This window comes from Nelumbo lutea, chromosome 8, assembly GCF_056320005.1.
Source record: "Nelumbo lutea isolate HS-2025 chromosome 8, American lotus-T2T, whole genome shotgun sequence".
Taxonomy (NCBI): Eukaryota; Viridiplantae; Streptophyta; class Magnoliopsida; order Proteales; family Nelumbonaceae; genus Nelumbo; species Nelumbo lutea.
In genome coordinates this window covers 48546431-48618519 of record NC_142691.1, presented here as the reverse complement: position 1 = coordinate 48618519, position 72089 = coordinate 48546431, and the positions used below count along the sequence as shown (strand labels likewise).

The 72089-nt window shown below is 37.6% G+C and overlaps 3 protein-coding genes and 1 long non-coding RNA gene across 21 annotated transcripts; 2 read left to right on the top strand and 2 right to left on the bottom strand.

The window, feature by feature from the left end:
• Positions 1-15301: 15301 nt before the first annotated feature.
• On the bottom strand, positions 15302-17688 carry LOC148844056 (uncharacterized). The gene is made up of 3 exons (XM_088956431.1): positions 16695-17688; positions 15729-16404; positions 15302-15608 (listed from the first exon to the last, which is right to left on the bottom strand). Exons 2-3 carry the CDS (start codon positions 16362-16364, stop codon positions 15531-15533), a joined length of 714 nt encoding a protein of 237 aa, XP_088812557.1. The 5' UTR covers positions 16365-16404; positions 16695-17688; the 3' UTR covers positions 15302-15530.
• A 4359-nt stretch (positions 17689-22047) lies between these two features.
• Positions 22048-27693, bottom strand: LOC148844055 (uncharacterized). 17 transcript variants are annotated; one of them, XR_016102929.1, is made up of 4 exons: positions 27270-27593; positions 22872-22993; positions 22489-22572; positions 22048-22393 (listed from the first exon to the last, which is right to left on the bottom strand). XR_016102929.1 is itself a non-coding variant. In XM_088956815.1 (4 exons), the coding sequence occupies exons 2-4, from the start codon at positions 24817-24819 to the stop codon at positions 22214-22216; spliced, it is 498 nt and encodes a 165-aa protein (XP_088812941.1). In that variant the 5' UTR covers positions 24820-24825; positions 24921-25047; the 3' UTR covers positions 22048-22213. The 17 variants fall into 17 exon arrangements, 5 of the variants coding, with proteins under 5 accessions (XP_088812941.1, XP_088812940.1, XP_088812942.1 ...); XR_016102927.1 differs by having other exon boundaries at positions 27266-27546; XR_016102928.1 differs by having other exon boundaries at positions 22872-22977; positions 27266-27529.
• A 14199-nt stretch (positions 27694-41892) lies between these two features.
• Positions 41893-66663, top strand: LOC148844054 (uncharacterized). Of its 2 annotated transcripts, none has more exons than XM_088959632.1 (8): positions 41893-42490; positions 51831-51947; positions 52102-52211; positions 63656-63743; positions 63829-63963; positions 64049-64157; positions 65826-65956; positions 66420-66663. In XM_088959632.1, exons 4-8 carry the CDS (start codon positions 63666-63668, stop codon positions 66450-66452), a joined length of 486 nt encoding a protein of 161 aa, XP_088815758.1. In that variant the 5' UTR covers positions 41893-42490; positions 51831-51947; positions 52102-52211; positions 63656-63665; the 3' UTR covers positions 66453-66663. The 2 variants fall into 2 exon arrangements, with proteins under 2 accessions (XP_088815758.1, XP_088815759.1); XM_088959633.1 differs by lacking the exon at positions 41893-42490 and adding an exon at positions 48981-51011.
• A 2639-nt stretch (positions 66664-69302) lies between these two features.
• On the top strand, positions 69303-71881 carry LOC148844053 (uncharacterized). The gene is made up of 3 exons (XR_016103144.1): positions 69303-69435; positions 69513-69595; positions 71435-71881. It is a non-coding gene; the product is annotated as an uncharacterized LOC148844053 (long non-coding RNA).
• Positions 71882-72089: the final 208 nt, after the last annotated feature.

Below are 72089 nucleotides of genomic sequence, written 5' to 3'. Positions count from 1 at the left end.
ACGGGGTAATGTTCTTGTCAAGTGAAACTCACGTGTGTTGGTCTTATAATCGAAAAAAAAAATATGCTTTTAACTTTGATTTCTGTATGAAAGGTGGTGTTAATTTTGGTTTATTCGGTTAAAAATGAATCAAATAAATCGAAATAAAACTATAAAAACCAAACCAAAATCAAAATTTTTGATTTGGCTATGTCGGTTATAAACCAAATTTAATTAATATATATAAAATATTATATTTTATAGCCTATAATATATGTGTGTATGTCTTATAATATATATTATGAAATTGAATTTCATTAATTATAATATATTAATATATAAATATATAGCATATTATATATTAAATGCTATATATTATATATTACATATTATATAATGAATTTTGGTTGATTTGGTTTTTTCAGTTAACCGAATTTCTAACTCTAAAAGCCAAAATTCCTATAAACTGAATTACCCAAAAACTGAAAAAAGTGAAACCAAAATTTTCCGTTCTATATTTCAGTTTTAATCGAATAATACTCACCACTATTCATATTGGTGTGTGACGATGGGATACAAACTATAATGAAAGTTTCTGGTGACATTAAATAATTGGTATAGTTTGTGTTATTTGAGATTTCTTGTTGATTAGTAATCTTCATCCAACATGTGATTGTAATATCCATAAGAATTGATTTTAAGAAATTAGTTGGGCAAATTGCAACCTTTAGGTTGCCACCACCACTTGGTGTAGAAATTATCAGGCTTTCCATTCTAAGAACACTGGAATCCTTCAACCAAAAACCTGCGATCTTATTGGTACAAAGAGTATTGTTTTCATCAGAGACCCACTCTACTTTAGACAAAATCACACCCTTCACCATCCTCTCATAAGGAACCCTAACCTTTCATCTCGAGCAGTAGCATCAAAACCTAACCACCTAAACTTCTTCAACTGTCCACAAATGTGAAACCCTCTGGTGATGACAACCATGTAGTCTATGTAAAAGAAGTACATAAATCACAAGGCTGTAACAAAGAAAAACCCAGGAGTCCCTAAAATGGCTTATGCGGTTTCAATTGCTCGACCCTCTTCAGAATCTCCCAGTAACGCATGGTTTCTGGGTCTTAATGAGCAAGTGGAATCTTAATAATTTGGAAGGGAATGACCGATGAAACGGGCTATTTTTGAAGAAACACGAAATGGGTTTTGAAAGGGATGACCGTCTTTTCTTGTGCAAGCTTAGCATAGATGAAACATTTCTCTGTCAATGACTCGAAGAGCGATGAAGAAGAAAGATTGTTCGGAATCAATGGCTTCCTCTGCGAAGAATAGCCGAGAAGAAAGACTTTCGGAATCAAAGATAGATTCTCTTTCTTTTGACTGGAATGCAAGGCGTGAAGGAGTAGAACAATGCGGGCTTCCCTCGCTGTGGCATAAAACAGGGATGGATAGGTTCAAAGTTACAAACAACAGAAAGACTTCTGCCCAATATGCGTTATAAATGTTTTGGTTTTCCAGGTATCCATCTTTTCGAAACTACCACCTAAGTATTTTGTTTGCTGGTCAATGTTTTTGAACCGTCATTGACCCAGACGGTCATACCATTTGAACCGGAAATCGTTTAGGCGATCGATTTCGTTTTACTCTAAACCTTATATTTGGTAAAAAATTGTTGAATTAGTCAATGAACCGTTAACTCAGACGGTTTGACTGTTAAACCATTTAACCCGGAGAACGGTTTGTAATAGAGTTTTAAAAACTGAGAAAGTGAGAAATCTCAGATTTGAGACTAAAAATCTCAGATTTGCACAAATCTGTCTTTCTCGTGGAGAAGGTGAGAGATATATAAAATGTGTGAAATAGATTTGTGCGAGATGGTGAGAGAGAGCAAGATATGATACTGAGAAATCTCAAATCTACCACCATCACTGATGCTGTTGCTGCTATAGTTCGCCATTGTCGTCGCCGTTGTCATCACTATTGCCGCTGTAAGTCACCACTGCAAGTCTGCAAGTCCTCTTCTTCTTATAAACTCTTTTCGTTTAGCCGACAATTTTCTCAAATCTCTCTCATTCTAAGTTTCAACTTTCAACCCTTATCTTCTCTTATATAGTATGCATCTTATCATCACACCATTATCCAGATCATTTAGTCATTTTGATTATTCCTTTTATCCATTTAAACAATTTATCACCTTGAGTCTATCATCATTCTGTCCTTTCCCTCTTAAGGGTGGACATAGTAAATTCTTGACCCGCCGCCAAACCCGAATTCCCTATTCGTTGTGGACCCTGTCTCTTTCCCTCTTAAGGTTGGGCTCGTAGGCCAGTTTGGGTCAGAGGTCCCCTTGAGTACAATTTGGGCCTGGCTCAAACAAGTGAGTGCAGGCTATTTTTCACAATTTAAAGATTCGGGGTTGTCCCAAAGCCTCTTTCAAGTTTGGAAGGTGTAGAATTTCTTGTGGGCATAGTTCTTGCAAGGATATGGTGTTCACAATGGATAAATCTGCTGGAGAAGCTTGGTAGAGTCTTGCGTCCACTAAACCACTGGTTTTAGCTTCTTCAGATGTCAGAGGAGGTGGAGGTACTACCCCCCAAGCAGAAGGTAATGCCGTTGTGGATTTGACTACTTTGGAGACAAACTCTCCCCAGCCAAAGAATGTAGAAGTTTCAAATTCATTCTCGCTTGAGCAGCAAGTGGAAAGCACAATGAATTTTTGAAAATGGCTGGGGGTTTCTTTCTCAGGAAAGCCAAAATGCTTTTTGAGTTCTACAATGTAGTCGTCAGTTCTAGAGCTAGGGGAACTTCTAGTACGTGAGGTAAGGGTAAAAAGGTTGTGGTGTAAGGTTCTCAATTCTTTATCTAAAGGTTGGGTCTGTTCATTTCTAGTGTTTTCTTGAGTTTTGTTTCTTGTGGGTTTGCTGTTCCGTTATTCCTTTATGGGGATTTTGGTTTTGTTGTTTTCTAGCCCATTGTTTCTCTTTTGTGGTGTTGAAGCAGGGTTTTGAATTCTTTCTCTCTTCTTATTAATATACATTACTTCTTCTCAGCAAAGTATTAACACATTTCGTTTGAAGGGGAGTGATAAGATAGTCCCAGTTTATATCCATGACTAATTCTACATCTATAAGTACCTCTCTTCTCATCAATAAATCATCCCATTTGTCAATCTTTTAAGCTTCTTTGTGTTTTATCATTATTCTTATTGCATATAGTTTATAGTCCAAGATGAAGATCATTGATACCATAAAATTGGGGTTGCATATTTTTGTTGATCCTATTTAGGTTTACCAATAGCTATTACATTTGCTTATTCCATGAAAAGAATGTTGATTTATGTAGGGATGGTTTGGAAACTCTCAGGCCTTGTTCATTTTTCGGTAAGTTACTTATCCGGGTAAATGTTTCCCAGGAAAGACTTGCTCGAGTAAGTGCATTTACCCATATTTTTTTGTTTCCCATATAAATAAGGCAATGACCATTTTAGTCATAAAAATCCATTATTAAAAGGGGCATTTTTGTCTCATTTAAGTGTTGGCAGTTCTTCCCCCAGGTGGGAAAGTTATTTAGGATATGGGTATCACTTACCCATATAAGTAATACCCAGGAAAATGAAATTTCCCTAATTCCTACATAAATCTGAAAAAAAAACATGGGATTCTTGGTCAATGAAATTTTTAAACAACGAGAAAATAATAGAAGTTATTGAACTTTAAAACTATACAAAAGAGTAAACATAGAAAAGGTTCATAGGATTTGTATATAAAGCAAACACATGTATATAGTGTTTGATGTTGATTTCATAATGGAACATGCATGTCATTATTATTACTCCTAGCTTACTAAGAGTAAAAATAATGGAACATGCATGTCATAAGCATGCTCCCATGCTATGCTTTTGATGTTGATTTCATAATGCTCAGTGTCTTTGAGTGAATTATATCTTACTTTCCATTAGACAGCAGCCCATTTTGAAATGATGATCACCCCATATGTTTGGCCATCTTTGATTGACAAATGGCTTATTTTTCATCAATAAAGAGCTCTGCGCCCCTGGCTACTTGCATGGTTACTTTGTGTGTTATCAGCTTTACTTGTCTTGAAAGTTGAATTTCCTTTGCAAATAATTGGAATGGATAGGTGATTGCTTTCTGGCATTTCAGCCCTTCAATAACCATTATTACTTTGGTAAAGCTAGCATCTCAGCCCTTGTTTTGTAAAGCTAGTTTCCTATGAAGGGTATCTAGCAGAGATTTTTTTTTTTTTTATACTTTGGTAAAGGAGTGTTCGGCATCAAAGGAAGAGGTGGATGTGGTGTGGTGGTGAGTATGGACCATGTGATGCGACTCCTGAGTGGTTGGATAAAGGACAAGCTTTACAAAAGGATGGTTGGCTTTTAGTTGGTATCCATGAATTTGATATAAAGGAGTTGTCATGCTCTTATCGTAAACATAAAGAGGAGTTAGTGCAGTAGGTCACTCCCATCTTTTGATCTTCCCTGATTGGCTCACAATAGCACATACAAAGAAACTTTAGTGTCCGCTATCATCCTCCATTATCACTCTGCACTGCTGCAACTTAGTGCTTTCCGATGCCAACATTATCTCCACCTTAGGACATTTAGCCAATTAGCCCAACAAACAATAAAAGCATTCCACTCCAATAAACAAGATAAACTTTGGCAATTTTGTACCCTACAAATTTGCAGTTGTACTCCTTCCAAACTGTGCCTCAAGTTCGATGGATTTAAAGAAAAGCATGATATAACTTCTTTAGTTCAATTGATCGTAAGAGAGAGGGAAAGAATAGGTTACAAAATTTAGCTGAATTCCTTGATAATTTTTTCTCAACTTTCTATTTATCTCTTATATTCTATCTAACTAAATAGGAGATAGGATTAATGGTTGTTCAGCAGGTTGTGAAACCATTAATAAGGCTCCAAACTGATCATAAAATACATAAAACCCACAATCATTCAACCCCTCACTGTGTATAATATGTGTTCATATTCTTACTATATAAAACAGAAAGCAAGAAAAAAAAGGCAGGCCACGCACACACACCAGAGATGATCATTTGAAGATGAAAACAGAAAGCTTGAGATGATCATTTGAAGACGAGACATGCCCGGCATTAGTCAACCAATCTGCAGCACAATTTGTATCTCTGAAAACATGCGAGTATTGGACTTTAAGACACCTGCTACTGCATATGCTGTAGTATTATTGGATTAGACTAGATTTGAATCTCCCTCAGTGACAATGTTCTTTACTTAGAAACCTAAGGCTAAAGAATGAGATGCAACTGCCACTAAAGAAGCTCGTGGCTGCCGCTAAAAACAACTTTTAGCGGCAGCCAGATGAGCATTAGTGGCAGTTGCGACTGCCGCTAAAAAACAACCATTAGTGGCAGTTGAGTGAGCATTAGCAACAGTCGTGACTTGTCTCAGTTGTTGGATAGACCTGTTGAGGATTATCCTGCCAAGACTGACACTAATGTGCTGCTAAGTTGGTTGGGGTGGTTTGTCTCAGCTATTAGGGTGAGACTCGAAACACATATAGTATGGTTTTGCTTGAAACTATGAATTAGGACTATTTTCTAGTTATTCCCTGGACCTTGGAGACTAGTGGGCAAAATTGAAAAATTACACCTGACCCCTAGACTCGATTATGGTACTGCACTAGGTGTTGGATTGGACTATCTTTGATATGCCAATCAGTGGGATCCTTAGTAGGGGTCAAAACCTAGGTGTGTTGAGGCAATCTGAGAATTCACCTGAGTAGGTGATCATAATGGCAGAATCGACCCCTTTGTCGAACAAAGTGAATGATCAGGGACAACACTCTCTCTTATGGAAACCTAAACTGTCGGCAATTGATTTCAAACTTGTTTGAGATTTGAGAATGTCATGTCTAGGCTTGTTGCAGATTTGGCAAACAATGGTTGGATATCCATTGCCTTTGCCTCCATTAGTGCTATTGAAATGTCCATTTGGATGTCCACGCCCTCTCTTGTGGCCACACCCGTTATTGTTGGGAATGAAGTTTCTAGGTTGAGATAGAACAAGGGGAGAGAGAGAGAAGGTTGAGTTTAAGATAATACTAAATGCCTTGATAAATTATATTGGGTTCAGGAGGACTTATATACAAGACTATTAGTTAGTATAGAGATCATAAGACTCTATCGTGTGAGATGGAGTTGGATAGAGTCCTAGATAAACAATACAATTAGAGGATAATCCTTATCATACAAAGTTCCTACTTGCATGGCTGAGATAGCCGATGCATGAGCTTTCATGAGTCATATTACGTGAAACACGAACGTGACTCTAACAAGCGATGTTGTACTCGTTAAGGAACGCTTGTCACGTAAGAAAGTGAAGCAACGAACATGTAGAGGTTTGGTGAAGATGTCCGTGGTTCAATCAATGGTGGTGATGAACTTTGTCCTGAAGAAAATGGAAGTCCAACTCAACATGTTTACTGCATGAGTGATGAACAGGATTAGATGCCAAGTAAGTAGCACCTATGTTTTCGCACCACAACACTGGAGAGGAGACTCGAGGTAGGCCCATTTCATGGAGGAGCATCTAAAGCCAAGTGAGCTCAGTGGAAAGTATGGCGAGAGACCGGTACTCTTCTTCCATACTCGATTTGGACATGGTGGACTGCTTCTTCGAGGACCAAGAAATGTGGTTGGGCCCATAGTAGATGTTGTAGCCTCCCTAAGAATGACGGTCATCTAAATACCAGGCCCAATCGGAGTCACTATAGCTGTAAAGTTGAGTGGACTGAGAGTGATGAATGTGGAGGCCTAGAGTGTGAGTATGATTGATATACCAGAGAATGCACATCACAACGGCCCAGTGATTAACTGTGGGCTTGGACATGTACTGTGCAACTTTGTTGACTAAGAAGGACAAGTCTAGACAGATTTTAGTCAGGTATTGCAAGGCACCAACAATACGGCGGTAGATTGTAGGGTCATCAAACATGTCTGAGTCTTCAGTAGAGAGCTTGAGATTGGCTGCCATGGGACTGGTGCAAGGTTTTGCATCTGCCATTCTGGTGCGCTGAAGAAGATCTAGAGCATACTTGAACTGAGATAAGATAATGCCATTAGATGTGGACTTAGACTCTAGTCCGAGGAAGAAATGAATGAGGCCCAAGGTCCCGTATGGAGAATTTAGAGGAGATAGCTTGGATGAAAGAGTCCATACGTATTGGGTTGGATCCAATGACGATGATGTCATCGACATAAATTAGTATCAGAGTGATATCCTGATACTAATTGGTTTGTCCTGCCACTAGGAATTTTATTTCAGCCCCACTCTAGGATTTTGGGCCTGTTGTCGTCTCTCCCTCTCCAATAGTCAACTTTCATTCACTAATAATGTGGTGTCTTCATCCTCCACCAAATATGGTTCTCCTATAGTTCTCTCTAATTCTAGCACATCTGAACCTGCTCTGGTTCAGCATCACACTAACTCTAACACCTTTATGTTTGCTTTGGTTTGGTATCACAATGTCCAAGAAATCCTTGCTACCACACTGGCTACTTCTCCACGAACTCACACCCACTCTATGGTTACTTGTTCCATGGATGGAATGTTATCAGTACACTCTAACCATGTCTCAAGGTACCCCTGTTCCTAAGTCTATCATATCCTTACTTACTTCTCTCGAGGCTGAATCTTGCTCTTACACTGAGGCTACAAAATCACCCCAATGGCATGATGCCATGCAAAAGGAATATAATGCCTTAATTAACAATGGCACTTAGGAAGTCGTACCTTACAATTCCCATATGAATGTGGTTGGAACTAATTGGGTGTTTAAAATTAAAGAAAAAATGGGATGGTACACTAAATTGTTATAGAGTCTGTCTTATAGCACAAAGCTTTAATCAAATTCCAAGGATAGATTTCTTTGACATGTTTAGTCTAGTTGTCAAGCTAGTGACTATTCTTACTATTCTAGCTCTCTCTCTCTCTCTCTCTCTCTCTCTCTCTCTCTCTCTCTCTCTCTCTCTCTCTCTCTCTCACACACACACACATTCTCATAAATGTATAGTTCGACAATTGGACATAAATAATGCATTTTTGCATGGTTTTCTAGATGAAGATATCTATGTATGACAACCAAAGGGGTTCAAAGATCCCTCTTAGCTTGACCATGATTGTAAGCTTCATAAAGCTCTCTTTATGGTCTTAAACAGGCCCCTTGAGCCTGGTATTCTCAGTTTAGTGGTACTCTTCTCCATATAGGTTTTTGGAATTCCACAAACAATCCCACTCTATTCATTTATGATCTTGATAGTACCAAGTTATTCATTCTTATTTATGTTTATATTATTCTTACCAGGAATTCCACTATTGTGATCGACCCCTTTGTTGGACAAAGTGAATGATAGGGTTTACACTCTCTCTGATGGAAACCTAAACTGCTCGTAGTGGATTGCAATTGTGTTTGAGATTTGGTTTTGCAAAATATATTTATATGATATATATATATTAATGTTTTATGAAAAATGTTTTCAGAAAGGTTTTAATTCTTAGGATCCATCCAACTAGTGAATGTGATACTACACCTTGCAGCCAGGGGAGAGGTCATTCCATATCAGGTAGTGATTGTTCATTATGGACTGAGAGGTTTAAGTGTAAGAGACCATTAGGGGCTGATTACCTAATGGGTTTTATCTTACTTAAGCTCATTATCCTTGGGCCTTCATAGGATGGCTAAATTCAATGATTATTTAAGTTTAAATGTTGGGCCCATATTGATCCCATAGTAATGGGCTTAGGGTTCAATACGAATTCGACCAAGCCTTCTTACAGAGGTTGGGCCAAACCCATGTGGACTTATGTGAGGTCATTGTAGGATCCCATTGAAGGGATAGGATATCCATCACATGGACGCCCAAAGATTGCGGAATAAGGGGATGAATTTCAAAAATTTTTCTCTTCCTTTAATTGGAAATCAAATTCCCTATTTATAAAATCATATTTTCAAGGATCATTCTTGAACCATGAACTGAACCAGATCTTAATCAAAAGGAATAGGAAGGGATTATACCTGATATGGAGAAACAATATCTCCCAATGGAGGTGTTCACGCCCAAGGAAGGATCCAAAATCTGCTCCCACTGAAAATGGCACAGTGTAGGGTGGAGCAGAATCAGTAGTGTTCTTCCAAAAGAACTTGAACCTTCGCAAGAATCAATTGGATGGCTTTTGAATACATCTCTAACCAATCTTTCCAAAAGATTGGTATCAAGATCGAATCTTGATTACTCCTGTAGAGAGGAGGAGATCGAACTATTGGAGGCGGCGACTGCAGGAAGAAGGCGGCAAGAGAGTATTCGTAGGGTGCAGAATTCTATCTTCTTGTGATTTTAGCTCTGAAGATAGGAGTTGCATACTGCATGTCTAAAGGTTGCCGCCCCCTCCTCTTTTTATAATCTTAAAGGGATCAGCTCCTAATCCCATTAGGAGTTGCTAATCCAAATCATATTTGTATAAGAAGTCCCTTTAAGTGATAAGGGATAACCCTTATCTTATCTGCAGATTAGATCAGCCATCTCCTAATCTAATAAGGAGGCTTCTAGATCTAAATCTTATTTAGATCTTGGACTCTCTAAGTGGATAGGGTCTGGGCCCAATCCTATCAGTTGATCCATCTCAGAATTCACCCCTTTAAATGACTAATCAATCAGCCCAATTCGAAATGGGCTTAAGGCCCATTTAAGGTCATGTATTCACTTAGCCTTCCAAACTGCTGCCTAGTTGGGCTTCCTTGTATGGTGTGGAACCCAAACATTGATCTACACACCAGCCACATGGGTTCGGCCCAGCCTTTGTTACAAGGCCTGGCCGAATACACTGTTATGAACAGTGCACCTCCTGAAACTCATCTTTTGGGCTCTATGGGCCCAACACTTACCCTAAGTGGTCCTTGGGCTAAGCCACCTTATAACACCTAAGGACTGTGGGCAGATGCAAGATTAGCCCATCAGGTATTATCCTCAATGGTCTTACACTTAACCTCTCAGCCCATAATGATCATACACTGCCCAACAAGAGAGGACCTCTCCCTCGGCTTCAAGGAGCAGTGTTGCACTCTCTGCTTATATGGATCCCGGGAATTAAAACCTTTTGCAAATCATTTCGAAACCATAAAATATATACTTTCATATCTCATATAAAATATATTTTGCAAAACAAATCTCAACGATTGAAATCAACAGCGGTAGTCTTGGTTTCCATCAGTGAGAGTGCATCCTTGATCATTACCTTTGTCCGACAAGGGGTTGATCCTATCACTATGATCACCCACTCAGATGAATTCTCAGACTGTCCCAACATATCCAGGTTTTGACCCTCGCTAAGGATCTCACTGATTGGTACATCAAAGACAACCCAATCCGATACCTAGTGCAGTATCATAATCGAGTCTAGGGGTCGGGTGTAACTTTCCAGTTTTGCCCATCAATCTCCGAAGTCCAGGGCAATACTGAAAATCTAGTCCAACTCAAAGATTCAATTAATCCTACACTGTATGTGCCTAAGGTCTCACCTTGGCAGTTGAGATAGGCCACCCCAACCAACTTGGTGGCACCACAGTGTCAGCCTTGTCAGGATAGGTCTCCCTAGACCGACCCACTGGCTGTGAACATTCTAAACTAACTCGAATCTCATTAAGTGTTCAGTTTAAGGGTATTACACAGAAATATACTAAGGGAACATGAATCAAATATGCACTTTTATTCATTTACAATAAACACATAAAATACATCATTCTAATTGAAGCTAAGGGCAGGCAAAACTATCTAACACCCACACAATACAAATCAAGCTTAAATAGGCCAAGCAACACTCTGGATTTGTGAGCCTTCAAGTTGATGGGCCTAAGTCCCATAATTAATATGATTAATTACAACTTAACTTGTAATGTGACATGGGGCGAATCTGGGCTTAAACCTTTGTATGGAGCACCTAATCTTATAAGAAGATAAGGTATATCCCTAATCAGATATGGACTATCTCCTAATTAGATTAAGAGATAGTTCCATAAGAGATTATAAAAGATGAGGGGGTGGACCAGTCTAACACAACTTTATATTTTTGTAGTTTTTTGTTCTGTCTACACTGTTTTGTCTCCCAATTTTTCCCAATTCGATATTAGCTATCTGGAACTGATTTAGATAAGTTTTTCTCTAATTTTTGCAAGAGAAATTCAAGGAATATCAGACTCACCTTCCCCAGTTCGATCCAAGCGGTTGGGTTGCAATTTTGCCAAAAAATGTGTTAATAAATCAACTTCACCTGTACACTGTCATCTTCAGTAGATGCTAGTTTTGGGAATGATTTGGGCATGAACTTCCACCTTGAGATCTACATTTTTTATATATGTATCAGGTACACATCTCCTTCCTCGTTTGGTTTTAAATTTGGTTTGATTCAGTACAAGGCTAATCCGAAAAATGCAATTTTTTAAAACATAGGGAATTTGACTCCCAAAAAGATTAGAAATTTTTTGAAATTTCTCGTAGCCATCTAGCATGGTTCGGCCATCCATATGATGGATCCAAACCTTCCAACAATCTTGGTCCCAATCTTATTGCCTAAAGTTGAAAGAAAGAAGCAAGCCAACATTGCTCATTCAAGTACATAATCTGAACTTCATGCCCTAGCCAATTCTATCACTAAAGTATTGTGGATCCTATCTCTACTTGTAGATTTGGGCTTATCATCGGTAGAGTCAAATTTGTTGAATCTAGTTGTCTTGCAACTACATTTATTTGAGGAGTGAATGAATCAAACAGAGCTCTAGAGTGCTTAAGTCGGATTTCATGGTTCAAGAGAAAATCCTAGATAATGAGTAATCGTTGGATTAAAGGAGAGTAGTAACTAATGACTCGTAATTGGATCCAATCTACTGAGAACCTAAATGAGATCATCTTCTAAGACACCTCGCCAATAATTCCCAAGTATTATTAGAAAGCATCCTTGTCTGCTAAACAATTTCATTAGAAGCTATGAGCATTTTCACCAATTAGAGGAATTATTAGCAATCATTTTTACTAGTTTGTCATAAAAAACCGAGCCTACACCATTCCCATATTGGGTTGCTATATCAACTTGGAGAAAGTGGTGCCTAACACCTTCCCTTTCCTAATCCTTAGAAACCAAAAGTTGTAAGACAAGTGTCCTTCCTATTGGAGAATCAAGTCGTTATCAAGGCAGTAAAATCAAATTTTCAAATCTGAAAATGAAGGCCCATTTTCTTTGAAAAATGGGTGGCAACTCCTTTTATTTGAACCAAACATGAGCTTTTCAGAGCTTACACCCCTTCATCCCTTTTATAATACTGGCACCAACATCTTTAAGAGGGATGTGTTTCTTCATTAGGTTTAAGAAAATGCCACCAGGAACAACCCCAAATGTCACTGTTAGAATTCTTAATCCTTTTATAAAATGTACTCTTTTTTGTAGTAAATAAAAAGAAAATTCATTTAAACTGAAAACAAATTATGGATACACATATTTGATGTTTCATGTGTCGAGTTTATCCCGATTTATGAAGCATGGCCCTTTTTTACAAGGTGTTTGGCTCCATGAGCATTTATTCAATAAACGCTGCCACATATGTGCCACTTCAGTAGTTTTTCTCTCTTGTTCTTCTATACGTGTCAAGAATGACACAAGTGGACTTCGGTTTTTGTGCATACCGATAGTTTTAAACTGAAAACAAATTATGGATACACATATTTGATGTTTCATGTGCCGAGTTTATCCCGATTTATGAAGCATGGCCCTTTTTTACAAGGTGTTTGGTTCCATGAGCATTTATTCAATAAACGCTGCCACATATGTGCCGCTTCAGTAGTTTTTCTCTCTTGTTCTTCTATACGTGTCGAGAATGACACAAGTGGACTTCGGTTTTTGTGCATACCAATAGTTTGTGAAATTTATTTTTTAAAGCTTTCACAAACAGTCAGGCATTTTTTCACTATTACACTAGTGTGAAACCTAGTGGCGCCTAGTTGTCATAAACAATTGTAATTGTTGCTTTTTTTTATTTTACCAGCAAATAAAATACAAACGTTTATTCAATAAACGTAAACTGAATCAAACACAGTTATCATTTTTTCACAAAATGCACAAACCAAAACATAAGGATCTATGTCAATAAACGGAAAGACCTAGTTGAACCCAACGTGGCACCATTTTTTTGAAAAACGCATGCGGCTTCAAATCCAAGGATCCTTAATTAATAATTGTGAGTGGATCAAGACGAATCCCAATCTCTCAATGCTAACGGCTTACAATAAGTCACCAACCAATAAAAACGTGGGAGATCCATAACGGCTTACAAAAGGTGAGTTTTGATGAACGTGTGAGTACTCCATAAATTTTAATCAATTTTCATTGATTAATGTACCATAATAAAGGCTTAAAACGTGGGAGATCTTAATTCATGACCCTATCAAGGAAAATAAAGTGAATTAATGAAAGGGTCCTTAGTGTTCTATAGTGTGGATGAGAAATTTGTGGGTGTGGATTAATCCACACTACACATGTGGCAGGGACCAATCCACACCACACCACAGTCTACAGCTGTTTTGAATTATGGACAAACTGTGTGAATTGGTCAAATCCACACCCACAGTGGCATTCTATAAGTGTGGTGTGATTAAGATGAATCCCAATCTCTTAATCGGCTTACAATAAGTCACCAACCAATAAAAACGTGGGAGATAAATATTTTAAAAAATGACATACGTAGTTAATTATAAATATCTAATTTTTGCATTTTGTATGATAAATATTTAAAAAAATGCACCAATGAATTAATATTAATCAATAAATATTATTTTTTTATAAAACAATAGTAAAATAATTAAAAAAAGTATAAAATATATATTAAATATTTTAAAAATTTATTATTTTATTGATAAAAACATTAAGAAAATATAAAAATTAAAAAATTAAGTAAGATAATTAATATTTTACTAAAAAAAATATTAATATTTAAGCAATTGATATAAAGAAATTTTTGCAAGATAAGCACGACACCTAACGATTTACGTAAATGCTCTCTTAACCCAAATAGGACGTATAGGCAAATGCTCAATGGTTAACGAATGAGCCAAACAACCATGCAGGAGATTCTTGATGTAGGGCCTAGAAAGCACTACAACTCATCTATCAATTCAATCCACGTCGGCGTGTGTCCCTGGGTAGTGTCAAGTGAACCAACAAAATCAAGATACGTAGAACATACGAACCAATGGCAAGACAGAAATGGATCTCTAAAGATAAGGACCTTTGCATCTCTATTGCTATTAATACCACCAACATTCAACAAGCCTAAAAGAAAATAAACTAAGTACATGTCTTCTCTTCTCTCAGCTCTCCTCAGTCATCACACTTGCTCTTTTATCATGGTCATGGCTACCTCCGTAATGATGACTCTCTCCTCTCCTTTGGCCAGAAAAGCACTGAAACTCACCATCTCCACCTCAGAATCTCGATGAAGGCAAGTTCACCATGTGAAGCTCCTTGTCTCAGCCCAAGCAATCCATAACCGGTAGCCCATGGTATGGTCCTGGCCATGTCAAGTACTTGGGTCCTTTCTCCAGCCAGTGAATTCCCCTGGTGAGCATGGCTAGGACAGCGTCAGTCTCTCTGCTGAGCCAGAGACCTTTGCCAAAATCCATGAGCTTGAGGTCATCCGCACCAGATGGGCCATGTTAAGAACCTTGGGGTGCATCGTACCTAAATTGCTCGAACGCAATGGCGTCAAGATCAATAAAGCCATATGGTTCAAAGCTAGTTCATAGATCTTCAGAGACGAATGACTAAACTACTTTTTAAATTCACAACAACTTCCACTGGTAGAGACCTTAGGTGGAGCATTTCGATAGAAGAGACTTATAACGGTAAAAGGATGTAGGGTTTGGAGAGTACGCGTGAAACGTGATAGGAAAAATAAACCGTAAACCAAACCCGTCTACAAAAAATGCCATTGACAAGAAATTAAAGTGTGAACAATACTGATCCATGAGATAGTATGGACCGATCCCATCCACCACAGTATGTGAAAATGACCCATTGTGTGTGTGGAGATACCCACATGAAAAATCACAAAAAAAAAAACAGGATTTTTTGGCCATTTGTTCCACCTTTCAGTTTCAGGCTTTTTTGGCCAGTTCCACAAGTGCAATGGAAATTTTAATTGTTTTTGGATGTCAAAGATGGAACAAAAAGTCACCCCAAAACTCTGTATCCGTTACTATAGCTAAATCTAAAGTGAATTTTGTAGTTTGAAATACATCAGCCATTATTATATATACCCTTTCAGAGAGAGATATCGTTTCGGTACCCTTTGAAATACATCCGCATATGCATTGTAAAGTAGCTATACTATCTAAAACATTTTAACCATTGACTGAAAGTCTGAAACAAACGGAAGACGAACAAAACACATAAAGCACTAATAAAAAATATAAACAAAATCAACACCAAATCATCCATTCAACAACTTCAAAGCGGACTCTTTCCAAGAAAGATGTCAGTGAGAACAGTAGTTGATTGCAGGGAAGCTTTCAGCAATGATAAACCCTGTAAAATAACAAAACCATGAAAAAGCAAATTTGCCATATGATACATGCAAAACTTCCGTGATCATGCCCAAAAATCGCAAACAGAGAAAAAAGAAGAGATAGCAGTTTGTTCATTTACCTCATCATAGCCCAAATGAACAACTCGTTCCTCAAGCTTGCCAACATCCTTGACATTGAACTTGTTGAGAAGAGTAATAGTTGAGATGGTGGACATGGGCGAGACTGCCAAATCGTCCATCACCATGTATGTCACAACTCCCTTCACATACCCTCCCTCTTCGTCTCCGGTTGTCGCCACCTTATTGGTCGCTTGGGATTCAACGTACTGCATCTTAGTTGACATTTGATACCGGCAACTGGGACAATCAACGCCAGAAGTGTCTGATACATAATAATGTCGAGAGCTACAGCTACTAAAATCACTGTTATTGCCGCACGTATAGTAAATTTTTGTGACTGGGTCCTGTTTCGGTAAAAGGAGAGGAACCTGGGCCACGCATATTGGAGATTTGGGGTTCAAGAGGGAGTCTTTGCTTTGGCCCGGTTGGATGTACGTTTGGTTTAGGTTTTCTATACTGTCATACAAGTTTCTCATAGAACCCACCATGTTCTGCTTCGTGAGAAGCTTTACAATAGTTCCGAGAGGCATCGCCAGGAGGTTGAAGAGGAAATCTACGAAGTCCTTCCCTACTTCAGCAAATAGGACTCTGTTAGCATTCGTGTCTATCAGCAGCTTCAAGCTCAACTTGGTCATGGCGTAGGCTACTGGGACGATCGTGATTTGTTTAATCGTTCTGGAGACAAGATAAAGGACACTTGTGAATTGTTTAATGAAGGCATTAATGGTACAATTTCGAGGGAATACGTTTAAAAACAACCAAGTATGGTGAAATAGCAGAAATGCAAGATGAGAAAATAAATAATGATGGAATGGGGCACACCAACACAATAGAGATATTTGTCACAAACAAGAATGAAATTAGGGACAAGCTATGAATAAAACATAATGGTTTAGTGTTGTTAAGGAATAGTTCCATCAAGACAATGATTCGGCAGTAAAAGCTAACGTTGGGTTTCTTCTCACTTTGCAAATACGATGATGATAGAATATGCAATCGGTTGAAGCTTTTCTCTCCCAGATCAAATGGAACGAACAGAGGTGTGTTTCGTCAGCCCATTCACGCCGGATTCGCGTCTGTACTCTGATATGTTGAATCAATGGTGGGCTGATTGCAGCTCTGTTGTGAAGCCGAGTGGATGGTTGGTGTAGTTGCTTGCCCCGGTGGAGTAAAGAAAAAAAAAAAAAAAAGATTGCTACTGTAAGGGTGTTAATCCCTTGGTGCCGATCTGAAGTCTAAAGTGATGATGTTGGAATCTAGAAGAAGCTTTTGTGCTGTTCTGTTGAATGCCTCAGTATTGGAGACGTTCTCCCCTTTTGTACCCTGTTTCCTAGGGCTGAATTTTGGGGTTTAGGAGGATTGTCAAGAGCCTTGGGGAGAGGGAAGCAAGAAAGGGAAGGGGATAGATGAGAGAGATCTTGGGAACAAGAAAGGTAAGCCAGAGGGAAATCAAAATAAGAAAGAAAAAAAAAAAGGAAGAAAGAGGGAGAATGAAAGGGAGGAAACAGGGGAGAGGAGAGGAGGGAGCGGAGAAGAGAAAGGGAAAGAAGAGGGAGCGGGGGAAAACGGAAAAAGAGAGCAGAAGAGGGAGAGACGAAAGGTGGGGTGGGGAGGAAAGGAAGTGGGGGCCAGTGGGGTCAGAACTAAAAGAAAATATTAAAAAACGGTTACGTACGTAGGAACTGTAGGAGATGAGAAGTTTGAAAAAAGGAGCGTCGAAGGCAAAGCAGCAATTGAATCGATCGGAAGCATGACTGTCTGACTGTCTGATCGTCCATTACTTTGAACCTGTTAAGCAAATTAATAACCAACATGGAAATGACTGTCTGATCGTCCATCACCATTCCCTTCACGTATCCATTGGTGTAGGTCTAGAAAAGGAGACTAGTGTAGGCTTCCCTTCACGCATCTGACCACTCAGATCAACATATTTCACAAAGGAAATATGGTACAAAATATGATTATGCTTTCATATATCTTATTCTTTAACCAACTTGATTCTTTTTTGTTTCTTAAACATCTTGATTTCCCAATTAATATTGTCAGGTCTCTTAACCATGTTAACCATACAAAGGAAATATGATAGTAAAATATGGTGACAATTGATGCCAAGTTTATAGTGATGAGAATCTATACAAATTTACTTATATGAGTTTATAAACTAGCTAGAAAAATAATAGAAAATACCTTATATGTGGTGGACATCCCATCCGGCACCCTCCAACTGTTTAAGGAAACTTTTAAACATCTATTCCAATGCCAAGAGACTTTGCTCAAGCTGATGAAATGCATCACCTGATGGACTCTAGTGCTTACAGAGCCAATATGTCTGTCATATGCATCTTAAGACTGATAGACCTGTGGCTTCACCCTGAAGTAAAGAATGTTATGATCCAATTACATGGGAGATATATTTTGCTCCTGAAAATTTTCAGAGCCAATTGAAATATAAACCACAAGTACCTTGAATGATACAAAAACCTAAATGTCTCTTTGTTAGTTTTGGCTCATGAAATGTGTATAACTTCAAAAGGGCCTTGACCTGTTCCAAGACAATAATATTGGGATTAAGAACAAATTTATCAAAAAGAAAAACAAAATTGGGGTTAAGAACAACCTTTTTGCCTGGGGTAGAAAACATATTCAAATTCTTCTTTGTTTCATCCCATCCCATCATTAGTTCATTCTTTCTAGACTTATACTTGGGTCAGACTCAGATTGGAACTAGCCACATAAACTGAAATTCAAATCCAATCAAAAAGAAGATTAAAATATTGAGAAATTGCTTTACTGATTCGAGGTAACTAAATTTAACCTTGATGCAGACTGCAGAGCACATAGAATTAACTCTTAGAACAAAACAAGAAAAAGGTTTGTTGATTGGAGAGCTTTTGCTTTTTGTTCTACTTTTTGAAATTTATTTTCTAATCACAATGCTGTCCTTTAATTTATAGGTTTCTTGTAAGACCTGTCCAAGACTGGGCCCCCTATTTTCAACAATATTGTTTTGTCCTTGAGTCAAGCTTGGCAAACTAGAGCCCTACATTAAAGCTTGTATTTCTTGTATTTCTTGTAGTGGAGATCTAGCAAGGGAAGTTGCACAAGCTGCACAAGCCCTACATCTTAGTGGTGGCATCTACATGATTGATACATTAGGTCTATATTTTTCTTCATTTTAAAACAAGAACAAATATAAATACATACAAAATAATACAAAAAGTAAGGTTTTGCATTCTACATATTTGTATTTGTAATCTTTTCAAACTAAGCCCAAAGTGCACATTGTAGTTTCTGGCTTTGAACTACTGAGATCTTTTATATTTGAGGATATCAGTGACCCTTTTTCCAATGCATCCAAATTCATGCAACATACATCAATGACATATATAGTAGCTTGGTTTTGCATGAATGGTTGATTGTCGTAAAACAACAGGAGCTCTCTCTTTATGATGGATTTCTAATATTCTTTTAAATCATAATAGGTGATACTTTAACGACGATTAAAGAAAGTGGGCATTACGAGATGACATAGCTTTATTGGTTCGAGCATGGCAAGAGAAAGATTATAGCAGAAAGCATGGACATCTTTATGGAACTTATCCCCTCATATGTTAGAGTTAATGAAGGAAGTGAAGTTGCCCATATTAGATTTGAAAGGGCTGATAATTGCCAATTTTTGTCTATATTGAAACTCTATTATCTTTGATTATGTTTTCTATGTATGATGTATAAATTATTGTAGCATCACAAAAATATATGACCATATATATTACAATTTTGTAAATGGGCTTTCCTTCATGTTTACTGATACAATCAATATCCTTATAAGGAGAGAGAACTTTGAAGCCAAAGTACAATCATTATTTGTATTTGTATAATCCAAATATATGTTTATGATTTGTTTCTACTTTCTAATAAATGGTTTTCTTTATGTATCAAATTAAAGATTTAAATTACCCAAACTCTAGCTTCTTTTTGAAGAATGTGGTTCCCCTCATAGATAGATCTGAATGAAAACATCAAGATTTACTTACCTTTAGCGGTGGTCACGACTGCTGGTAAAGATGTCCTTGAACTTATAGCGGCAGTTTTTTGTTTATACCGGCAGCCGAGAAAACTGCCGCTAGAGCTTCTACCAACACCTTTTTGTGGCAGTTTGCTAACTGCCGGTAAAGATTCTAAACTGCCGCTAAAAGTCATTATTCCTATAGTCACCATTAATTCTCTCTTCAATAACTTTCCTCTTCATTATTATATTAAATTGACAAAAATTCATGAACTGATATATTCATTTCAATTTAACTATAATTTTATATACATTAGATATATTTATATTAAATTATAATTATCAATAAAAATAATTATATTGAAATGGAGATACTCGATGATATATTATTAGGCTAAATAATCTACTTCGATTTAAAAGATAATTAATTTATAAGCTAATTAATGTAGTAATTCAAAATAAATATTATTTAATTCACTCAACAAATAAAACCAATATTTTAAAAATCAACTTGGAAGTTTACTCTTCGCCTCTAGGTCACGAGCATGGTTCAAAGTATCGATACGCCTCTACGTATCGGTAGAGACATATTGATACTTAGAAACACATGGAATCAATTTTTTTTTTAGTTTTTTTTTTCAAAATTTGGTTTTTGGGGAGTTAAAAAATGATTTTTTTAAATAAAAAAGGGTGGGGTCCCGAACCCAAAAGATACAATACAATATGCTCGAAACGGGGCATAACATATCGATTTTTTGAACCTTGGTCATAGGTCAACGGTTCAACAGTATAGATTGACAAAATCAAACCATGGCACATCATTTATCTAACAATCCAATACCCAAAAGCGTGACAATCAAGTATTCAAGCTTTCAAAATGTGACAGTCCATTACCTGACGTTAACTCGTCGTCAATTAAAATGCAAAAAGACATAATTACCCTTTATGAACAGTTGTATGGAACCAGTTCATACACCAGAGTTGGAAGCACTATTCATCCACTCTGTGCCCTAAAGTTTTGAAGAAACAAGTTCTCCTTGCCAGCAATGGTAAGTAGATTACGTTGTTGGAAAGGTTGAAATCAATGAGTCACATGCCAGAGAGCATTGTATGAAGATCTCCATTTATTTTGGAAGAAACCACTAGAACAAATTGCATCTGCTGTTGCTAGTACAAGTGAATTTAACTTAACCATTGCCAGAGAAGACGGCCTCTTGTTATCGGTACTCGAGGAGACAACCAGGGTATGTTTTTTTTAGCTATTTTTTCTATCATTTTCTATGCTTTTTTACTGTCATTATAATACATCGACTTCTAGTTGATTTTGATGCATGATTTATATGGTTGTTTATTCCCTTATATGGTTTGATATGACCGAGATGGATGAATGGTTGATTTTGATGCAAGATTTTTTAATGGAATACAACTTATGGTTGATTTTGACTTTACAAACTTTGCTTGCATGTTCTTATTTATCTATTAGACATTTGTTATGATCTTAGTGCTATCTTAAGTCTCTACACTAAGACTGATCTCTTTCTTCCTTTGTTATTCTTTATTCTATAGGTTCTACTTCTATCTAAGCTTGAAGAAGAAACTTCAAGATGTCTGCCCTTTTACAAAATCAGAAGAAATTCCAAGGACAACTAATTACAGGGCATGATGAACTCTCATTTCTGATCTCAGTGTGTGATCTCATTGGATGGAGTAATGTCACTACAAAAAAAAAAAACAAAAAAGCATATTTGTGACGTTAGACAAACGTCACCAAAAATGGCACAAATGTCACGAATTGCTCCCTCATCACAAAATGTAGTGTTGGCAAAAGTTTGTGACATTTAGTTTAGTTTTTGTGACGTTTTGCAAATGTCACTAAACGATTTCAAGAGTCACCCATGTACAGTTTTGGCGACATTTATTTGTTATTTTTGTGATGTTTAAGAAACGTCATGGAAAATCACTTTTAGTGACATTTGGCAGGCGTCACTAAAAGATTCCAAGAGTCACCCATGTGCAATTTTCGTGACACTTAATTGTATTTTCGTGACATTTTCCAAACGTCACAAAAAATATTTATTTTAGTGACGTTTTCTGAAACGTCACAAAACCTGTTTTGGTGACATTTCCTTACTTTTTGAAACGTCACAAAAACCTGTCTAAACGTCACCAAAAACATTGGTGCCTAAAACCAACTCCACCTGTATGTTTGTCATACCTAGTATAGAGCTTATGGTGGTCTGCTTTTAAATCAATTATATACATTCATTTTCAACAAAAATCTTATATCCATTCAAAATAAAAGATCATTAATATCATTAAAAATTGAAATCTAGTATTAAATAAAAGGCAATATATATTTACAATTGTTCACATATTAGTTCAAATGAAATTAAAAGATTACAAAAAAAGGAAAATAGAAAACCATCAAAAGTGCCTTTCCCTTGCCAAAAATATTACAAAAATAAAATAAAACACTCATCAAAAGAGTGCATCTATTACAAAACGCAAAAAATATAAAATTATTTCCACACTAAAAGATGTGAGAAAATGAAAAAATAAATCAAACTTGTGATAGTTTACCGGATTTGGTGATAGTACCTCTGGAGTGGGATAAGAATTATCTCCACTATGAATTGGAGGGGTTGCTAATTCATGTATCTGCACATAAAAGACAAAGTTAAGAAAATGCTTATTATTTTCTTGCTAAAAGATGTAAGTAAATGATAAATAAAACCCTACTTACAATAACTTACTGGGTTTGGCGGTGTTACTTCATGAGTGGGGTGGTAATTATTTCCACCCTGAACTGGAATATTTGCCAACCCATGGCTCTGCATCTAGAAGCATTAAAAAATGAGTAAAGTATTTCTCATAAACTAAAAAAAAGAATAAGAAAGTTGAAACTATCATGAAGTTATTTGGTGACTAGCGCTAGAAATATTGATCTTTAGCGGCAATCAATTAAAACTACCACTAAAGACCAAAAGACTACCACTACATAAGTGATGTAGGGCGGGTAGGTTTTCCACTACGGTGATGACTATTGCTAAATGGAAATTTAACTTACTCTATAAGGCCAATGGAAGAAAAAGCAAGATCAAGACTTAGGAAATTTTGTGGTTCCAAATAAACTTACTATTGTCATTCCATCAATGCAAACCTTCCAACCACCCAAGCACCTGAGGTATTTTATAACTGCATGTTCTAAAGTTGAAAATAGTCCCTAGGCCTTCTTGTTAGAACTGCATGTCATTCCATCTAATGACATTACTCAAGTTTAAAGGGGGTTAGGGAATGATAAGTTAAGGTCCTTGTTAGAATAATCATGTCAAAGCAAACTCTAGGAAACTTGTAATTCACAAACTGTAATTCACAAAGCATAAAGACCGATTACCTGTTTGAGTTCAAAAAAATACACTACTCTTATTTTTGGTTTTGATTCATAACCCATACAGGTTGTCTTTATTATTTGTGCATGTCCTTTTATGGGTAGATTAAAGAACATTTAACATATAACATAAAAAAAAAATTAAAAAGCAGCTACTGCATGGCAGATATCTTATAGAACATATAACAAAAATAGAGAAAAAAAATAATGATACAACCAATAATCTTTGAAGTTGAACAACCAACTTATGGTTCAGGTTATCCATTATTTATTTGCAGGTCTAGGTGCTAACTTTTTATAGTTTTTATTTTGATTTTCCTAGAACATAAACCTAGTTCAATATTCCCATTCAATATGCACACTGCATCTTGAATTACTTCATATTCTTAAAGATACACTAACAAGTTTATAAGGAATTCCATATGTAAATAATCTACAAGTACACCAACTGCTAAATTAACTGTGTCAGGCCTGTAACATTGAGATTCTCTTTATGGTCTATCTGCCATACATTTCTCAAACATAATAGAAATGGAGAATAAAATCACATTTTTCATTTTTCCCCCTTACAACGAACTGCACAAGGACTGAGTAGCCTTCAAAATTACTTGGAAGCTATAGACCACATCTCATGTTTTCCATTCGAGAAAGGCTAGATGCATCTCCCCAATACAAACTTGAGATGTTAACTTACAAGATATATCACCAAGTTGGAGTCTTGGGGGTTTTGTTTTATATGTTGGGAGGACACGTGAGTGGGGACCCTATAAACTAAGGGTTGCTAACCAAGAATGTAACTCGCCCACAATCTTTTGGACTACTAAATCTGATGAGTTGGCTGCTTTTAGTTTTAAAAGTCCTTTCATTGCTCTCTTGCCACAGAAGCCATAACACAACTACCAGAATTATTCCCCAAGAAATTTTTCCTCTCTTGCTTATACCTTAAAGACTCAACACCCCCTCCCCCCCACCCCCGAGGAATTCAAAACCAAATCTAGGCAGCAACATTTAACAACAAAAAGGCCAAGTATCCTGATCCAGACTGAGTGAGAAAATTTGCAATGTAATAGCAGATAGTCAACTGTCTGTGGGAAAGATTCACACTAGCAATCCATCCAAAACCTCTCTTCCTCTCTGTTATCTCTTGTTCTAATAATCCATTTAAAGCCTCTACAGGCACCAATCAAGTTTCAAGAATAGAAGCTTCAATGCTCTATACTAATGGTGTGGTTTGGTAATTAGTGCTCTGTACTAACAAAAATACATAGTTGCTAATAAAAAAAGGGCTAATTGTGTGGTTCGGCATCTTAGGTTCAACTGAATGTAACATCTTAGGTTGAACTGAATGTGAAGGGGGGATTGGAATAGGGATTCCATATTGTTGAGAGAATTGTTGCAACAAGGCATGCATCTGTGACATCTTTGCATCTATAGCCTCCATGTTAGCCTGCATCACACTCACTTCTGACTCAAGTTGTATGACTCTCAAATCTGCTTGTTGATTGGATGTAATTGTGGAGGTAGTGGACCCTTTAGACTCGGGGTTTCCAAAAGCATGCTTAGGATTTACCCTGAATCCCAAGCAACGAATTCGTGATGGATGCTCCTTTCCTAAGACCTTGCTAACCGCATCATGAGCACCAATGGGCTCAACTAGTATGCCAAGTTGTGCTTGTTCAATCACAAAGTTCTCCATCTTTGCCTACAATAGTTTTAAAGAATATATATTAAATTATCTAACATAAAACTACATTGAAATAATCAAATGAATAAACAAACTTCCAAAAAAATAATTACAGCTAATTCTCAGGCCTGAGGATCAAAAAATTTCCCCTAGCAATTTGAATGAGCCCTCCTAAAACGTTCCTCTCACCTTGCGGGGGGGGGGGGGGGGGACCTATTGTCTCGGCGTTTCTCTTCTGCCTAAAAATAAATAAATTGACAAGAGTCAATGTATAAATAAATGAAAGAACAAGAAAAACATGAAAAGTGTTAGTAATCTCACCATTTGATGGAGGTGTGCTACATATGATTTCTGGCCCAAATGGTGGTTGAGCCTATGTTGTACTCTGATATTGGTCATCATCTCAAACTTAGCCAGCAACAATAACGATATAGATTAGTTTAAAAATAAATTTATCTGAATCCTAATGGTGATTGAGATGAATCCTAAGTTCCTGAATTGTTAATGGCTATGTTTGGCCATGGTGATTGAGCTGAATCCTAATTTCTTTCTTATATATGAACTTGAATATGTGCAAGCCCTTAAGTTGTTACAAAAGTGGCAATTAGAGTTTTTGTCTTTTGACTGTGGGGTAAATCTTTGCAATCAGAAATGGTTGTGCTTGTTTCTTGACTTTTCCTACCTTTTCCTTCAAACCAAACATAGCCTAAAGGAGAAATGCTAAAAATTAGAGTTATAGTTTCAGCAACTTATGATAATATATATTATAAGTAAACTCGTTTGTGTCCAAAGTCATTAGTTCTCCAACTTGGTTTTTGACTTAGAAGTAGGTCACTCATTCACTCACAGTTAGCCATTTTGAGCTGTGAGACTAATTTTATATGTACACCATAGGACACAATTGACTAACCCCAAGGCATTCAAGAGTTGTAGAAAAACAAACATTCAAGACTCACTTTTAAATAACTTAGAAAATAGAGAGAACAGAACTATTTATAGAGTGACAAAGCAGTAAGTGATCATTTGTATATTTTAGCATCCTCCATGTATCCTGACATCATCCATAATTTGTATGTTTTAGCATTTTGAAGCTAAAATTGGGTGGAGGTCATAAGAAACAATTAGGTGGGGAAGAAAGCTGTAGAATCTGAAATGGAAGGGAAACAACTGAGAAAACTGGACTGGGCAAAACTCTCCTAGGAAGAGAAAATTTTAGGAATAAAAATACTAATTCTGCTACTATTTATCTATTTGGTGAATAGGGCCAAGAGTCCATTACAATCCATGTGCAAAAATCAACGTGTGTTTCTTTTTTTTTTTTTTTTTTTTTTGATCAACAGTATAGGATTGGTAACCCCAAAACCTTATTATGCTCAAGAAAAAGGTTAGGTGGAAGCCACCAACAGAATTCTTAATAAAGTAAGCATGGCACAACCAGCAGTATTAATGATAGGCGAACATAAGTCTACATATGATTAATGTCAGCCTGCTTCTTTGAAAACTCCTAGGAGAGAGTACACAACTCAACCTTACTGTTCTTCAAATTGATGGTATATTCTTGGTACGTTCCAGGAACTCATTGGCAGACTGGACAATAGTATTTGCTTTCTCAAAGTTCTTACCCATTTGGCCAATTTCAGACAACCTTTGTAAAGCAACCACCTGGTTTGGCAACAAACTTTTGTTGTTTTTTAATTGCTCTAAATTTTGATTAGTTCCTGCATCTGACTAGGGTGTGCCACAGCAGTAACGTCCATAGCAAGGAGACGACACAGTGAAGCCTTGGCCCGATCAAATTCAATATTCTTAGCTATAGAAACAGAAGATGGTGAAGCATCCAAACCGGTTGGTGCAAATTCTGATGCAATAAGAGAATCAATAGTATCGAAAAGATCCAACATTGCAGCCATGTCAATAGTAGGCATAATCAATAGAACAGAATCCCTTGGAAAGGAATACTTAGGAGAAGCTTGGAGAGTGCTCTGTACACAGGAGCTGAGGGAACCATAACTAATTGATCAACCATTGTAGAAGGTCTAGAGAGTGAGTCCTGAGGATCTGGAGCATTATTCTCAAACCAGTTAGAATCAACATGTGTTTAGGTCAATGCATTGAAGGGGGTGATTCATCCAACTCAAAATCAACGATATCCACTGTCGCACCAGGGGATTTGGTCTTCATGAAAGTAGCAGAACGAGTGACTGGCCTATGCCAGTTTTCTGTAGGTTTAGGTTTTAAAGTTGGCTTTTTGGTCCACTTACGATGAAGGGGTGATTCAACCAAGAAATGATCTAATCCTAAGGTTCAATGCCAACTAATCCAAAATAAGTGCATGGTAGGTTTAAGGAATAGCACAGAAACGCCATTAAAGGGATTAATAATCCAATGGATTCAACAAAATAGCACAGAAACGCCATTAAATGCATGGTAGGTTTAAGGAATAGCACAGAGCACATACCTACATTTTGACTCAACCGATATGATTTTAGGTTTTTTTTTTACTTGAATATGCAACAGCACCTCCTCTCTTTGTTCTCTCTGTATTTTTATCTCTGGTTTCTCCTTTTCTTCTAGGGTTTTTTTTGGACTTAGAATGTAGCAGCACCTCCTCTATCTCAGTAGCGACAGCTCGTCTCTCTCTCTCTCTCTCTCTCTCTACTCAGCGGTAACTCCTCTCTCAGCAGCGGCACCTCCTCTCTCTACATACTTAGCGGCCAGCACCTCCTCTCTATACTCAGCGGCCGGTACCTCTCTATATTCTCTTCTCTTCTCTTTCTTTTCTTTCCTTATTCTCCTCTCCTTCGTTCTCTCGCCAGCCGCACGTCCTCTGTAAGCCTCACGCTCTAAACTTCCCTTTCTTTTCCTTCTTCGCGGCCGCGGGTGAATGTTTTTTAATTAATTTTTTGAAATAAATTAGGGTGTGGTCTTAGGTGTGGGCCAGCGCAGGGTCGGACATAGAGTGAGGTTCTAGCTGTGGGACGGGACAGGGTCGAGCATCCAAGCTTATTCGTATTGTAAAGTAATAAATTAATTATTTTTGTCTCAATTCAGAAGATGTATTTAAGCATTTACATTGAATTGGATTCAGATTTGACCACATTTGGTTCGATTAAAATCTGAATTTAATTATATTATAATATTTATTAATTTTAATATATAAACTTTATATTAATATATTTAGAAGTGTAAAAAAACATTTCAGATATTGTATAATATATGGATTTATATATATAATCAATTTATTACATTATTTTTATATTAATTTATTATATACAAATGTTGAAAATAAAAAAATATATATTTTTAATATTTTAGAAAATTTAAAGCTGAATCAGGTTAAATTCGAATAAGATCCAAGTCAATTAGGATTTGAATTTGAATTCGAGTCTTTAAATCCAATCAGATTTTGGATTGAATTCGAATGTAATCTCTTAATAATTGGATCGGATGCAAAAGATCTAAGCCCGTTTTGATTACAACTCTATACTCAGGCAAGGTAGGGCATCGAACCTTACCCTTATTAATTAAATATTTTTTTAGACTTGAAATAATGGCAACATAGGATCGAGTTCCAAGTGTGAGCCTAGGTAGCGTTTGACATCCGGATTTACCCATGTTAGAAACTTTCGTGTATTTGACTCGTCCTAACCCTAATATATAGGTAGGAATGGCAATGGAGCAGGGTAGGGTGGGCCAGGGCTGGGTTTTGATTATTATATCCTCGACCCCAAACTCAAATGCCCACCCCTTGCTTTCCCATAACCTTAGTGAGGATAGAAATCCTAACCCTATCCTTGTGCTCGTAGGGGATGAGCCAAAACCTAAAGTGGATTTCGGGAGGGGGGAGAGAACAAATATGGATTGGCCATTTAGAGGGACTAACCATTAGTGTAGGAAGTGGGGGAGGGGGGAAATAGGCTTTCAAAAGTATGGATTTCTAGGGCATAGGAGGGGCATGGGTGATAACTCTATATTTTCGGCCTTAGAATAGTCAAAATAGGCGTTTTTCCTAATGTTGTGACCTTTGAGGATCTCTGTGCAAATTCTATGCAAAATTGGGAAGGTTTCATGGCTAAATTGCAGTTTTTGGGAAGCTGGTGTGAAGCCCAACCAAGAGATGGGTGTTTTGTGAAAATTTGAAAACAAGAGGGTGCCTTCTATCTACTAAACCTAGAATGGTTCCCCTCCTACTGTATTAGCATGCTCCCTTCTCCTCAACAAACCTTAAGGACACCTTTTAATCCATTCTTTTCATACTTAGCAAATCCTACCCGCCCCTAGCTATTTAATCTCCACCTTCCACCTCTTCTAATCTCCACCATTCATTCTAGGGCACTCTCTTTGTAGCTTTTAAACCCCAGGGCGCCACCTAACTTCTAATCCTCACCATTCAGCCCTTAACCACTATATCTCAACCCTACACAATATTTGGTGCCCTCTCCTTCTCTTATCAGCCTTAGGATCAACCTAGAATAACCCTTCATTACAAACCCTAGGGCGCCCTTATTTTTGCTAAAACCCAACTACCGCCCCTCTCTTTCTCTCTAATCCTAATATTATCCACCCTTCTATATAAAAAGGACCCAAGGGTTCCTAAAAAAGGGTTGGATTGTGCCCCCAAGTAAGACGAAAGGATGATATTGAGAAGTTCAAGGGAAGAGGAAGAGGAGAACGCCCAGGCAAGAGGAGGAGTTCCTACTTGTAGTTTGCCAAAGCCACTACTGTCACCTTTGGATTTGAGTCCCAACCATTAGCTTTAGTCTTAATTTATGTTCTTTTAATTCCAGTTTCGTTATTTCCTTTATGCAATTTATTTTCATTCTGTTTGATCTTCATTTTCTTTTCTACAGATCTGAAATTCGGCCAGGTAAGACGGAAGGCCTAGCTCGAGAAGTTCAACGGTCGAAGGAGAGATCCAAAGACTATTACCTCTGATCAGATTATAGATTTTTTATTTCATTTCCTTCATTTATTTATTTTTGTATTTATTTATTTTTCTACACTTTTAATTTTTGCAATGTTCGAATTCTATCTTTTTTTTCAGTTTAATTAATTAATTTTTATATTTCTGCGCTTCCCTGTGGATATGACTTGTTCTCATCATTTTATTGTGTTAGTAGTTGCTTGAGAATCAGAAAAAAAAAAATTATAAATATTAAACTAGTGTTTCGAAGTGGTTGACGACACGCTTCTAAATACACCAAGTTTTTGGCGCCGTTGCTGGGGAAGCAACAGAGAAAAAATTTTATTTGCTTTATCCAGATCTGTTTCATTTTTTTTATTTTCGTTTTATTACTTGATCTATTGTTCATTTTAATTCTTACTTCTCTTTGATTTTGTAGGACGAAATAGCGAAAGGTGGGTTACTAGAGCATTGTGGGACTACGGGAGAGAAGAGAAGATAAGATTAATTGGATTGCATTTCAAGTGTAGTTGTCCCATTTTATTTTTGATTTTTTTATTTTTATTTTTGAACTCTTTTTTTGGAAGAATAGTGATTTTTTGAATTTTTAATTAATTTTTTTCTAGATTTGATTTATTTTTTTAGTATTATTTTTCTTCCTTTTGTTTCTAGATCTATTTTTCTTTCTTTATTTTAATTTCCTGTTCAAATTTCTATCTTATTGGGTTTGTGTTTTTCTTTTATTTTAGATAAAAAACAGAAAAAATTTGTTTATTTTATTTATTGCTGCATAATTTTCTTTTGTTTATTTTATTTTCGGTTTAATTTTTAGAATAGCAATTTTCTTGTTAGAATTTATTTTGGTAGTGGTTAATTTCTTTTTTATAGAATAATTATTTCTTTTATTTTTTGTTTGTTATAATTAGTTGTTGCCTTATTTAATTTCCTTTTTTTAGCTATTTCATTGAATAATTAATTGTTAACTAGGAAATTGCCCAAATTTTATAATTAAATTTAAATTTCGAAATTTAAATTTAAATTTAAAATTTTTGAATTTCAAAAAAACTTGAAAAAATAATAATAAATAAATAAAATCAAAAGAAATTGTTGAAATCATCTTGTTAGTTGTGAATGTGTTAGGTTTTCTTCTTTTTACTATTTTAATTGTTCCTTTTGCTTAATTAGTTTGTTTTATTCTTTTATGTTATATTGGTGAATTGCATTTTAAAAATAATTGTTCATGCATTGTAATTAGTTGCATTCATTTTGTTTGATTGTTTTTATTTCGTTAATCCATTTAAGGGCACCCAACTTAAATAAGATAAGGTGGGGATTTTATCACCCTTGGCCCAAAAATCACCACCCTTCATGTGTGGTTCACCCTAAACCCTAATTTAAAATTTGGATAGCAAGATCCTTTAGGGAAGCCTCACACTTGGTTCAAAGGTGTGCTGAATTTTAGGGAAACTTGTGATTACTTTCTATAATCGGGCAGTTGGTGTGTAAGGAAAGAGGTTAAATGGCTACACCTAAGCAGATTTTCTAGTTACTTAATTAGGTCCTTGCGAGAGCAAGGGGAGCCTTCCACATCCCCACCTCTTACCTTGCTAACCAAAGGAAGTGGTGTAATTCCAAGTGAACCTAAAAGGATTCACATTGGTTGAACCACTAGTTTAGGAAACTCTAGGTCAGCCCTAGGTCATATGGTTGATTTGCTTGCATTTTTTAAAAAATTTAAAAAATTCAAATTTGAATTTAAATTTCATATTTCAAAAAAAAAATGAGAAAATCAAAAATTAAAAACAAAATTAAAAAATTTAATGGTCAGAGTTTGTGGAATGACAAACTACATCCAACCTAAGTCACAGATAGATTGGAACCATGCGTCTCGACAACTGGACAAGATCAATGGGATGACCCAAAGACTTGACCAAGTCCTTGCATGCCCTCAACAATTTAGCCTATTCCCAACCTTGTCATCCTACCCAACATGTTCAATCTGTGCAAGCCCAGCCCATCATGTTAGTCAGTGCCATGCGGCAGGCTCATGTCAAACGATCATTTTAGAGCAAGTACATGCAGCTAACGGATTTCTCCAACCCAATGTTAACCTATCCTTTAGTCCATATAACCCTTGGTGGGAAAATCTGCCCAATTTCGCTTATTGGGCCCAAGCCAAAGAAACCACTTTGCCAGATGTGCACTCTCATTTGTTTGAAGCCCAAACTCACTGTGAGTATAATAATTACCCTAGGACTCAATTGGCTCAACCTTGTCAAACCTCCCCTCGGCCGTATTAAACCGATTCTCTTGATGATAGGTTTTTGCAGCTCCAACAACTAATCTTAGCTCAACAGCAGTCCATCGATAGATTAGAGAGCCAAGTAATTCAGCTCATGGAAGCTAACCTATAGTGGAAAAATGATTCAATGCTTAGAAATCTAGTTGTAGACCCCAGAAACGAATCCCTAGGTCTTCCCCAATATCAAGATCTTATAACCTCTAATGTTCCATACTTAGAAAATGCTGAAGAAATCTCAACTCTTTAAAGGTAGGAAAAGTGCAAAGACCTATATGAGTTTAGAAGTCCTTTTTCCTACCTAGAACAAGATTGTTGTATAATAAATGTAAACAGAAACCCCAAATAAACCGAACCGGTCATAGCGGATGACCCAACGAAGGAAGTTAATGTTTTAACAAAGTCTCCACACCCATTATGGTCTTCACCTACTATTGAACCTCTCCCAGAGATAAAGAGTGAACCACTCGTGCCTTCTCTTGAATCTCCTCCGCAATTAGAATTAAAACCTTTGCCAGACTCCCTTAAGTTTGTGTTTCTAAGACCCGACCAAATACTACCAGCAATTATAGCAACTGATTTAACCCCTATACAAAAAGAGAAACTGATTGATGTCTTAAGAGAGTATAGGGGTGCCATTGGTTGGTCGGTGGCTAACTTGAAAGGGATTAGTCCGTCCATTTGTATGCACCATATTTATATAGAGGAGGGTGCCAAACCAAGTAGGAAAATGCAAAGGTTATTGAACCCAAATATAAGAGAAGTGGTCAAGTAAGAAGTAGTTAAGTGGTTGGATGCGGCTATTATCTACCCAATTTCAGATAGTAGTCAAGTAAATCCTACACAAGTGGTGCCTAAGAAGAGTGGACTCACCGTGGTCACCAGTGATCAAGGTGAAGTGATCCCCACCCGGCTTACCATGGGATGGCGAGTATGCATCGATTTTAGGAAACCCAATGCAGTCACGTAAAAAGATCACTTTCCTTTGCTCTTTATTGACCAGATTCTGGAAAAACTTGTAGGGCAAAAATATTTCTGCTTCTTATATGGATATTCTGGGTATAACCAAGTAGCCATTGACCAGATCACTTTCCTCTGCTCACACTCATGAGCAGAATGGAATAGTGAAATGGAAGCACAAACTTATCATGAAATTGACCCTTTCTCTACTGGCCTCCTCGAATCTTAAGTTTTCCTTCTAGGTAGATGCAATAGAAACAATAGTTTACCTATACAATAGACTTCCCATTCCCACTCTCAATGGTCATTCTCCTTACGAGATACTCTTTTAATGGTTTCCACATTATTCTATACTAAAGTGTTTCGGGTGTGCTTGCTATCATTTTCTCCAGCTATAAAATAATCATAAGTTTATGTTTAGATAGTATAGTCACACTACCAAAGGGTATCACCATTTTCATCTGACCTCTAAAAAATTATTTGACGCAACATGTTATCTTTGATTAATCCTTATTTCTAGGTGTTCCTATGCCCACTTAAGCTTCGTCGGTTCATGCTGCCACTAGGAACCTTATTTCAGCCTCACTCTAGGATTTTGGGCATGTTATCGTCTCTCCCTCTCCAATAATCAACTTTCATCCACTAATAACGCAATGTCTTCATCCTCCACCAAATCTGGTTCCCCTATAGTTCTCTTTGATTCTGGCACATCTGAATCTTCTCCAATTCAGCATTACACTTGACTCTAGCACCTCTACGCATGATGCCATGCAAAAAGAATATAATTCCTTAATTAACAATGGCACTTGGGAAGTCGTATCTTCAATTCCCTTATGAATGTGGTTGGAACTAAGTGAGTGTTTAAAACTAAAAAAATTGGGATGGTACACTTAATTGTTACAAAGTTTGTCTCATAGCATAAGGATTCAATCAGATTCCAATGATAAATTTCTTTGACATGTTTAGTTTAGTTGTCAAACCAATGATTATTCGTACTATTCTCTCTCTCTCATTCTCATAAATGGCTAGTTCGATAATTGTACATAAATAATGCATTTTTGCATGGTTTTCTAGATGAGGATATCTATGTACAACAACCAAAGGGGTTTAAAGATCCCTCTCAGGCTGAACTTGATTGCAAGCTTCATAAAGCTCTTTATGGTCTTAAATAGGCCCCTCGAGCCTAGTGTTCTTGGTTTAGTGGGACTCTTCTCCATATAGGTTTTTGGAATTCCACAACCGATCCCTCTCTATTCATTTATGATCTTGATGGTACGAAGTTATTCATTCTTATTTATGTTTATACTATTCTTACCAAGAATTCCACTATTGTGATTGACTGTTTTCTTGCTTTATTATCCACTATCTTTCCTTTGAAAAACTTTGGAACTCTACACAATTTTTTGGGTGTTGAGGAAAAATATAATTCCACTGGTCTATTCTTATCTCGACAAATATATATTATTGATTCACTGCATCACTCTCATCTTTATGGAGCTAAACCAGTCTCAATACATATGGCAACTTCAATTGAATTATCAAAGTGTTGCCAATGCTCTTCAATATATCACTTTAATGAGAGCGGACATCTCCTTTGTAGTTAACAAGGTGTGTATGTTTCTTTACTGCCCAACTAATGAACATTGGAGTTTGATATCTCAAAGTTATTGAGTTTGGTCTTTATTTTTGTGCCTCTCTTGACATTGTATTCACTAGTTATTTTGGTGCTGATTGGGTGAGCTGCCTTAATGATAGGTAGTCTATTGGAGGATAATCTGTTTATCTTGGTCCCAATCTTATTGTCGAGAGTTTAAAGAAGCAAGCCACAATTGCTCATTCGAGTACAAAATATGAGTTTCATGCCCTAGCCAATTCTATCACTAAAGTATAGTGGATCCAGTCTCTACTTGTTGATTTGATCTTATCAATGATAGAGCCAAATTTGTTGAATCTAGATCTCTTGAAACTACATTTGTTTGAGGAGTAAATGAATCAAACAAAGCTTTGGAATGCTCAAACTACATTTATTGTAAATGTATTCATGCATTGCTAGACAAAGTATGCCCTTAGATCTAATTAGATTGATGTACGAATACATTTATTATAAATGAATAAAAAATACATTATTGTTTCATGTTGATATTGGTATATTTCTATGCAATTATACCTTAAACTAGACACTGTACTGCCAAAGGCCAACACTAATGTGCTGTCAAAGAAGTTGGAGCAACTTGTCAAAGTTGCTATGATTGGACCCAAAGCACACGCGGGGTGTATTTGGACATTTTTTCCAGTTATGACTTGAACTTTGGAGATTGTTGGGCAAAACTAGAAAGTTACACATAATCCCTAGATTTGATTATGATACTGTACTAGGTGTTGGATTGGACTGTCTTTGATATGCCAATCAGTGAGATCCATAAAGGATCAAAACCTAGGTATGTTGAGACAGTTTGAGAATTCACCTAAATGGGTAATCATAGTGACAGGATCGACCCCTTCACCGGACAAGATGAATTATAGAGTTTACACTCTCCTTGATGAAAACCTAAACTACTAGTAATGGATTTCAAATGTATTTGACACATATCTCACATATGTCTCTAATTCATAAGTTCTTATGGTTGTTGATTACATATATCATATCTAACAATATTGAACAATTTCATAAACTACATATCCATTCACTAAACAATTATTATCTGGGATTTGAAATTATGAAGGAGAAAAATGGGCAAAACATAGAAAGCTCATTACCCCTGCCTTCCATCAATGTGAAGCTTACATTTCCTTTTTTATTTTAATTTTTATTATAAATAGTATAATGTTATTGATGAAATCAAAGAGATAAAAATACAAGAATGAATAGTTTTGAGAGAGCATAGTAACATAAACAAATAGCGTCTATTAGTAAGAGACTACAATGTCAGTGTAATTAATACATCTCTTAGTTTTATTAGTTATTCTCTGATAAAATCAGAGGAAATCCAAGATCCATATTTGAAAAATAATAAATAATTAATACTTTAATGCCACGTGTGCATATATGAGGTCATATCCATATTTGAAAAATCAGAGGAAATCCAAGCCTTAACCTACCTCTCTCTCCAAACCCCTCTGTTGCAAAGTGTTTCTTCACATGTCATACAATGAAAAGTTGAAAACATCTCTTTCCCTTTAATTTGTGACTTATCCAAAAGCTCAGATGCTATGATAGGCCCAACACATGATCATTTATTTCCCTTGCCCATTACACCTAGGACTACAAAATGGGTCGACCTTTGAATCGGTTAACAAAAGGGGAAATCTAAATTTGACCCAAAATCCAAGTGGACTTCAAGATCACAAATTGGATTCAAATCGTATGGAAATAGGATCGTATTCAAAATTAGTCGATTTATCTTCATTTTTAAAAAATAAGGAAAAAAGTAATTACTTTTTTTAACTGATATATAACAAATAAATATCAATTATTGAATACACTATATAAATTTATATAGTATAATATACACAACTATATTACATAAGTTCTGTATAGTAAAATCAAATAATCAATATATATTATCGGGTAAATCTCTTAAACTACCCTTGGATATTGGGAAATGGACTAATTGAACCCTTACTATTTACATATTGTTATAATGTACCCTGACAATTGATATCACCACTAAACATTAAACATTGACGGAAAATATTGAAGTGTCTATTTTACCTTCATTGTTCTTCAAATATTCAAATACATACCATGCCTTTTACTAGCTTCCGTTTCAAGCAAATACTTTTGGAGACCACACCTATCCTACGAGTTCCACATCAGGCAACTCGTTTGAGATATGACTGTGGCGGCATCCTTCTCAATTGACTACCCAAGATTCGATATGATCCTTTTGCTTCTAGGCAAAGACGGTCATGTTGCCTCCATGTTTCCTCACCACTTGGCCTTGGAGGTGGAGTCTCAGTACAATGCACATGGAGAAAGTGTCCCCGTCACCCTCCCAGTTAAACAATTGGGATAAGTAGACTACACTCCACCTCAAAATTCTGAGCTTCACTGCAGATATATAACAATTCAAAATTTCAAACAATTCCACCTATAACACCAATACCTACCCACATGGTTTTCAAAACTGGATTTGTCTGGATGGCCGGACCAAAAAAACAGGGAATTGGTCTGATCGATTCTGTTTTACCCCATAACTATCTTTTTGGCAAAAAACCATTGGTTTGGTTAACAAACCACTAACCTGGGCGGTCGAACCGTTTGAATTGTTCAATGTTTTTTGGCTGTTTTTTATTTTTTAAAATGTTTTATTTCTTTTGTCAGAACAAGTCGTCCATTTGGTTCAAATGGTCAGACTGTTCAACCTGGGAACCAGACCCCTGAATAGTTGGTTGTCCGATTCAGTTTTAAAATCCTTGCCCGCCCACATATTGACATCGATTCCGGAGCTAAGATTTGTTGGGGTGGACTGAACAGTAAAAGCCCCTTAACAATTTTGCTACCAACGTCACCATTGGCACTGGGTGGCCTCAGCCTTGATGTCAGCTCTCAGGGCCCTACTCATGTGGGTCCCACCTGGCGAAACTGGTTTCACCCACTGAAGGTAACCTCGTCTGATTTGCTGATGCTTACGCTGCCTCCCATCTCTCTTAAGAGGAATGGAAAGTCTTTCACTCTTCAGTCTTCACTCAATGCGGTAGCCTTCATGTCGATAGGCTTCTTCCTAACTTTTGGTATTTTCTTTTCCCTGTCTTGGTTTCCTTTTCTTTCCTTTTTTTCCCTTTAAAGTGGTGGGTATTCAGTGGCCATTACCCAATGTTGGTCCTAGCTGCTATTTGGGCCTGATGGGTCCGAAGTACAAGCTATAAAAGTTAAAACCATTGTGTTGATTGTTGATCAATGAGGAATTTGGAGACAAGATTCCGATTTGATAGAGGAATATGGAATCAATGGGTTCCTTGTATTTTGAACACTTGCACAAATCCCCTTACCATATAAGTATATGTCCAAAATAAAAGAATTCTATCATACATTTTCAATTATTTGAACTTGTATATATATATATACACAACACACACACACACACACGAAAGTGAGAGGTTTCACCATTTTTCTAGGTGAGCATCCAGGATGGAGATACAACAGTGGTGTGTTAAGGCATTCTTCCAAAGGAGGAGATCAGGGGAACCGTGAGCAATGGAGAGAGGGTCATGGAGGTGAAAGAGAAAGGGTCATGGAGAGAGAGAGAGAAAGAGAGAGAGAGAGAGAGAGAGAGAGAGATGCCAAATAATTAAGAGATAGAGCAATAATGACTCTTTTCCATCATCTCCATTCTGGTGGGATGTTTTAAAAAGTTAAAACAGTCACATGCAATCACGATTTGGCAGAATATGATGGTGTTATAGCTGTAAGGGTACAATTAGTCAATTGTTAGAAAACTTAAGGGTACATATGCAAACAGTAGGGGTATACTTAGTCAATTTTGCAAAACTCAAGTGTAAGCAATTACCAATTCAACTGAGCTTTGCGATGACAATAAATAAATAATCCCACAGGTAAGCATTTATCTATCAAAATACATCTTTTCACATGAACAATTAATTATACAATATTTTATTAAAAGTAATATCTTCTTAAGCAAAAAAAAAAAAAAAACCCTATTCATCTAACCTGAATAGCCAAGTAAGAAGAAAGGAACTTTCAAAAAGTATATAGTATACAAAGAAGTTTTAATCGTAAATATCATCTGAACCTTCATCAATCTATAAGTTACATTCATGTTTTTTAGACAACAAAATTAGTGACATCACAAGGCAATGCTACTTATACGTTATCACATAAAACTCTTTTAAGTTTTAAAATTTATTCCCAATTGGTTACCCACCACCATGAATTAACACATTTCAAATGCTTATATAGAATTAGACCTATTCATGGGCCAGGTTGGGTTGGATTTTGTCTTTTTATTAATGGCTTCAGGCTCGAGCCTGAGCTCAGCCTAACCATTGGGCCTAGGTTTTGAGCCCGAGACCGACCAAAAATTTGAAAAAAAAAAGATTTTTTTTCTTTTTTATTCAATAAAAAGCTATTAGATTTATATTAAAGACCTCAAAACCCAAAAATAATGAAATATCTGTGAGCAAAGAGCAAAGGAACAAAGAGAAAAATATGTATATATTTACATTATATAAAATATATTTTTGTTTATATAATATTTTTTAAGTTGGGCTTAGGCTCGGGTAGAACTTTTTTGAGAAAGTTTAAGTCTAGCCTAAAAAAAGTTGGGCCCAAGCCCATAGGATAAATTCATGTCCAAGCTTGACTTACAACGGGTTGGACCCAACCTAGCCCATCGGGCTACTTGACCCATGAACAAGTCTATATAGAATGGACAAAGAACTAGAATATGTCTTCAACTCACTTTGATACAAGTTGGACTATAAAGGCATTTATCTTATATAAAGGGATAATTATTAGTTACAACAATCATAGAGAAGCTAAAAAGAAATTCAAAGCTATACTACTTAATGAATAAGTATCCATACACATCTTGTATATTTTTCCAATAAATAAAAATGATATTAATAATTAATTTTTCCATTGCAAGGTATACAAATCCAAGCCATATTATTTAACTCAATAGTAGAAAAATTTGCCAATACATTGCTCTAAAACAAAACATATTTAATCATCACTAGATAATTAAAAAGCATCAATCCATTATACAAGAATATCTACAAACATAATGACCTCTACATCATTGACTTAACCACACTCATTGAAGCAAAAGTTCTAATCAACTCTACTAAGTTAAACTACAATTTCATCAACCTTAATGACTTATGTGAGTACATAACAAGCAAATGTGTGCTTGGTAAAGAATACATTTATCACAACCATACTTTCAATTTTTAAGATAAAATAATAACAGAATAAACCACACTAAAAAATTTCCATTTCTATATAGATGTACTTGTAGTCTTGATTGATGTAAGTATAATATACAAATTTAAATATAAAGGACATTCCATGAAGAGAGAGTCACTATATGGACATCTCATTAAGTTGAAAAAACCATATGGAATTGTTAGTTTTTTATTCAATAAAAATTAACTATTTAAAATTTTCTTTTAATCTTTGATTAGTTTAATTGGGTAATTGAATCAAAGACTAGCCACTTTAATTAAAATATTTTAAATGTTCAAATAAATTAATTGATAAAACATCAATAATATGGGTCCCACTTTCAAATGTATAACAGAAAACTATTGATAGATTGAAATTTTAGAGGGTCAATTGATCGCTTTTTCAAATTTTAATAATAGAAAAGCAAAATACTTTGTCTCACTTGATTAAGACTTCAAAGGGTTGATCTATCATGTTTTTTTTTTTTTTTAATTTTTTAATTTTTTGTTAGTTCTATATGAACTATTTTTTAATTTTTTAGGATAGCTTTTGCCTTTTGGGACTTTTTAGGTTTTGGATTTTAGTGGGCAAGACAAAGATGTTAGAGGGTTAGAGGTAGGGGAGAAGCTAAGTACCTTAAGCAAAAATTATGAAAGAAGCATATGTACATTAGTTAGATCTAAATAATTACACTATTTAATATTTAATACAACAAAACAATGGACTAATACATGCAAAACAAACTTGTTAAAAACAATAGAAGGAATCTAAAATAATAAAAAATTAAAAAAACATAATAGAGAGGTCGTGCTTCAAGGTAAATATAACATCATAATATCATATAACTACTAAAAAGTAATACTATTATTTCCACTTGTAGAAAGTTTTTTGTGATACATCACATTGAAAATGCACACAACTTGTTATTCAGTCAATGCAATCATCATAGATATAATCAGTCTGCATGAACCATTTTGTTTAGAGTTATTTGCATAATTTTACTACGAAAACTTATATAATACTATTATTTAAAATGATCCTCTATCTCCATCTTATCAAAAATTCAAACTACATTATTTTGCTTTAGAAACTATAATATTGTACCATTAATGGAATCCAAACAATAACAAAAAAGATTTCTATTTCCTTTAAGTTGAAAATATTTTAATCCGTTTATATATCCTTTCAAATTTATGCTACTTTCACTTTTTTTCTTTTGCTTTTTTAAGCAAAAAAAATTATTCATTTACTCCGTGAGTGATATTTTGAACTTTGTAGGATCAGTTTGGAAAGAGTACAAATATAGATGCAAAACCTTGAATTTATTCTCTAAATACTTGTAGGTTTGCTCTTCCCAAATTGAGCCTAACCATTTTGGGATGAATATATTGTCAATCCAGTGGATCACTTATCTAACTTCTGGCTTAGATTGACAATTTGATTTGTATCCCTGCCTCCTCATGGGTTCATGGAAGGAAAATCCCTACTTGATCCAGTTAGAGAGCCAGGCCATGCTTTTTTGACAAATCCCGAGCCTGGCCCAAAACACAGTCGGGCTTACCATGTTAGGCCCAAGGTCAGGCCCGCAGACCTAATTATATGACCAAGCCTGGCCGGGGTGCGGGCCGGGCCGGGCTGCGCCATCAGGCTACCAGGCCCATGAACAGGTCTAGTTCAATTTTTGTGGGACCCACCTTCATCTGCTTGTTGGACGAACCCGCTAATCAATGTCATACAAACAACCAAACAAACAAACATCTCTCTTTTATATAGTTGTAATCTTGTCGGCCCGTTGCTCTACTGTCAACCTCACACACAGTGATTTTGGGGATTGGAACAGAACAGAAGAGAACACAAGGATCAAAGCTGGAGAGAGAGCCCAGTCCAGCTTGCTCCGGGCTTAGATTCCTAATTCCTTCTATATCTAGCTTTGAACATTTGGTATGGCCCATAGTAAAGCCCACGTCATAAACTAAATTTAGCCCACTAGGGCCGCTTCCCCTTCGCTTATTATTCGAGGTGTAAAAAGTACAGCACTGCAAAATCCGTTCGAATAGCTTTATAGGTTAGCGTGGCATTGGAATATCTCCCATGAAATAAAGCATATAAAGTAGAGAGATATTCCCAATGTAAGGCTGTAAATTCTATTCGAACACTCACCGAAGCCGATCTCTTCTCATCTATACAGTCGGTAGTCACAGACGACGCAGAAGAGAAGGAATACAGTACAGAAAAGGAAGACACGAGAAGAAAGAAAGCGCTGAGAAAATCATGAGCATCGGACTTGGGAGTTGGATCGTCTGCATGTTTTCACTTGAGGGCTTCATATCATCACCATCACCGGTCTAGGCTCTCCGCCGTTGCCCTTCGGCGGCGCGCCGGAATTCCAGTACTTGAGCCTGCTTTTCTTCGTGTGAAGCGAGGTGGTTGTTGGGCTACAGACCTCACCGCCTCCTCATCCTCGTTTTTCAGGGCCCCGCGCGCGCTGTTCCATTTCCATGTCGACCATGGCGCACTTTTGCAGGACGCCGGTGCCACCATGCTCGTTACTGCCAGCGCTTATGCTCTCGTTCTCGCTTTCGATAAGCTTACCATGCTAAATGTAGTCGAACAGGTCTGAGTTCGAATTTTATTCCCCAATTCCACCACTTTGTTCATTTACTGTAGGCATGGTTTCTTAGGCTACATATTTCGTGAAGTTATATGATTTCGAATCTTGATAGGAGGACATGCACTGATTGCATTTCAGTTTATCTTCATAGGTTGCACTTCTCTGATATCTCAAATTCCGATATTTTTTTTGGGCAATTTCAACTTCCAATAACTCGAGGGAGTGGCCTAGAAATAACATCCTATCTTGAAAAGCGCGGGGGCTGAAACTGAGCTTGCAAAAGAATTGGAGGTTTCTGACATTATGTTTATGCCTGGTCATATCTGATGTGCTGCAAAAAGGAAGAATGGCATGTAAAGATTTCCAGGAGAGGCACCAACAGTCCTTGCCAAAGTCTCAGCGTCCCAGCCATCATTTTCCTGACCGTGAATACTTAAAATTACCCTCATCCACATTTTATCCCTCTCACCTCTCAACCTCTACAACCATTTCCCCAACAAGGCTTCATTTTTCCTCGGAATGCTACCTAATCCTAACCCTCCGTCAGCCCTACTCCTAGAGACTAATTCCCAATTCACCCTATGATCCTTCCCCTCTCCTTCCCTGGTTCCCACAAGAAGTCTCTCATTAACTTCTCCAAACTTCTACTTATCTTCACCAGTTCTTAAAAACCAATAAGTAATACACAAGCAAACTAGTTAGTGTAGACTTGATCAAGGTAATTCTACCACCCAGAGATAAATAGTTCTTCAAGAGGCTAGCTTCTTAGCATATTTATCAATTACAGAGCTCCAAAAGCTCTCTTTCCTCGGGTTATCCCCTAAGGGCATCCCCAAATAGTTCAGTAGCCATTAAGAGTTGAGACACTGTACAAACCAAAGCTTTAGCGCTTTCCAGTATTGGTCTTTCTTCCATATTGATCCCACCACACAACTCTTGTCGAAATTCACCTTCATATTTGACATTTGTTCAAGCACTTGAATCACCAACTTCAAGTTTTTGGCCCATCTCACATCCTCCCCCTCATAAAACAGTATTGAATATGCATTCTCAATTAAGTGGGTGATAGAAATGTTGTCTTTTCCAACTCTCCATCCCCTCGCAAGACTTCTTGAATCTGCTTTCTCAATTAGCCTCCCCAACACTTCAGCAATCAAGGTGAAAAGATATGGAGAGAGGGGGTCCCCTTGTCTAATTCCTCTAATAGTCGGGAAGTGATCCACTACCTTTCCATTTACCAGGATGGATAATGACAAGTCTCTATACAACCTAGGATCCATTTACACCATTTCTCCCCAAAACCAAAGACATCCAACACATGCATCAAAAAAGAGCAATCAACCATATCATAAGCCTTCTCTAAATCCAACTTGCACACAATCCCTTTCCTCCTCATTCTTTGCATATCCTCCACACACTCATTGGCAATTAGAATTTGATCCACAATCCGCTTATTCCCAACAAAAGCCCCTTGATTCTGTGACATTAGCTCCGGAAGCGCCTCTCTAATTCTTCTAGACAAAACCTTCACAATTATTTTATACAAGCTATTAACCAAATTAATGAGTCTAAAGTCTCTTGGATGACTTTCTCCCACTTTCTTTGGGACCAAAGCAATAAAAGTTGAGTTCAACGCCGGATTTATTACTTCCCTTTGGGAAAATTCAAAAAACACTTTAAGGATATCCTCCTTTAATATTTCCCAATAGTCTTGGTAAAAAGCCATGCTAAAGCCATTTGGTCCTGATGCTTTAGCTCGACCCATTGAAAAAACTGCTTCCCTTATTTCCTCAAACTCAAAATTTCTTTCAAGCCACATCTTCTACTCCTCGAACAATTTTAGCCAATCTTAACCCTTCCACCCAGATTCTCTGGTTTAAAGGCCTTCTAAATAAAGACTTAAAATGCTCCACAAAGGCCCTAGAAATCTCATCTTGTTAAGATACTGACACCCCATCTATCTCCAATTTAGATATCAGATTTCACCCACTTATGTCTAGACTTTTGCCTCCAATGGACTTCCTCTTTGAATAGGATGCCTTCTAGTTTCTTCCTGAGCTTCCATCTTTCTTGTTTGTCTCTCACTTCAAAATTGCCTCCCTTTTCTTTGGCATCTAACTCCTCAATTTGAATGATCACTTCATGTTTTCTCTCTTCAATCCTTTCAAATTGTAGAATATTCCATTCTTTAATCTTCCTTTCTAACTCCTTCAACTTCCAATGAAATTTCATCCCCTCCCAAATAGCACTTGGGTTAGTGTCATTCCACCAATTTTCCACCAACTCAATAAACCTAGGGTGAGATAGCCACATGTTCTCAAATCCGAAAGGAGTGGGCCCTCTAGTACCGAGATCCTCTCTCATTAAGGTAATAGGCCAACGATCTGATGTTACCCTAGGCAATGCTCTAGAAATAGTAGTCCCCCTAGTGCTCCTCCCAATCTACTGTGAATAAAAATATATCCAACTTAGAGTATATAGGGTTCTCTTGGAGATTGGACCAAGTAATAGACCATGTAGTAGAGGAACCTCTTTTAACTCAAAACTGTTTATGAAGCTCTTAAACCTTCTCATGCTAGTGCTACCATTTCTCCTCACCCTATTAGTCTTCTCTATGAATCCAATGACATTGAAATCTCCTCCTAAACACCAAGGGCCTTCCCAAAGTCCTCTAATGTCTCCTAATTCCTCCCAAAGTTCACTTCTTTCTCTATAACTAGTTGGACCATACACATTAGTTGATACCTACTCAAATCCATCTACCTTGTGTCTTAACTTGATAGAAACAGTAAACTTCCCAATCAGCTTCTCCACTCCCTCAAAACCTCTTCTTTTCACATTGTCACTAAACCTCTTGACCTTCCCCACGAAGGACAAAAAGCCCAATTGATGCCCCTTACTTTCCACATCGATCTAGCCCATCTCCTATCAAACTCCATCAGCTTAGACTCCAGAATCAGCACCAAATCTGGATCCTCTCTCTTATTACTTCTTTTGTTAAAGGCCTTTTCCTTGCCCCCCTAACATTCCAACTGAGAATTTTCATCACCACTTTCTAAAAAAACCCTTACCTGTCATCTTTTCAATTGGTCCCTCTTCTTCTGCCCTTTCTCTCACTGAATTCCTTATCTTCTTCTACATCTCGCCCTAGCGTTTCTAACTCACTCAACTTCCTCTTCCTTGGTTTTCTCTCTACCTTTCCTTTCCTCAAAAATACCTTCAACTCATTTGGATCCTTTATTTTACAGTCCATTTGCTCAACAAACTATGCAACCGAGACCTCCTTATCAGTTTCATTTGGTCCTCCTATCTCCTCTTCCTCATTATTCACCTCTTTCTCTACCTCCCCTTTCCGCACGTTGTCAACTGCTCTCTCATCCTCTAGAATCCTACCCCAACTTCTTCTCTCAGCTTCTTTCCTTTTCATTTCTTCCAGAAAAGTTTCTATCGGCTTCCAAATTTTATCTTCTACCTCCTCTTCTTCTTGTGAAGCAATTTTCCCTCCATTATTCACCCCTACAATAGGATGCGGATGTAGCAATATGGCTGGCTGGGAGTCTGGGACAGAGACAAAAGACAAGGAGTTAGTACCAAAATGGAAAGTCATAGCCATACCTTGGGTGGAAACCAGGACAGGATCAATGGAAGAGTGAACAGTTTCCTTCTTAACTAAGAGACCAGGACTCTGGGTTAACCAGATTCCATAGTGGGAACTTCAGGTTGGAAAGCTCTTCTTGCCAAAGAATTCTCTTTCAGCGAACTCCTAAGGCTCTGTAGCTTGTCTCTGAGTTGGTCCTCAAAGACTGGCTGGTAGTGAACATCTCCTACCAGCTCACCAAAATCTTGCTCTTTGTCCAAGACTTGGTTAGGTTGTTCCCCATTTGATTCCACAATAAAACCCCTACCGACCAAATCGCTCTCAGCAGTTTTTAACTTCTCCAATTCCTTAGACAGCATCAAATCAGGGGTTGTACCTGGCCCTCTTTGTTCTTTATCAAGCACAAACGTGGTATCTGCCACTTTGTTTTCAAGGTCTGCTTCTGTATTTAGAATGATTCCCCACTTGAAAGAGGTGAAACAAGCCCATCTCCTGAAGTCACTGTCAACTTCCCGTAGTCCCCTTTGACATCACCACCTCCTATCGAGTCCTCTTCTAAGAACAGAAGTTCTGTATTGAAGCTTTCCTCTTCCCACATGTTCACTTTTACTTGCCGATCTAAGCTGGCCAGACTTTATGCATCACTCCCATCTGAGTTTTCACTATTATCTTCATCAGACCACCCTTCTTCCCCAGGTTCCAGCAGACTTCTCTTCACAGATCTGGGATTCTACCTATCCGGTGAAATCCTATTTAAAACCTTAGCTGACACCTGGATGAAGAAGGTGATAGACCATTCTTCTTGTCTATAGAGTAGGGGTGATCATTTCAGTTCGGCTTGGAAATTCTGGGTTTGGGCCTGGGTTTTGTGTTCAGGCCTGGCCTAGCCCAGGCCCGTGTAGACTTAGGCTAGGACTTTCAGGCCCAGAACCCCGGGCATGGGCCTAAGCTATAGCCCATAAGTGCAAAGCCCGGCCCGGCCCGGCCCGGCCCATGATCACCCCTACTATAGAATCTTCCAACTGTTCAATCATGTGACCTTTTAAAGAGTCACATATGACTTACTTAAGTCTAAGCCACTCACTTGAGCCACTTTATTTCCCAATTGTTCAACCATGTGACGTTTTAAAGAGTCACATGACTTACGTAAGTCTAAGCCACTTACTTGGGCCAGTTTACCATTCGACCCACTTGATAAGTCTTGGGCAGTGGGCTTTTTCATATGCCCATCTTTGGACACCTATAAGCCCTCTTTACTAGACATATTCTGGTTTAGGCCTACAACTGGCCCAACTGCTTTGGACTTTACCTAGGCCAACCGCTCTCCTATTTTAAATCATGTTTGGTTGGCACCTGAAACCAATGTTCTAAAAAACGACACAGAAACGGAACCGTTCTAGCCACTGGTTTCCGGGTCAACGATTCGACCATCCGGTTCGAACGGACGACCCATTCTAACAGCAAAATTAAAAATAATTAAAAAAATAAAAAACGGTCAAAACCATTGAATGGGTTGACAGGTCGACAGTTCGACTGCCCGAGTCAACGGTTTGTTGACTTTTTCAACAGTTTTTTACCAGATTTTGGGTTTTGGGTAAAACGGAACTGCGATTCCCGAGCCGAAAGGTCCTACCGTTTGGGTCAACGGTGGTTCGAAAATGTTGCCTGAAACCACCTGTGCATAGGTCCAACTACCTGTCAGCTAGTTGCCTTCAGCTACACGCTTAAGAAAGCCCTCCTATTCCCTGTCTTTTGGTCTCCCCAGCTCTTTAGCTTCCATTTTGGTGCCGCACAGAGCTTCTTCTTCAACCTTCTTATCTCCCTCTCTATGTGCCTCTCTCCAGAGTCGAGCTTCAATGGTTGATACTAGCCAAACTAAGACAACCTGCCCTTCCACCCTCAACTCCACTTTCTTGTGGTAGCTCCTCTAGTTTTATTCCACTTAGACTAATAGTTGCAGAGTGGAGATCTCCCCAATAAGCACCATCAAGGGTTGCACCACACAATTTTGCAATCGATTTAGCAATTTCTTGCCTCCACAAGTGAAAAGGCAGGCCCAACAGTCTCACTAGAATCCCATCTTCTACAAAGATGTCTCTCGAGTTTGATCTTGGACACCAGCTTGAGATTGTGAAATTTCCAATATTGGACTGGATGTTTAAGGCCATGACTTCCACTCTACCTTTCACATAGTAACTATTCCTCCCGAAGATCCCCATGTCGAAGCAGCTGCCCAGCTGATACCCCTAGCCTTCGATATGCTTGTAGCCCATCTTCTATCAAAACATTCTATCTTCGACTTTTGAATCAGTACTATATCTGGGTTCAACTTCCTAATAACCTCTCTCACTATTGCTCTTTTCCTCACACTTCCTAAACCCCTTACATTCCAACTAACTATTTCCATTCCAAACTCACCTAGGAAACCCCTTCCAGACCTTTCTACTTATGCCCTTTTCTTCTTTCCCCTCTTCCCCCTAGAGTTTTGTCCCCCTCAACATCTCTCCTCAATCTCTCCACTATTGTTAACTTTCACTTCCTCCTTCTGTTTCTGTAAGAGACTTTCAAATCGTTGGGGTCCTTGAGTTAATAGCCTAGTTTCCCCACAAAATCTGCCACTGAGTCCTCCATATTCCTTGTTTTTCCCCTTCAAAAACATTCTCAGTTGGAGTCGTTAGTTTTTCTTCAACCTTATTTGCTTTTGCCTCTTGAAACCTCCCTTTTCAAAGTCTTCCAAAACACTCACAATGATCTCCCAGATTCTTTTATTTCTCTCTTCTTGTTTTGCTAAGTCTTCACCTATTTTAGTTCCCTTCACGACCCTGCTCCTTGAGCACTCAACACTAGGTTTCTCATGGGCTCTCAGCTTTAGATCTGAAATGGAATCTGGCACCAAGGACACAGAGTAAACATCAATACTAAAAAACGAATTGATAGGGTTACCTGAGTTGTGATTTTGAGGAGAAATTGGTAACTGACGGGAACAGACATGCAACCTTCCAGCTTTAGAAGAGAGGTGTTCAACTACCCCCTATTTTGAGTTCTATTTGAGAGTAGACCCGTCCACTTGTCCACACCTTGATCCCTTCTCTCGACCTGTTGATTATCCCTTACTGGTACATTCTCTTCTTGAGTTTGGCGAACCTTAGCTGATCCCTTTTGAGGAATATTTGGTAGAGGTGTTGCTTTGTCTGAAATTTGAGTAGCCGCCCCCACCATCTTGAAGTACAGGGTCTCTTTTTCTGGTACTAGTCTAACATCTAAAGTCGGAACTGATAAATTCCTTCCTTGGTCATGGTTCTAAACTTTTGCTTCCCCTGAACTCTCCAGACTAAAATCATCATCTAATTCATCCTCATCTTCTACGCAGTTCACCCAACCTTCATCTTCCTCCTCTCTTTCATCCATACAGTGCCTCTCATACGTAGGTCTTAGACCCTCACTAGGCGAAGAAATTGCACCAACACCAGGGGTCTCCTACCCAGAAACCCATTGGAAGAGCTCCTTCTACAAACCTGAAACTGCATTCCATTGCAAAACTTGATCGCAATATCCTGAGGAAGACAATGAAGATGCATAGATCTATCTATAGGTGTCTTCACCTTAACCCGATCCATGTGATCTGGTACCGGCGACAACACCCAAGGGCCACATGGGCAGACTTCACCGATGCCTTAACCATGTGATTTGGAGTCTCGGCTTTTGAGAACTATGATGAAAGCTTCGCTAAGCTATGACAGACCGACTCCGTCCAAGATTATCAGATGGCGTTTGAAAGATTGGCGGTGCGCGTGCAAGGCTGGCCAGAAAACGCGCTTGGCGTCAGTTTTGTTGGTGGACTCAGGGAAGAATTGCGGCTGGAGGTAAAAGCCATGCAGCCCACTACCGTTCTTGAAGCAGCAACATTAGCTTGACTACATGAAGACAAAATGAACCGGGCAAGAAGGATTAGCCGACCTCTGGGAGCTGCGATCAGACCAGGTATACCAAACCAAGAATTTCGAATCTTGGGTAAACCGGAGCCCAGATCAGGAGTAGGAATCACAGGAAAGGATGCCAACTCTGGTTTAGGCCCTGGCTCAGCTAAGAGATTAACCTGGGCTGAGATGCAAGCCCGACGAGAAAAGGGCCTTTGCTACGCATTGTAAGGTCCCTCAAGTTTTCTTCCTTCAACCTGAAACTGAATATGTCGAGCAACCAGCCGACATTGAGGAACCAAGGGACAATCAAGAATGGGTACAAGGGACAAAGGAATACCCGGAAGTATCCCTACATGCCTTGACCGGTCTTGCTTCTTGTCAAACTATGAGAGTAACCAGACTGATACAAGGGCGCCATGTGTCGGTTCTGATAGACAGTGGCAACACCCTCAATTTCATCACCCAAACATTGGTCAGACAACTAGGGGTTCTAGTCCAACCATGTGCAGCCTTTCAGGTGCACATAGCTAATGGGAGCAACCTGGTATGTGACAGTACATGCACAGAATTAAAGATAAGGATACAAGGACATGAGTTCGAGGAGGATCTGCACCCTCTGGAAATCAGTGGAGCAGATGTTCTCGGAGTCCAATGGTTAAAGCAACTAGGGCCGGTGATATGTGATTGGGCCCGCCTCACCATGGATTTCCAAATGGGCAGCTCACAGGTGCATATTCAAGGGCAGCGGTCCAAGGGTCCAGGACTTATTAGCCTCGCCTCTCTAAGGAAACAAGCAGCAGACCCAGCCCACATCGTTTTAATGCAGATAGACTCCCACAAAAACGGCCCCATTCTAGCCCAAGAAAGCAGATCCGAAGAGGGATGCACACATCTACAGCAGCTACTTCAGAAGTTCTCAGTGATCTTCCAAGAACCTAAGGAACTACCACCGGAGCGTGCCCATGATCATCGCATTCCATTGCTGCCCGAGGTTGCACCTACAAATGTAAGGCCCTATCATTACCCCTATTTTCAGAAACTAGAGATTGAGAGGCAAGTGCAAGATATGCTTGACAGAAAAATCATACAACCCAGCCAAAGCCCATTCTCCTTGCCAGTATTACTTGTAAAAAAGAAGGATGGGATGTGGTGGTTTTGTATAGACTATAGGGCCTCGAACAACATCACTGTGAAGGATCGATTCCCCTTGGTTAACCAAGAATATTGAGGTGAAGATTAGTTGGGTTAAAAGAAGGGGCATCTAGGGGCATCTAGGGACTCTTTGTTCTGGGCTATCTTGTAATTCTTCTCTTTCTTGTTGTTTTGGTTAGGTGAGATAAGAGAGTTTATCTCCCTCTTCTTGTACCTGTGTTTTTTCTCTCTAATTTTAATAAAATCTGCGAGTTATTGATCAACACACAGGAGATGGAGGCCAGTTTGACTTTCAATGAATAAACACTTTATTTTTGTTGTTAAAATTTAACAAATAAAAATAAAATTAAAAAGAAAAAAAAGACTTGCACATAAAACACCGGTTAAGCATTAGCCACCTTTAAAGTGACAACATGTGGTATGGACTAAAACAAAAATCCCTTCTTATCCAAACTCACTGGATTCAAATAGTGGGAAATCCAGCTCACAATCCTTTTCTATTGAAATTATAAAGAGGTGTTTGGTGTGTTATTTTTATGTTTGAGCTGATTCCAGGCATACTATGATATTTGGGCATTTTCAAATGATTTTTGGTTCTGATTCAGCTATCTATGTTTCCAGAATTCAAAATATCATGATGTTTTTTTAACACATTTTATTTTTTATTTTCCAGCTTCTGTGCATATTTTTAATTGAAGTAGAAGGGAGAGGCAACAAGAGATTCTGAGATGCAGCATGATGAAGTTATATGGCAAGTCATCAGACACAACCACTATAGTTTTATGGCCAAGTAAGTTTATAAACTATTCTCTTGGGCTCTCAGTTCAACCCAGACAATGAAAAAATAAATGAATGAAAGAAGAAAAAGCTATTAGCTTTATTTAATTACTTGTCTAGGTGTTGTTCAATTTACTTTTTACCATCTCACTTGGATTGGTTATCAGGATCACGACTGGGAATTTTTGTCGGAACCCATATAATGTGACTGGAATTTGCAATTGAAGCTCTTGTCCACTTGCCAATAGTCGCTATGCCACCATACGGGACCATGATGGTATCAATTTGATTATCTTTCTATCATCTATAAAAAAATTGGTTATCTTTCTATGAATATTTCTTTCTAGTCCCCCCTTTGCATTCAACTTATTTAGGTGGAATTTCTGAAGATGTTGAATTCAATCTTGCAGAAACCACCTGAAGTATTGGTAAACAACATGGAGTTCTCTATCCTATATTCTCATTGCTCTTTGTTAGTGTAGGGGTATTTCTGTCTTTATACCTTGATTAATGTTGATGATTTGTAGTATTGTGTTGGAACATGTGCTCTTAACTTAAGTAAGGGCACATAGGTCTTTTTAGTCATGTTTTAATAATAATATAAATACTTACTGGCCGACTGGGAGAAGTCAAGTTGACTATGTCAGTTCGAACCAGAATTCTCTCCTCTCTTTCTCTCTCTCTCTCTCTCTCTCTCTCTTTCTTTATCACCTTATTTTCTTCTACATAACTGAATTCAGTTAGGCCGAACTCTAAGGCAGACCTGAATTATAACATGGTATCAGAGCCAGGTTAAATCTGCCTAGATTTCTGCTTGCCTAGGGTTCATTCTCCGCGCACCCTATCTAGGGTTTTCCTCTTTTTTTCTGTGTTCGATTGGAGATAAGGGAAAGGGTTGAAAAGGAATGATCACCCTCTTCCCTTGGGGATCTCTATGCCTCCAGTCAGGTTGTATGTGGTCGGTTGCTGTGATTTCTGAGATCGCTTTCTCCTAGTAGAGGAAGAATAGAGGGCCGAACTGTGTGGGCAGTGGCTGTTGTGTGTGGTGGTTGTGTGAAGCGGCTGTTGTGTGTGGACTGCTCTCCTTCTCGTATGGGTGTTACTTCAATGATAAGGTAAGAGATTTCAGTGCATGATATCTGTTATGGATTAAATAGGAGGTGTGTTTCAGACCATATGCTAGGGTTTCGTTCAGTAAGTGCTAGGGTTTATGTTGGTTTCTTTGTGCTTTTTGAAGGAAGAGATGATCATATAGTAGTGAGATTTCAGGTAGTTGTACGAGTAGGATTTGTTGTGTGAGCACACTTTTCAGCAAATAACAAGTGCTGAAATCAGTGTGACAGGTGTGATATAGGGTTTGTGGTGTAAAGAGCACACATTCCAGCAACAATTAGTGCTGCAATCAGTGTGACAGGTGTGACCTAGTGGTGTGTAGTGTGCAAATCTCAGTGATAATAGAATTCAGCAAGGGTGCAGAATTGGTGATAACATAATGGGAGACAATAATGATTATAAACCTAGTGTGATGGTCCCTACAGATACCTGAATGTTCAGATGACCTCCATTAAGTTAAATGGAGAGAATTATGTGCCTTGGGCTAAATCCGTTGAAGTCTTTCTGAAGGCAAAGAAGAAGGTGAAACACATCAGAGAGGAGATACCCTCCTCTGACTCTCACGAGTATGAAGACTGGGAGCAAGAGGATGCTTAGATAATCACATGGTTGTGGAACAGTATGGAACCCATGATTAGTGTGAACTTCATGTTCCTTGATACTACCAAAGATGTGTGGGACCATGCGAAGAAGTTGTATTCGGGGTAGGACAATACAACCAGAGTTTATTAGCTTTATCAAGAGTACTTTAATCTGTAACAGGGCAATCAGAATCTTGAGGAGTATTATGCCAACATGAAGAACATACGTAATGAGTTGAATGTCTATCATCCTCTCACTTCTGATGTCAAGATTCAACAACAGAGAGAGCAGATTGATGTGATTAGATTTTTTGTGGGACTAAAGTCTGAATATGAACCAGTACGGGCTCAGATATTAGGGGGATCAGCTCTTCCGTCCCTAGAAGAGGTATTTGCTCAACTTCAGAGGATTTCTATTGGATCTACTGAGAACTCTAATATCTTAGATAGATCTGCATTTGTTGCATCAAGAGGCCGTGGTGGTAGAGGTGAAGCTCAGGGAGCTTAGTCTAGCCGTGGTGGTGGTAGTGGTTCTGCATATGGCTGAAGTGGCAATGGTGGGTCTACTCATAGTCGTGGTGGTGGTCGTACTGGGAGCAGAGATTCAGGGGGAGCCCGTGGTAGAGGACGTAGCTCATGCCCGAGGAAGTGCACTCATTGTGGTATGGATGGTCATCCGTAGCTCTCCGGTCATCTCTTTCTCTCCAGTGGCACTGCCGATTTGGTCATCCGTCGCTAAAAGTCTTGAAGTTCTTGGTTCCGTCCTTGAGTCAGCTTTCTGTTTTAGATTGTGAATCGTGTCAGTTTGGGAAACACCATCGTGTTCCCTTTAGTTCTAGGGTTGATAACCGTGTGTCGATTTTTTTTTTCTTTAGTTCATTTAGATGTTTGGGGTCCTTATAAAGTGATGTTATATAATGGATACAGATATTTTGTCATTTTTGTGGATGATTTTTCAAGGATGACGTGGCTCTATTTAATGAAAGAAAGAAGTGAATTGTTTACCATTTTTCAAAAATTTTATGCTGAGATTCGTAACCAATTTGGTACCCATATCAAATTTTTTCGTTCTAATAATGGCCGTGAATATTTATCCTCATCATTTCAGGAATTCTTGGACCGACACGGCATTATACATCAGACCTCGTGTACCTACACCCCACAACAAGACGGGGTGGCTGAGAGAAAGAATCGCCATCTCCTTGAAACAACAAGATCCCTAATGCATCACATGCATGTTCCAAAACTTTTTTGGAGTGATGTAGTGCTTACCTCTTGTTTTCTGATTAATCGGATGTCCACATTCATCCTTGATGGTCATTCTCCGTTTCAGGTCTTGTTTCCCACTTTGTCTCCGTTCCCTCTTACGCCGAGAGTTTTTGGGTGCGTCTATTTTGTCCATAATCTGGGTTCCGAGAACGACAAGTTTGATGCCCGTTCTCTCAAGTGCATCTTCCTTGGCTATTCTCGGACCCAAAAAGGGTATAGGTGTTACCATCCTGGTTCTCGACGGTCCTTTGTGTGTGCTGATGTCAATTTCTTTGAGTCTACTCCGTTCTTTTTGGGGTTTAGTGATGCTTCTTCCTCCTCACCACCTCCTCTTCCACTTCCCGTTGTCGATCCTCCTTCCTTTGTTCCAGTCGTGACCAAATCCTTGCCTCCAATGCCACCACCTGTTGAACGCCCACCTATCCGTCATGTGTATACACATCACCCATGCCCACCTATCCGTTGACGGTCCTTTGCGGAAAGGTAAACGTACTTGCACCATTCATCGCATTTCTATTTATGTTTCTCTTACTCACCTTTCCGCTTCCCATCACCAGTTTGTTACCTTGTTATCATCAGTTATTGTTCCTAAAGATGTCTAGGAAGCCCTTGCTTCTCCAAGGTAGTGCCAAGCCATGGAAGAAGAACTCTCAGCCCTTCATCATAATCATACTTGGGACCTCACCGCTCTTCCTCCTAGGAAACAAGCTGTTGGTTGTAAATGGGTTTATACGGTTAAGTATCTGCTTGATGGTAGTGTTGAACGCATGAAAGCGTGATTAGTTGCAAAAGGATACTTCCAAACCTATGGCATTGACTACATAGAGACCTTCTCATTGGTTGCTAAGATAGGGCCCGTTCATGTTGTGATCTCTCTTGCAGCCATGTATGAGTGGCCACTATATCAGCTTGATATCAAGAATTCCCTTTTGCATGGTGACTTACTCGAGGAGGTCTACATGGAGCAACCTCCAGGGTTTGTTGCTCAGGGGGAGGATGGTAAGGTGTGCAGACTAAGGAAGGTTATATATGGGCTTAAACAGTCTCCTCGAGCATGGTTTGGTAGGTTTAGTGAGGTGGTAAAGAAGTTTGGTATTAAACTGTGCAAAGTTGACCATTTTATTTAGTCATGACTCTCCGGGAGGAAAAATACTGTTGGTGGTGTATGTATATGATATTGTTATTACTAGGAATGATAACATTGGTATTGACAAGCTGAAGACTTATTTGCAGGATCACTTCAGACAAAGGATCTGGGTAAACTGAAATACTTCTTGGGGATAGAGGTAGCGAGATCCAAATATGGGATTAACTGTGCCAGAGGAAGTATGTGCTTGATTTGCTGGAAGAAACAAGCTTGTTGGGTGCCAAATCAGCTGAAACACCCATGGACACAAATACCAAGCTAAGCAATGATATGGGTGAAGTGTTTGAAGACCCTAGCAGATACCGACGACTTGTGGGCAAACTGAACTACCTAACCATTACCAGACCAAACATCTCATTTGCAGTTAGTGTGGTAAACCAGTTTATGCAAAAACCTCTGATTCCTCATTGAATTGCGGTTTTGAGAATTGTGAAGTATCTAAAAGGGGTTCTGGGTCACGGTCTGATATACAAGAGTGGGGGAAAACTTGAAATAGAAGGGTATTTTGATGCTGATTGGGCCGGTTCTATGTCTGATAGGCGGTCTACTACAGGCTATTGCACGTTTCTGGGAGGTAACCTGGTGACATGGAAAAGTAAGAAACAGACGGTTGTGGCAAGAAGCAGTGCAGAAGCAGAATATAGGGCTATGGCGCACACCGCTTGTGAATTAGTGTGGCTAAGGAACCTTCTACAGGAGGTAGGATACAACATTAACACTCCAATGAAGCTCTATTGTGATAACCAGGCTGCAGTTCATATCTCCCCTAATCTAGTGTTTCATGAAAGAACCAAGCACATTGAGGTTGACTGTCACTTTGTGAGGGAGAAGGTGCTGAATGGAGAGTTAGACAATACACATGTTAATACAGGAAATCAGTGAGCTGACTTATTTACAAAAGGCTTGAGTCGGGGAAGAGTGGACTACATATGTAACAAGCTGGGAGTATATGATATATACTCACCAGCTTGAGGGGGAGTGTTAGCGTAGGGGTATTTCTGTCTTTATACCTTGATTGATGTTGATGATTTGTAGTGTTGTGTTGGAACATGTGCTCTTAACTTAAGTAAGGGCACATAGGTCTTTTCAGTCATGTTTTAATAATAATATAAATACTTACTGGCCGACTGGGAGAAGTCAAGTTGATTGTGTCAGTTTGAACCAGAATTCTCTCTTTTCTCTTTCTCTCTCTCTCTCTCTCTTTCTTTATCACCTTTTCTTCTTCTACATAACTGAACTCAGTCAGGTAGAACTCTAAGGCATGCCTGAATTATAACACTCTTGTTCAAAGAGTTGATTATCTCACTTCCCCTCCTGAGAGCACTTGAAAAATGGGGGATGGGAGGGATCTAAATAGACCTCAGCTTGAATCATATGTATGCACAAGTGTTAAATGACTCACCTTATGCACATGGATGTGCAAAACATCAAACTGTGGAGTGGGCTGCAGCTCTAATCCATGTTTCAATAAGGTCATTGTAACTGATGAGGTTGCATAATATTGTTTGATCCCACCTTAGTGCTTTCCGAGGAAATGCATTCACTGGTAGATGGATGGGCTAGGAGGTTTTGTCAAATAGAAGCTTCACTTTATTGCAATTCTACTACTCAATCCTGCTACCCAAGTTCTTTTTTGAACTCTGCCATTTTCAAAACATGCTTCTCTTAATGATTTGTCTGACTCTTTGCTAAGGGTCAATCTTGGTATAATGGTGAAACCTCAGGCCGAGAGAAGTTACTTTATGCAAAAATATGCTGAAGGGCAAAGGTTAGGTTCATGTCAAGTTCACCCTCCCAAGACCCTGGATCACAGGGACCAGTATTGGGTAATAGCCCATATTTATTTGACCCTTTGCTATTGTGTTCTCTATAAATGTTCTTTTGGTATTAAATTAGTATCTAGCAGAAGCCGCTTGGTTCATGAATGGACTTTACATCAATGTTCTTTACATGTATTTTAGTTGCTATATTTCATTTTTATATTTTGTATTATGTGCCATTATGTTTTCTACTTGCAGATCAGATCAACCATCTCCTAATCTAATTAGGAGGCTTCCAGATCTAGATCTTATTTAGGTCTTGGACTTTCTAAGTGGATAGGGTTTGGGCCCAATCCTATCAGCTGATCCATCTCAGAATTTGTCCCTTTAAGTGACTAATCAAATCAGTCCAGTTCGAAATGGGCTTAAGGCCCATTTAAGGTTATGTATTCATTTAGCCTTCCAAACTGCTACCCAGTTGGGCTTCCTTGTATGGCGTGGGACCCAAACATTGATCTGCACATCAGCCACATGGGTTCAGCCCAGCCTTTGTTACAAGGCCTGGCTGAATACACTGTTATGGACAGTGCACCCCCTGAAAACCATCTAATGGTCTCTATGGGCCCAACACTTACCCTAAGTGGTCCCTAGGCCAAGCCACCTTGTAACACCTAAAGATTGTGGGCAGACACAAGATTAGCCCATCAGGTATTATCCTCAATGGTCTTACACTTAACCTCTCAGCCCATAATGATCATACACTGCCCGACAAGAGAGGACCTCTCCCTCGGCTGCAAGGAACAGTGTTGCACTCTCTACTTCTATGGATCCCGGGAATTAAAACCTTTTGCAAATCTTTTAGAAACCATAATATATATATTTTTATTTCTCATATAAAATATGTTTTGCAAATTAAATTTCAATGATTGAAATCGGCTACCGGCAGTCTTGGTTTCCATTAGTGAGAGTGCATCCCCGATCATTACCTTTGTCTGACAAAGGGGTTGATCCTGTCACTATGATCACTCACTCAGATGAATTCTCAGACTGTCCCAATATACCCAGGTTTTGACCCCCACTAAGGATCTCACTGAATGGTATATCAAAGACAACCTAATCCGACACCTAGTGCAGTATCATAATCGAGTCTAGGGGTTGGGTGTAACTTTTCAGTTTTGCCTATCAATCTACAAGGTCCAGGGCAATACTGGAAATCTGGTACAGTTCAAAGATTCAATTAAATCCTACAGTGTATGTGCCTATGGTCTCACCCTGGCAGCTGAGACAAGCCACCCCAACCGACTTGGTGGCACCATAGTGTCAGCCTTGTCAGGATAGGTCTCCCCAGACTAACCCACTGGCTGTGAACATTCTAAAGTAACACGAGTCTCATTATGTGTCCAGTTTAAGGGTATTACACAGAAACATACCAAGGGAACATGAATCAAATATGCACTTTTATTCATTTACAATAAACTCATAAAGTACATCATCTTGATTGAAGCTAAGGGCATACAAAACTGTCTAACAGTATCATGGAAGAAACTTAGATTGTAAAATATGTCATTTTTTATATTAATGAAGTATTGATTTACATACATGGTTGATGGTGAGAAAGATTATATAGCTAGCTAATATAGATTATCCCATGCCATTTTTAACAAGTAATCTGCATTTCATGTTTTCAAAATTATTTGGACCTGTAAATTATATGTTAAAATGACCTAGTTCCACTTGAAAGCTTATTTAGTTACTTCAGGTTTTAGTTTGGAGTCTGACATTAGACACCATCTACATTAAACATGCAGCAACTGTTGTGATAAAGAACTTGAGTTTATAGATCTGAAACAAACTATGACCCTTCCAATCCAACCATATCTAAGGTTAAGACTTTGCAAGGGTTCCATCTTGCAAGATAGGATATATTATTGGATGCTGAAAGTTCGTTTATGGAGAAAGAAAAAATGGCAATGCGCATACAATTACGGTTTAAAATGTTGGTTTTGTTGGGATTTGGAAAGGTTACCACTTAAAGATAAGAAATATGTCAGAAGTATCAGAATTTTTTGTGTGGATTTATTGTAAAATTTTTAGGGCTTTTTGCATAAAAAAATGATCAAGTTTGGTCATTTAACAATTTTGGTTACGTTTTGAAACTAATAGCAAAAACAGTAAGCAGGAGATGTTTTGGTCTTTTCTGGACAAAAATACCCTTTAGTACATGGCTGGTCTATGAGACCTTATTTAAGTACTCAGTGCGAGATGTTTTGGGCTTTTTTTCTTCTTGCTTTGTTAGGTCTCTCGTCTCTCCCTCTTCTCATCGTATTCATAAGACCTTTTTTTTTTTGATAATTATTCATAATACCTTATTTCTCCTCTCCTGGTTTCTCTAACTTGTTTTTTTTTCCTCTTCTAACAGAGTTCATCTTTTCTCAGTACTCAGCTAAACTTGTTGGCTTTTAGTTGGGTTATGGTTTAAAGCAAAATAACCAGAGCAAGTTTTTACTAGGCAACTCAGATATGAGTTATGACTCCACTAACAAGCCTCTCCCTTCTCTGTAGCAAAAACTAAATACTAAAACATTAATCAAGTAGGAATCTTAAAAGCACAAGGGCCAATTTGTGCTTGAGGTGCAAGGTGAGGCGTGTGCCTTTCTGAAGCAAGGCGAAAAATTACAAAAAAAAGGTAAAAAACAAAAAAAAGTTAGAAAATTCAAAAAAATGCCAAAAATTAAAAAAAAAATGCTAAGAAATATTAAACATAATGTTAATAAAAAATATAAACTTAAATTAAAAAAAACTGTTATCTAAAATTAAAATACATAAACATAACATGTAAAGCATATTCAAATGAAAATTTAAAAATAAAAGCAAACATATAATGCATTTTCAAGCATGTAAAACCCACAATCTCTTTTTTTCCTCAAATGCATTATTTCAAGAAGCTAATGTTATGTAAAACGTATTGCATTCTTGATTCTACGAGTCGCCTTTGTCCCACACCCCTCGAGGCAAGTCCGAACAAGAAGACTGTCCTCATCATCATAGTCTTGAGAAAAAGACGAAACTACTCTCCCTCTTCTCACCATCCTCACCATCATAGTTTGGAGAGAAAGACAAAACTCTTTTCTCTCTTTACACGGTTTTCATCATCATAGTTTGGAGAAAAAGACAAAACTACTCTCCCTTTCCTCCCACCATTGCTGATATCTAGGTTTTGTCACAGAGAGAGAGAGAGAGAGAGAGTTCCATCGTCATTGGAAGTTGGAAATCAGAACCAAATAGTGAAAAGAGTGTTGAAGAGAAAAATGGAATGCTCTTTAAATCAGGGGCATTTTGGTTCCAATAAAGACATTTTCTTACCGCTCACTATATTTGCAATTTTTTTGCAAATGTATCCAATTTTGTCAATATGCAAAACTATTATTTTTTTTGCAAAATCCCAAAATTGTTTGATAGTTTAAATATTAATCCATAAAAATATTTGTTAATATATATGCTTTTTAAATTTTAAAAATACATGCTCTTGTGAATAGTATATTGTTATTAAATGATAAAAAAAGAGATGTTTTTGGCATCATTACAATGTTTAAATATGGCCTCTTCACCCTCTTAGGATAAATTTTACGGTTTTAAAATTATTATATAGTAGTTGCATATGTTTTGTTTATAAATATTATTTTGTTATGTTTATTTAATATAAAAGTTACAATTTGCATATTGTTGGTATGAAAATTTTAATAAATTCTCATGCAACATAATTCACCCAATTAAGTTATTGAGTTTTTATTATCTTGGGTAAGGCCCATTCAGGGAATCATATGGATTGTTCCCTTAATTCCATCTCCACAAGAAAGTAGAGAACACCTTTTGATTCTAGCTTGGAGAAATGAATGCATAGAACAAAAGAAAAGAACAATTGGGTACTTAAAAAGAACTTTTCATTTGTTTTTCTTTTACATCAAGTGTACAAGAATGAGAAGAAAGAAAAAGAAAATACAAATGAGAAATTGTAACCAATCAGATGAAATTCTGATTGTAGATAGCCTTAATTGTTGGAATTTTGCATACCAAAAGGGAACCGTAGTCAACCAAATTGAATATTTGATTGTAGACAATTTTCATCCCTCTGCTCTTCATTTTCATTTGAAGGGAACCATAATCAGCTTTCGAGAATTAGACTGTAGATGGTTTAATCCCTAACTTTGTCTTGAAAGAGGGACCATAATCAACCAAGTAGAGGCACCTGGTTGTAGATGGTTTATTCCCCTCTACTCTTCATTTTCATTTGAAGGGAACCATAATCAGCCTTCGAGAATTAGACCGTAGATGGTTTAATCCCCAACTTTTCCTTGAAAGAGGAACCATAATCAACCAAGTAGAGGCACCTGGTTGTAGATGGTTTATTTCCCTCTATTCCCTTTCTCAAAAGAGAAAATAAAAGAGAGAGGAAGAAGGATGCATAGCAGATATATATATATATATATGAGAAGACTTTCTTTTTTCTACCTGTATTGGTGAGACTTTTCCTTCCTTGTGAAGAGTCTCTCTATCCGTTTCTAGCTTCCCCTTAAGGAACTTAAATAGGGAGTGGGGTAGTTATGTAACTACCCCCTCCTAGGTGAAGGACACCTGTCCCTCCCACTTAAAGAGAGGGAACTCCCCACTTAAAGAGGGGGAACTCCCATACGGGATACTTTTTTATAGTTTTAATGATTTGGCTAGCAGACTAGCCAACCACTTATTTGAGTTCTAATTTATTTAAATATTATTTGGATTAAAAAATGCCTTCAACACATATGGATATATATTTTTTTGATTGATTGATTTACATATGAAAATTCTTCTTATTCTATTAATGATAAGTTTGAAAGAAACCATGAGTTTGAAGAATAAACACAAATTATTTGAATGATTTCTATGTACAAGTAAATTGAGAACTTTACATTTAATATAAATTTATGATAAGTAGGACAATTTCATTAAGTGAAAAGAGAAAACCTTAACAAGCAGCAAGGACAAGAGACAATCAGCATTTCATGTTGATAACTTGATACTCATGTAATGGAAACATTTTGTGGCAATACTAGGAAATATTTAGACATTTTAAACCATTCATACAAGATGAGGGTTTTGAATGGTGGGAAAGTTAATTATTCATGGGTGCTTAGCTATCAATATGGTTTAGCACATCGTTAATGAGGGTTTTGAACTAAGGTTGAGCAAAAGATCAAAAGTGGTGGTGGTTGCATAACCAGTGTTTAGAAAACCAGACCGAACCGCCCGGTCGAATTGGTTAAACCATGACCCAGGGCCCTGACAAGTTTGGTCACACCCCAAAAATCGGACTTGCTCAAAACTCGAGGTTTAACCAGAAAGCTGGTGAGCCAGTCCCAGTTTCATGAAACAGCCTGGGTCTATACATAAGTGAAATTTTAAAATGTTGTTAACAAGATTTGAACAAAGGACCTCTTATTTTCATGGATTACTTAATTACCACTAGTCCACCTCTTTACTTATGCTAATTAATGACTTTATTGTACAAATTACATTATTATGCACGTATTTTAAAGAAAATGCAAGTTAAAAGGCTTGAACCCTAGTCATTTGCTTTAAAAATTAAGAAGCTTACCATCCATCCACAATATTTAAGTACATTAAAAGTTGTAAAATATATTATATATAATATTTATGTGATCCGTAGTATATATATGTATATGCCATGTCATCACGGTTCGACCTCCGGTTCGATCCGACTATGCCTGGTTCATTTCTCTAAACATTCTTTATAACTAAACTTCTCCTGCCCCTTCTTAACCCCTTTGACTGCTAATTCTTTTCTGTTTTGTAGAGAAAAGATAATGACAACACCAAGAAAGGAGAAAAAGAGAGAGGCTAGGAGAGTGGAAAAGGCCGAAAAGGCTGCACTGTTGGATAAGGTCATCATCTTTGCCTTGTGATTGTGGTTCATTACTTGGTTTGATCTACATTTCAGCTGTTGCTAGAATGTTTTATCTTTTGCAGAGTATTGAGAAAGAATTGTTAGAACGTCTTAAGAAAGGAGTTTATGGTGACATATACAACTATCCTCTTAAGGAATATAATAAAGTTCTTGATATGGAAGGACTACAGGCTGCTAGTATGGATGAAGAGGAGGAGGTATGGTCATCACAAGTTTCTTCTGGTTTTTCCTATTCATGATCTATAATGTGAATACCATCATGTCCTATGCTGACATGAGCAGGAACCAGAGATAGAATATGTAGAAGGCTATGAGGAACTTGAAGAAGAAGAAGATATGGAAGATTTTGGTGGCCCTGCAATTGATGAGTCTTTGAAGGATGATGATTCTGGTAATGCAACATCTTTTATTCTTATTGCCGATCTCATCATCATTCAAGCATTAGCCTAACTATATGTGATCCATTGTTAAATTATGAGTGCTTAAACCATTTCTTGCTACTTGGACCTATGTCCTTTTTGGTCTACTACCCCTAGCCCTTCTAGCCCATTCAACTTGAAGCAGATCACTTCTTATGGGTGTTGTCAATGGTCTTATGCACATGACAGCCATTGTAAGTCTACTTTCTCTCATTTTGTCTCCTATTGGAGCCACTTTTAGGTTCCTTTGAATGACTTCATTTTTGGCCCTATTTGTTCTAGTTTTTCCACTCAGCCATCTCTGCATACACGTTTGCCCAACATTTTGCTCCACATAGCATACCTAGCCTTACAACTATTTTTAGAATTTTCCTTTTAATCTAAGTGATCTTCATCTATCACATAAGACTTCGGATGCAGCCTTCCATTTTTTTCCCATCATGCTCTAATTCTATGGGTGACATCCTCCTCAATCTATCCATTGTTGTTCATCCATTCATTGCAATAAAATATGTTCTTATAAGGCAATGAAAGTTGTACAATCATTATTTTTTATACGGGAATTAAGAATTTCAGACCCTAACATAAACTTGTTCGGGGTTGCCTTGAGGGGTGCGGTACAAAGGCGACTCATAGAATCAAGAATGCAGTATGTTTTACATCACATTTGCTACTTGAAGCAATGCAATTAAGGAAAAAAGAGGCAATGGGTTTCACATGCTTGAAAATGCTTTATATGTTTGCTTTTATTTTTAAATTTTCATTTGAATACGCTTTGCATGCTATGTTTATGTATTTTTATTTTAGATAATAGGTTTTTTTAAACATTTATTTTAAAATTTAAGTTTATATTTTTTTATTAACATTATGTTTAATATTTTTTGAATTTTTTGCTTTCTTTTTTTTAAATTTTGGCACTTTTTTGAATTTTCTGACCTTTTTTTTTGTAATTTTGTGCCTTGCGCTTTTAAAACACTGGGTCTCCAATCCTAAGTGTAAGGTGTACCCTGATTTGCACACCTATTATTAAATTTGCATAGCATATATTATGTTATAGTCCTACTTATTTTAAAACATCCTGTTTCTAAGTTATTTGTTGTCAAACTTAATTTCACATTTAACCGTTCATTAGTTTATCAATTAAACAATGTCATCATCAGACAACATACACCATGGGACCTCCTCCTGAACATGTTTAGTCAATTGATCAATGCTAAACAAGGGCTAATTGTTGAACCTTGGTGAAGACCCATCTTAACTGTAAAATAAGAGAATTTGAAAATAAATGGACCAAAGTAATGGTGGTCTTGATGTGATGCTAAGCCATGCATTAGCATTATATAGTAAGGATTTTACTTCAGACATGCATTTATAAGTACATAGGTACAGAGGTTGTGTGTGTGCATTATTCACATTGAGTTTGAACTCTTGACAATGTTAAACTCTCTAGCACAATCTCAATTTTTCTACCATATAATTCAGAGCTAATAATGGGACTAAGTCTTAATATTTTCTTGTAAATAGCTATATATTCGTGCATGCCCATGTTTTATGCATGGATACTCACTCACCAACATGTATCCAAAAGAATTTTCTGGTTCTGATAATGGATTGAACATGATTAGTTAATGATGATGCAGATGACGTTGGTGAAGATGGTGAAGATATGAAAGCAGTTCATTGGAAGAGGGAGAGAATAGGTTCTCAGCGAAAGATTGAGAGGGAGGAACCTGGTACAAAGTTGAAGAAGAAAGCAAGGGTGATTATTGAGGTATATATCTATCACATTCTTGTTATCCCACATCCATGCACATGAAAAGCTACTTTCACTGTATTGCACAAGCATGCAAAAAGACATGGTTCACCCACGCACACGCATCATATCTCACTACTAAGGAACAAAAAGAAGAATCAAAGGGAAAAGGTGGTCATCAACCTTACTCTGAAGGAGTATATCAATTATTGATTGAGGTCCTCTTGGAAATGTATGCAACTTTGAAGTGTTATACTACATAGGTTTCTCCCATAAATGAGAAATAACAAGTTTGTATTAGTGGCCAACTTGTACTTGAGAGAAATATGCAATCTATTCACTAAGCAACCCTATAGCTATGCATGTGGAAGGTGGACACCACGGTGCAATTGATGGGCAATCACTTCTTTTCTACTGTTTTTACCGTTAAGAAATCCCTGCTAACCAAACTAAAATCTGAAATTTTTGTTGTCATTGTCAGGTTCAACATGAAGATGCTGGTGCAAGGCAATAGGAAGTCCAATGAAAGAGTCTACGAAATCCCTCACCTTCATGTTTAATATATGTTCATCCAAAATCAAAATGATACTTTCATATTCAATCTATTTAATTTTAAGGTTCTTATACTTCAGCTTACTGCCCTATTGATAAATAAATTACAGATGGAACTATCTAAATATCTTGATTCCTAGCAATATATCAAAAAGGGCATTTTGCATGCAAAAGTTTTGGCAATTCTAGAAAGTTTAAGACACGGTTTTCGAAACCAAACTGGACCGGACGGTCAGACTGGAAAAACCGGGAACCAGTTTGGTGACCGGTTTCATTTTACCTCAAAACCGTTATTTCACTAATTGATTTGATCAGAAAACTTTTGATTCGGGCGATTGAATCGTTCAAACCATTCAATGATTCGGCCAGTTTTTTTTATTTTTTTTGTCAGAATGGGTCATCCGTTTGGTTCAAACTGTTAGGCCATTTGACCCGGGAATCGGACCCCTAATTGATTCATTGTCCGAATTGGTTTTAAAAACCTTGGTTTAAGAAATCTTCAAAAAAGACCCTTGTCAAAAGTTGTCGTAATTGGTTGATTGTTTACAAAAAGGAAATTGTGTTCCTCCAAAAAAAAGTTGGGTTCCTGTTAAAGGACATTAAGATTCCACATAAGATTGCTTGTGGAATCTTGGAAGTTTCTTTTCTTTTTATCCCTAGAAGTTTCAATAGGTCAACTCACTTGTTGGTTAGTAATGGCTTTGTGTATTTTTTGTGAATTTGAGGGTGTTCTTCCTGTTTTGTTGTCCAAGTCTTTAGAAGACGTGGGTTACAACTTACAACATGGTTTTCAAAACCGGACCAGATTATAGACAGTTGGGTTAGAAAAATCAGGAACTGGCAGATAACTGGTTCTGTTTCACCCCAAAAGCATTTTTTGCAAAAAAAACCGTTGATTTTGTCAATAAACCGTTGATCTGGGCGGTTGAACCATTGACCCAAACAATGCTTTTTTGCAATTTTTTTTTTAAATCATAATGGGTTGTCCATTCAAATATGAGTATTGGACCATTCACCTCGGAAACCAGTCTCCAAAATGGTTTCCTGTCCAATCCGGTTTTAAAAACTTTGGGTTACAAGCTTTGTGTGAGTAAGGTTAGTTTTTTTAAGTTTGCTTGCCTTCGATTTGTGTGTTTTCGACCTAGTCTTGTGTCATTTTTTCTTTTATAATGAGTATATATTTTTTCATAAAAAAAGTAGTGTATTTATGATAATCTAAATTAGGGTTATAATTTATAACTTCTCTTCACTTTTTTATTAAAAATGGTTTACTATCAGCTATTGTTACTTTTCAATGCCAACCCTGTCTCATCAATCTACATTCTATCCATCTATCCTATTAATTTGTTTATATAACAAAAATACTTGTATTTTATTTCTCTCTTCTATTCCACCTACTGTTGTACACTAGTCTCACAACCCACTTACCAAAAAAATATCTCACAGCCCACCAACAATTCAATTCGGGTGAATGGATGAGCTTATTTCCAAAATTTTGGTTCAAAAGGGATAAGGTTGAAGAGAGGGGTATCACTGTAATCTTGCAAATATATTTGTGTATTTTGTCCACCAAAAAACAAGTACTATTTGCTATAATAGAAAATGTCTGATTAGAGGAACTTATCCAGACTTGGCCCATTGCAGATCTCACAAAATGATTTGCAACTTGTTTTGGGTTTGTGATTTTGTCCCAATGATTCGGAATTGGTTCTACATTGATCTAATCCCGACTCAATCCGTTAACAACCCTATTTCAAATGTGACATCACCTTATTATTTTGATCTCTCAACCAATGGTCAAATTTAAAAATAAATGGTTTTCTTTTTTTCTTGATGATTCTCCTTTGGTATTTTGGTTATACACCAAATCTCCCACAGGGGCAATTTGAATAGTGCAGCACCACACTAATAATCATGGTTTTCAAAATCGGATCGGACCACTTTAGCCATAAAAATTCAATTATCAAAAGGGGCATTTTAGTCCCATCAAAGTGTTGGCAACTTTTCCTCAAGTGAGAAAGTTATTTACCCACTTGGTAGATGCCTGTCACTTACATAAATGATATTTAGGAAAATAAACTTTTCCTAATCCCCACTTAAATCTGAAAAAAAAAAAGCATATGTTCCTTTCAAAATCCCAAAAAAAAAAACCCACTTCAAACCCAACTTTTAAATACGTTATAGAAAACTTTGCCTAACCTCCATTCTCCCTCACATGTGAATGATGTGTTGTGGGTAGGGTAGTCAATGGGTTGATTAACCCAATAGACCCAAACTAATTGGGTTAGTTCCGTTTCTTGATATATTGTCTCGATTCTTATTGGTTTGAAATTGGTCTCACCTAGTCCCAAACCAATTCAAACCCGGCTCAAGTTATATTATCTATCTATCTATCTATCTATCTATCTATCTATATATATATATATATATATAATAATTTTAGTAGGATTATTATAATTAAGTCCAATTGGGTCAAACTTCGATTGTCCTAAAAACCGATTGATTCAATTATGGGTCTAAAATTACAAACCCTATCAAGTCCGGTTCAGTTATGGGTCTTTATCGTTTCTTATTGGCCGGTTCCAAATCTATTTGGATCTGACCCCTAGTTGTTGTAGGGGTGGGGGTTGGCAATTTTTTAAATTTGCCGATTTGCATGGAAAAGGAGTCAACCTCTAGTTCGGTTTTTAAAACATTGGCCAAGGTTTTAAAAACTAGACTAGACAGAATTGTTATGGGGACCATTCCTAACATGCCAAATACAAAATCAAAGAGAGAGAGAGAGGGAAAAAAATCAATCGAACATGCCAAAATCCTTTCAGTTTCAACCCTCCCTCTCCCAGCGAACGCAGCTGCAACTCTGCTAGACTACGAGGTGTGGCTTGCGACCCTACCTCACCCTCAAGCTCTCTCAGTCTCAGACTCAGTCGAGTCAACGCCCGACGGTATTGTTACCTCATAGTCTCAGTCTCTTAGATTCTTCTTCTTCCTGATTTTGGGTTTTTCTTTGTCCTTTCTACAGCTCTGAGAGTTCAAAGTTGGAAGGACCGATTGGCTCCCAGTCTCCCATCAACTACTCTGTAACCAGCCATTCAACATTCAAAGGTAACAATCAATCCCAGAACCACAAAGACCACCGCACCGTCCATGTTAATTTGCAGTATTTGTAAAAAATTTCATTACATGCTAACTTGCAGTATTTGTTTTGATGCTATTGCTAAAGTAAAAAATTTCATTACATGCTGATTTGGTTCTATGTCGCTTGTGGAGAATTATCTTATGCAATCAGGATAAATTGATTTGAACTTTTGAAGCATTATTACAATTTATAAAATTAGGGATAATTTTTAATTTTTTATTACTGCACAAATTCGACAACAAGCAAGTGAATATATTGCTGTTCAAATTTTTTATTTCCGGACTTAAGAGTTCTGCAAACACTAGATGGGACAAATGCCCCCCAAAAGTTTATGTTGTATGATATTGTGATCGAACATTGGTGAAGATATTGGAGTTGAAGAAAAAAAAGTCACAGTGAGAGATGGAGACATATACCTGAACATTGACAAGAGCTCCATTAGAATTTTCTCATTTAGCTCCTAGAAAGCGACTTATTAAAGATTTGATGTAAAAATATGTTTTATTAGGCAATGACTAGTTGTAAGGTGGTTAAAGAAACCATAATAAAATTATATAATTATCTATCTGTTATAAAACATAATAGCTCCTTTAGCAGTGCCTAATAACTTGTTATTGATAAATTTCTTGTACTAACAACTTAAATATGGACCTTTTGTGTAGCTATTGATAAAATTTGTCTGTTTTCTTCTATTTTATACCCACTAAAAGCTTAAGGGTCAAATGGTTATCCCACGTTTTTTTTTGCCCATGTATCCCTTTCCTATTTATGCACCTGGAACTTTTTAGAGCCATTAAGACAGGCTTCTGTTGATTAGATAACATAGTGATCATTCTACTGCTATCAACAATCTCTCAATGATTATTCTCTCTTAACTCTTCATTGTGACGGGCATTTCACTAGTGCCCTTGTGTGGATGACCTCACTATCACTAGAGACTCTTCCTCGCGTATTGATGATCTCAAGAACTATCTTCAATCATGCTTTCCTCTTAAAGATCTTGGTTAGTTGACTTATTTTATTGGTATTGAAGTCAACATCACTCAACTGGGTATTTTCCTTCACCAACCAAAATACATACATGACATTCTCCAAGAAACTCACATGCTAGAGTGTTGGCCCAATCATATTCCAATGGAACAACAGAAGTATTTTTATGATGATAGCAACTCATTACTTCCAGATCTAGCCCAATATCGATGCCTTGTTGGTCGCTTAGTATATCTTATAGTCACATGACCATATTTTTGTTATTCAGTGCACACCTTAAGTTAGTTCATGCATCAACCACGCCAGCAACACATGGATGCTTCCATGAAAATTGCTTGTTACCTTCGTGCCTCCCCCAATATGGGCCTCTTTTTCTCATCTAATAATGACTTGTGTCTTACTGGATACAATGATTCGGATTGGGTAAGTTGTCCCATCACCTGGTGTTCCACCACTAGTTACCATTCTTGGTACATCAGCTGTATCTTGGAAAACCAATAATTTAGTTCAGCTAGGATGTCTGGTTTGATTAAAGCATTGTTTTCAAAACCGGACTGGACCGGATGGTCAAACCGGAAAAACCGGTAACCGGTCGAGTCTGGTTTTACTAGAAACTGGAAAATTGAAAAAAAAAAACGTTAAAAAGTCAATAAACCATTGACCCGGGTGGTCGGACAGCTAAACTATTTGACCCGGGCAGCGGTTCACAGGTTAATATTTTTATTTTTAATGTTTTAAATAAAAAACAAAAAATAAAATACCTATTATATCCCAACCAGTTTGAATCCCTTATAAGGTTTTCCCTTTACCTTTAGGGTTATTTCCCATTTTCTCAAGTTCCCTCCCCACTCCTCAGTCCTCTCAACCCTCACACCCTACCGACCAGTCACCTGCGGCGGCCATCACCTCGAGCATCTAACGGTGATACACACCGACGGCGACCGGTGAGCTTGCAGCGGCGAAAAGACATCCTCACCCCAGCACTTGCAGCGGCGTCCAACGGCAAGAAGATTCAACACTTGCAATGGCGGATGGCGAGCTTGCAGTAGCACTTGGCACTCGGCAGCAGCACTCAGCACTCGACATTTGGCACTAGCAAGCCCAAGCCAGACTTGCAGGCTTGCACCGACAGCAAATCCACTCGGCACTCACCACTTGCAAGCTTACAGTGGCAACTTGCCTGCGACCAAGCCCGACTACCCGAGCCCACCGACGGTGAATCCACTGTCACACCACCATTACCGGCACTCGGTAGTGAAACCCTAAAGGTATAATTTTATTTTTTGATTTTTTTGTGATTTAATTGATTTTTTGAATTTTTTTTTATTCATTTGGTTCATCAGCCCCTGTTTGTTCGTCATTTGGTTCATCATTTTGCTTTGGACCTGCTAGGCAACGACTTTTAGTGAATAGTTTATAGTTTATAATTAGGAGTAATAGACGATAAGTTGATAGATTTACTAGCAGAAA

Excerpts from the sequence above, each read along its gene's own strand:
- LOC148844056 (XM_088956431.1), bottom strand. The coding sequence starts at position 16,364 with ATGACCAAGTTGAGCTTGAAGCTGCTGATAGACACGAATGCTAACAGA. Across the intron at positions 15,609-15,728 it reads TTCATTTGGGCTATGATGAG|GGTTTATCATTGCTGAAAGC; the intron begins GTAAATGAACAA and ends GTTATTTTACAG.
- LOC148844054 (XM_088959632.1), top strand. The coding sequence starts at position 63,666 with ATGACAACACCAAGAAAGGAGAAAAAGAGAGAGGCTAGGAGAGTGGAA. Across the intron at positions 63,964-64,048 it reads GTATGGATGAAGAGGAGGAG|GAACCAGAGATAGAATATGT; the intron begins GTATGGTCATCA and ends TGACATGAGCAG. Across the intron at positions 64,158-65,825 it reads TTTGAAGGATGATGATTCTG|ATGACGTTGGTGAAGATGGT; the intron begins GTAATGCAACAT and ends ATGATGATGCAG.
- LOC148844055 (XM_088956815.1), bottom strand. The coding sequence starts at position 24,819 with ATGGAGAACTTTGTGATTGAACAAGCACAACTTGGCATACTAGTTGAG. Across the intron at positions 22,573-24,585 it reads TCATACAACTTGAGTCAGAA|ATGCAGAGCCATGGGTTGGC; the intron begins GTGAGTGTGATG and ends TAATGCTTCTAG. Across the intron at positions 22,394-22,488 it reads AAGTAACACCGCCAAACCCA|ATACATGAATTAGCAACCCC; the intron begins GTAAGTTATTGT and ends TTTTATGTGCAG.